The sequence below is a fragment of the Dipteris shenzhenensis genome, chromosome 32 (assembly GCF_047967505.1).
Source record: "Dipteris shenzhenensis isolate YYH24624 ecotype China chromosome 32, Dip_SZ_1.0, whole genome shotgun sequence".
Taxonomy (NCBI): Eukaryota; Viridiplantae; Streptophyta; class Polypodiopsida; order Gleicheniales; family Dipteridaceae; genus Dipteris; species Dipteris shenzhenensis.
In genome coordinates, this window is record NC_141627.1 from 16,918,737 (window position 1) to 16,990,825 (window position 72,089).

The following is a 72,089-nucleotide window of genomic DNA, read 5'->3' on the forward strand; positions in this document are numbered from 1 at the left end:
CCGATGTTGCTGCCCCTCGAATGCTCCCAACAATCATGACATCACAGCTCATGTTCTTCGCTTCGATGGGAATGATCGAATGTGTGCATCTGCAACCACTTCTTACTGCTGCTCTACAAGGAGTCTTTTTTCTTCTTCTTATTTCTCCTTTCACAGATGTTGCAAAAGTGTCTTCCATAATAGTTTCCACACTAGTAGTAGATCCTGCCATTGCACAAGCTCAAGCAGAATGGGATAAGAAAGACAAGTATGCCTATCACGTGATTAAGCAGAATGTGCAAGATGTCATGCTAGGATAACTCAACACAGTCAAGACATCAAAAGAAGCATGGGATATGTTCGCATCTCTCTACGAGTCCAAGAACACATCCAGGATTCTCAGCCTGAGAAACCAGATCAACTAGAGTTTCTGCAACAGCAGTGAAACCGGTCATGCTTATGTACTCTGCATAAAAGACTACAACAATCAACTTGCAGTAGTAGGAGAGACTATGAACCCCGCAAAAATGGTTCAAGTCATTCTGAATGGACTAGGAGAGGGATATGAGAATCTAGTCCAGAGTATTACCATCTAGTGGCAAATTCCAACACTGGAAGAACTTCAGTCAGTTCTACTTGGTAAAGAACTCAGGACTCAAGCCATTCAAGCATGTAAAGGTCATTCTAATGATCAGGCATTCACAGCTTCAGACAGAAGCAGAGGCAAAGGCAGAAACAGAGGTAGATCATACTAGAAAAGTGGTCATCATCAACAAAATCAAAGTCAGCATCAACATCAACATCAACATCAGCATCAGCATCATCCTCAGCAAAATCAGAATCAGCAAAGAGGAAATAATTCCAATCGAGGAAGATTTCAAGGACGAGGGAATGCATCTAGCAATGTGTCAAACATTCAGTGCAAGTACTATCACAAGTTTGGACACTATGAAAGAGATTGCTGCAAGAAGCAGTACGATCAAGGCGATCAATCCAGCAGTAATCGAGGGAATTCTCGAGGAAGAGGAAATCATCATGGTGGACATTCTGGTCACAGTCATTTTGCAAATGAACATGGAAATATGTTTCTTGCAAGCAAGGAATTGCATCAGACTGATACAATGCTCCTAGACACTGATTTCAATCCCAAAGAGGATTATAGTTATCAAGTCGACCAAGTGGAACAGGATCCTTGGTACATCAACAGTGGTGCATCATCTAATATGACAAATCATCAGGAATGGTTCACAGAGATGAAACCATTAGAAGGTAAGAAGAATGTTATATACACAGTAGACAATACACTGAATCCAGTTCAAGGGACAGGTGTTATCCCTATGAACAATTTCACTGGTACAAAAGATTAGTCAAAGATGTGCTCTATGTTCCAAAGCTCAGTAAGAACCTTTTGTCAGTAGGTCAAATGATGGAACACAATTACAAAGTCATCTTCGACGGTGATGAATGCACTATTAGAGACAAATCTAAAAGATGTCAGCTAGCAGCAAAAGGTGTCAAGGAAGGACGCTTATACAGAATGCTAGTTATAGTACCAGATAAGCATGCCATGTCAGCTCAAATGCAATAGATGCCACTATCTACAAAATGGCACAAGAGATATGGTCATGTCAACTTCAAGTACTTGTTAGATCTCAAGAATCAGAATATGGCAATTGGGATTCCGAAGCTACAGTTTCTTGGAAAAGTTTGTGAAGCATGCTGCTTCGGCAAATAAAAGCGAACCAACTTTGCAGAAGTACATCTCGTGCATGAGGTATTCTTGATTTGATTCATACAGATGTATGGGGTTATGCCTAGACCCGCAGCATCAATGGTTCACTTTACTACTTGACATTCATCGATGACTATAGGAGATATTGTTGGGTCTATTTTCTGAAAGAGGAATTTCAAGTGTTTTCTAGATTTCAAGAATTCAAAGCCATGGTCGAAAATCAAACAGGCAGAAAGATCAAGGTCATGAGATAGACAGAGGACGTGAATACATGTCTTTAGCATTCATGAACTTTTGCAAAAGTCACAGCATTCGAAGACAATTCAAATGTGTAGATACTCCTCAGTAGAATGCAATAGATGAAAGGAAGAATGGGACTTTAGCAAACAGTGCTAGAGCAATGCTTAGTGAAAAGCCTCTTCTAAATCAGTATTGGGCAGAAGCAATAACTACAGCTAACTATTTGCTTAATCGGCTTCCTACCGAACCGATACAGGGTATGACTCCCTATGAAGCATTCACTAGACACAAGCCACGCATTGGGTATCTCCACATATTTGGTTGCATAGCATATGCCCACATACATGATGATCATCACAGGAAATTGGATGCAAAGTCACGCAAATGCATCATGGTTGGCTACAGTGAAGAAAGCAAAGCATACAAATTGTATGATCCCATCAACCGCAAAGTCATTATCTCCAGAGATGTAATCTTTGATGAGGAATCAGAATGGAAAACCTCACCTACACAGGAGATAGAAGCATCGACTTCACAGTCATCTACAGAATAGGTTGATGAAGAGAGCAAGAATTGCCAGCAACACCCCAAGTAGAGCCACATCAGCTCAGACGGTCTACTAGGGAAAGCAGACCACTAGCCAGATTGGCATATGCTCAGAAAGGCAAAGCAATTCAAGTGGAAACCACCAACTATGCTCTTATGACTACCATCATGGCTACAGAAGAGCAGTGTACTTCACAGATGCAGTAGACAAGCTAGAATGGCAAATTGCTATGAATGAAGAAATGGATGCTTTGTATAAGAATAATACTTGGGAATTATGCGACCTTCCACCAGGAAAGAAGGCCATAGCCAACAAATGGGTATACAAAGTGAAGTACAATCTGGATGGCAGTATTCAGAGATACAAATCCAAATTAGTTGCAAAAGGATTTGCACAACAATATGGTCAAGACTATGATGAGACTTATGCTCCAGTAGCAAAGATGGATTCCATACAGTTCTTGATATGACAAGCGACACTCAGTAAATGGAATGTGTATCAGCTCGATGTCAAGAATGCATTTCTCAATGGTTATCTAGACGAGGAAGTCTACATGCAACAACCAGTAGGTTATGTCAAACCAAGAAAGGAGAATAAGGTTTGCCATCTCAAGAAAAGCCTCTACGGCTTAAAGCAAGCACCCAGAAGTTGGTATAGCAGAATTGACAAGTATTTTGCTGATCTGGGATACATGAAATCCAATGCAGATCATACTCTCTACTACAAAGTTCAAGGGGAAGACATTACTATTGCACTTTTGTACGTAGATGATCTGATTGTGACAGGAAGCAAGGATAGCTTCATCAGAAAATTGAAACAAGACTTATCGGCAGAGTTTGACATGAAAGATCTTGGACTTATGCACTATTTCTTGGAATTGAGTTCTAGAGAGATTCAGATAGCACATTGATGAGTCAGCTCAAGTATGTTGACAGTCTCCTGAAGAAGTTTCATATGGTAGATTGAAAGATTGTAGCCACTCCCATGGAACAGAGTTTGAAACTTACTAAAGATTCAGAAAAGCCTATAGTCAATGATAGATACTATAGGCAGCTCATCGGATCTCTTATATATCTGACAATCACACGGCCAGATATTTGTTATGCAGTAAGCTCACTAGCATAGTTTATGCAGTCTCTCTAGAATGCAGCCAAAAGAGTCTTGCAATACATCAGAGGTACAAGATAGTTTGGGATAGAATATAGAGGAAGTCATCTATGGTTGAATGGATACTGTGATAGTGACTATGCCGGAGATCATGAGACCAGGAGATCGACATAGGATATGCATTTTTCCTTGGTCAAGGTGCTATATCATGGTTGTCAAACAAATAGCCAACTATTTCTTTGTCTTCGACTGAAGCAGAATATAGAGCACTAACTACAAGTGCATGTGAGGCTATATGGCTCAGAAGACTATAGTCAGAAATAGATTACTTTGATGAGTCAAAGCCAACAATAATATACTGTGATAATCAATTAGCTCAAGCATTGACAAAAAATCCAGTATATCACTCTAGGATAAAGCACATTGATGTCAGAGAGCACTTCATCAGAGAAAGAGTGCTACTTGGTGACATCACACTACAGCATTGTGATACCAAAGAAAATGTTGCAGACATCTTTACCAAACCACTCGATAAAGAGCTATTCGAGAAACACCGACTAGCTCTTGGTTTGACACAGAGGAAGGACATTCCCATTAAAGGGGTGTGATGGAATGTAATGCTCAGTCCTTCTTCGATTCCCTAGAATCATCATCTTGAGGGAAGGCCTACTTCATGATGTTGATCTTGAGGTAAGGTGTTGAGAGTTCACGCTCAACATCATGTGATCATGTGTGCATAGCACCATCACGTGATCATATGTGCATAGCACTAACCTTATAGAGTGCTATAAAGGAAAGGGTTAGAACCCCTAATACCAACCTCACCCTAACCCTAAAAGGGTTTGTATATATTCTATTTTTTCAACTAAATCTAGTGTACAGTTAGTCATTTGTGGTGTGCTCTCTAGCTGTACCCTCTCTCCTCATCTCCACTCTTCTCCTCTCCCCTCTTCATATTTTGTCACCCTCCCCCCCACCTGCTCGCCCCACGCCGTCAGCCCCCTCCCCTCCTCGTGCTCCCTCACCCCCTCCCTCCCACCCTCCCCTCCACCCACCCCTCACCTGCCCCTCCACCCTCCCCTCCCCTCCACCCTCCACCTCCCTCACCTCCCCTCTGCTCGAAACCCCCCCCCCCGCGACCGCCGCCGCATGAAAAATCCCCCCCCCAATTTCTTTTTATATTAATTAATTAATTATTATTCTTAATTTAAAAAAACCCTAACCTAATCCTCAACCTAGGTTAGATTAGTTTAACCTAGGTTAGGTTAGTCTAACTTAGTTAGGTTTAACCTAGGTTAGTTACTAATAGCTAGGTTAGTTTAACTAACCTTTAGTTAGTATGGGGTATTTTTGCATATAGAGTCATGCCATTCGGCCTTTGTAATGCCCCAGCCACATTCCAGTGAGTCATGTTCATAGCTTTCAAGTCATTTCTGAATAAGTTTTTACAGGTGTTCTTGGATGATTTGTGCATCCATTCAAACAAAAAAGACCACTTCAAATGTCTTGAAGTAGTACTAATCAAATGCAGGGAGTATGGCATCTCCCTAAATCCTACAAAATGCCAATTCATGGTCACCCACAGAGTTGTTATGGGACACATCATCTCTCAACCTGGGATTGCAACAACTGACATGGATAAAATCAAAATCATCATGGAATTGCCTCCTCCTACAAATTCCAAAGGTGTACATGTCTTTATGGGACATACCGGCTATTATAGAAGATTTATATTGCGGTATGCCATGATAGCTAGACCACTTTACAAATTATTAGTGGAATTGTTATGGACCGAAGAGTGCAACCAAGCCTTTGAGCTTTTAAAGTGGCACCTAATCACAGCACCCATCCTTATATCTCCTAATTGGGATATTGATTTTCATGTTCATACTGATGGATCCAAGTATGCAATTGGGAGTGTGCTTTGTCAACCTGGTGAACATAAGAAAGACTACCCATTCTACTTTGCTAGTCGACAACTCAATGATTTAGAGATCAACTATGCCACCACAAAAAGAGAAGCCCTAGCAATGGTGTATAGTGTAAAGAAATTCTGGCACTATCTACTGGAAAATGATTTTGTCTTCTACACCAACCATCAAGCATTGCTTTATCTTCTGAATCGTCCGTGTACAATAGGAAGAATAACCAGATGGATCCTCTTGCTTCAAGAATTCAACTTCAAAATAGTGGTCCGCAAAGGTGCCCAACACTACATTGTCGATCACATGTCTCATGTCAAGTTGGGAGAAGAAGCCACTGGAGTAAAAGACGACTTACCAGATGCCATACTATTTCAAATAGATGCTATTCCAGAGTGTGTGGCGATATCATTGGGTACTTGATGGCAGGAAGACCACCCTTTGAAATGAAAGTAGTAGATGCCAAAAAATTGATTCTAAAGGCTGCACCCTATCAACTCATTGTAGGACAACTGTACAAGATGGGCAAGGACCAAATATTAAGAAGGTATGTAATGCCTCATGAGATTGTGCCAATCCTGAGTGAAGTCCATGAAGGCAGGGGATTGACTATGTGGGTCCCATATATCCAGTAGCAAAAGGAACACATACACGCTACATCATTGTGGCCCCACTGATTACTTTACAAAATGGGCTGAAGCTAAAGCAGTCAGAAAGGAAGATGCCAGAAGCACAACAAGATTCTTATACAAAAATGTGATCACACGATTCGGATGCCCCATTGAAATTGTGTCGGATACAGGCACACATTTTGTCTATGAGGTAATCCAAGAACTCTTGTTTGGCTTTATGGCAATCCATAGAAAAAGCACACCCTACTAACCCCAAGGGAATGGACATGCCGAATCCACCAACAAAATATTATGCATTATCCTCACCAAGGTAGTAGAACCATAGCGTTATATTATGCATTATCCTCACCAAGGTTCTAATTGGGCAGAGAAACTAAATGCAGCCTTATGGGCATATAGAACCACACTCAAGGTCAGTATAGGGAACACACCTTTTCAATTGGTATATGGCCTTGAAGCTGTGGTCCCATTAGAATTTGTAATACCAAGCCTACACATAGCAGTACAGGAACGCATTGGAGACCATGAATCTTTGAAAGAAAGACTCTATCAGTTGAAGAAGCATACAGAGACAAGACTAGTTGCCTACCATGTCATGACAACAGAAAAACACAGAAGAAAGGCATGTTTTGATAGAAATCTTAAAGCTAAAGATAGCAAGGAAGGTGACTTGGTCTTGTTATATAATGCCAAAGTACACAAGGGAAAACTGAAGTATCTAGGTCAAGGACCCTACTAAGTAAAAAAGATGAATCCCATCAGAGCTATGTTGCTAGAAACATTGGATGGAGTCCAATTCAACACAACAATAAACAGGAACCGATTGAAGTGCTACTACTTCAACACGCAAGCCATCCTCGACAAAAAGGAAGATTTGTGACACCAAGTCTTCCCTAGTTAGGATTAGATTGTATCATGAGCACTCACTAGCATATGCACATTTTTGCACATATAGTAAGCACTAGATTGTTACACTCACACTCACTGGCATATGCACATTTTTGCACATTTAGGAAGACCTAATCAATTTCATATTAGTAATGATTGAGTCTTAGTTTCCCTATTAAATCCCACAAATAAGCATATAGTTAGACAGATCACATGCACTCACACGATTTTGCATAGGCACATAATAGATTGCATCAATAATAGTATCACACACTTTCATTCCATACTCTCAAAGCATGTAATGAATTCACAAGCAAGACAAGAAGCTATGCCAAAACTCAAGATGAATTGACAAAAGAGTCTGCACCTCAACAATGAGACCCCCGCCAAACATCACAGCCGTCTCCTAAATGCAAAAATATCAGACTTGCATACAAACTTATCTACAAGCTCAATGATATAGATGTAATCGCATCCAACATGTATGCAAGATAGCAAGAAATACCAGCCTCAACAACGAGACCCTCGCCAAACCTCTTCCCAATAAGATTTGATGGCAAAGTCCACAGCCTCAACAATGAGATCCCCTGTGAAATTCACAACCGTCTATCCCTCCTTAAGAGGAGATAAGCTTCCTGACTACATACCATAAATTGTATGGTGCAAAAGCATTACAGCAGGAATGATTCGCATGCCAGAAGCTCAACAGCCACTAAGTTACGCGCATGGCATCCCAACTCCGAAATCAAAATAAGCCATAACCCGAGGACGGGTAATAAAATGGATCCAGGAGTATGTTGTCTCTGTGCCAACATGGACTTAGGTAGAACAGAATGTGTGTATAGAGTAGCGGCAAAGCTCCGCTTGTACTTGCATAAGGCTAGAAAGAATCCCTCTTAGAAATCCAACTTGCATGTTCTACATCCAAGTTCTACATACAATTCCTACATGCAGCTCCTACATGCGAGTTCTACATGCAACTCCTACATGCAACTCCTACATGCAAGTCCTACATGCGAGTTCTACATGCAAGTCCTACATGCGAGTTCTACATGCAAGTCCTACATGCGAGTTCTACATGCAACTCCTACATGCGAGTTCTACTTGCAACTTCTACTTGTGCAACTTCTACTTGCAACTCCTACATGCAACTTCTATATGCAAGTTCTACATGTAGGGAGAGAATGTCTTACAATTCCTACATGCAGAGAGAGAAGCTCTCCAACTTGTATAAATACCCCATAATGGAATGAAGCCCACACTCTTTGGGGCATTGTGTTGAGTTCTACTTTGGTATTCCAAGCAATTGTCTCAAGTGTCCACGCTTCCTTGCAGTCCACATCCAAAAGCATGTCCTAACCTTGCAACTCCTCCTTCCCTCTTCTCCAACCTTGCAACCCATCCTCTCCCTCTCCTCCTCCCTCCTCCTCCCTTCTCCTGCTCCCTCTTCCTCCTCCTCCTCCCTCCTCCCTCCTCCTCCTCCTCCTCCTCCCTCCTCCTCCTCCTCCTCCTCCTCCTCTCTCCTCCTCCCTCCTCCTCCTCCTCCTCCTCCTCCCTCCTCTCTCTTCTTTCCCCCATGCTCTTACACCTTCCTCTCCCACTCCTATGCTCCCCCTAAACCCTTAGTTCCTCAACCCTTAATCTCCATGATCTACAAGGGAGATGATTTCTCCACCATGTACTCTACTCTAAAACTTGGAACCTCTTCTAAACTCTGGAACCTCCTTCTAAACCTTGGAACCTCCTTTTAAACTCTAGAGCCTCCTTCTAAACTTTGGAATGTCTCTCTAAACCTTGGAACCTCCTTCTAAACCTTGGACCTCATTCTAAACCTTGGAACTCCTTCTAACCCTGGAACCTCTTCTAAACCCTGGAACCTACTTCTAACCCTTAAACTCCTCCTAAACCCTGCAACCCCCAATGAAGACAAAAACCTTCATTACCTCAACCATGATGATACACGTTCCTTTTACACATGCATGCACTATGTTTGCTTACCACACTTAAGCCTATGTCTTTCACTAGAACACGACTCGAGATCCTAAGCTACATGTATACTACAGATGACAACCCCGATATATCTATAGATGACAAAAAGCCTCGAGACCTTGCATACTGAGAATACCTTGCTCTTCCCATGGAAGCCCTGGGAAAGAGCCAACATTTACTATTGTTGTGAAGCCATGGTTGTAGAGGGAGATAGTACCTACCTCAAGGCTGCATTAGAGACGATAGCAAGGTGTTGCTTATTGAAGGCGATGCTGCTTTTGCAATCGGGGCTCAGAGAGGTAGAGCTCGTGAGGAGTCACAGCTATCACTGGAGCCATGTCCAACATGTTTAAGGTGTAGGCTGAGCCGATGAGGGTCACTTAAGGAGATCTGCAGTCGCTTTGGAGAGGCAGAGCTCATCCGTCATTGTTGCTGCCTGGAGTTTGCTGTTGTAGATGGTCGAAGACTTTGAAGCTTGTTGGCTTCCTTCTCTCTCTCCTTCAAAGTAGTATAGGGGAGTAGAGATCTCTCCTTAGATCTCTCTCGCACACATTTCTCTTGTAGTAATAGAATTGTAGTCGAAGAGGCTCCTTCTCACTCTATAAACCGCTACAGATCTCTTTTTCTCATAAGAATGCAATGTCTTGAAGACTCTCCCTATTTCTCTCACAAACACTCAGGAAGTGAAGAAGAAGATACTTTCTCTCACACCTCAAGAAGCTTTCAAATCAAATCGAAACTTTGGATGGAAATTTTCTTCCAATGAATGAAAATTGTCTCTCACTCTATGGAAGTGAATGGAACACTTAATCTCTCTCTCTCACTCACAATGATCTCAATGCCTCAGCAGAAGGCAAGAGTGCTCTCATATCATGACAAAATATGAAGAGGGGAGAGAAGAAGAGTGGAGATGAGGAGAGAGGGCACATCTAGAGAGCACACCATAAATGACTAATTGTACACTAGATTTAGTTGAAAAAATAGAATATATATACAAACCCATTTAGGATTAGGGTTAGGGGATCTAACCCTTTCCTTTATAGTACTCTATTGGGTTAGTGCTATGCACACATGATCACATGATGTTGAGCGTGAACTCTCAACATGCCATTGCCTAGAAAACAAATATTGCGACTAAGAAAACCTAAACTAATGGAGGAAAGAGAAATTAGTGAAGAAGTGCTTGTAGAAAAGTCACGTTCACATGCCCCATCATGAAACACGTTAGAAATTGGATTCTAGAATCCAAACTGAACAAAAGAATAAATAAAGAAGAACTAGTGAAGTGGAAAGTAGCATGGAAGATGAAACCTAGAGTGTTGATTAAAGAACAGTGAGTTGTAAATGCAAGAGGTAGGATTGTAGAATCCCACTATGAAAGGCAGAGGAATATGAAAATGTATTCTTCTCTTTTTTTACCAAAAACATCTCAAAAGTAGAAATTGAAGAGAACTTTCCGAAATCTCTCCAAATTCACATAAAGTTTGTGAAATTGGGAGATAATGTCTACAATATTTTTACCAAAACAGCACTTTACTCATTTTAAAGATATAGAAATTATTGCTTCTACTTGTTTTAAAAAGTAAAGAAGACATAAAATAAAGTACATTTTTCTTTTAAAAACCCATAAAATAAAGTACATTTTTCTTTTAAAAACCCATAAAATATCAAGCTTTAAAGAATTTGTAAACTATACATGATTCTTGTTGAGAGTCCTTACCTCTTTATAAAGAGTCTTGTTGGACAGAACTTGAGCACAAGGAAATGCTAAACTTATGTTTGTTGAATGGAGTTTTTGTGTGTTGAATGTAGAGTCATTGAATTTGAACTGAAGGATGGAATTTCCACTAAGACTCATGTAAACATTGGAGAGGTGTACGGAATAGAAGATCCACAATAGTAACCACTTTCCCTACTTCTCTTCTTTGACAAAATTTGCAAGATTTCACAGCCCCTGTCAGAATTTTCCCCTTAGGTATAGAGAACTCGAATTCTAGAATTTGATTTCATGAAAACAAAGAGGCATACACGAGGGCAATAAGTGACAGTTTGAAGCTTTTGCATGACGTGAATGTTGTTTTTCCGATATTAGCATAACCATGTTGATTTTTGGGATTCTAGAAGCCACCTTCAAAGCAATACAACAGCTGTAGAGAAGGTGACATAGCTCTTATGCCACTTTTTGGGCTTTTGCATTGTATTCCAGATGATTATGTTCTAGATCAACATGATTGTGTTGACTTTTGGGATTTTAGTATCTCAAGTGTAGAGAACTAGGATTCTAGAATGCAACTTCAAAGCAAAACAGTAGGTGCAAACAAGGCAAATAAGCCTCTATGCCCCTTTTTGAGATTTTGCATTGTATTCCAATTGTGTTTTGTTTTGGGATTCCAGTTTCCCAAGTTTACAAAATGCGGATTTTGGAATCCAAATTGATAAAAATCGAAGAGGCACACCCTAGGAAAAGGAGTAACAATTCATAAATTGGTCATATCATCACGGGGTCTACCACTAGTGCTTGGATGCCGTTGTTGGGGGTGTTGTGCCCAACCCCCCCCTGCGACCCCCGATCTTGGGGGGCTACCAAGCATCCTCCTCCAATTGATGCGGCTGTTCTGAGAAGACCACATCACGACTTACAATTACCTTCTTGGTAATAGGGTTATAGAGATAGTAACCCTTCGCCTCTTCACTGTAGCCTAAGAAAATACACTTTCGACTCTTTGGTTTCCATTTGGTCCTGGTAGCATCAGGGACATGCACAAAACACTCACATCCAAAAACTCTAAAATGTGCAGCTGAAGGTTTCTTACCAGAAAAGGCTTGCAGTGGAGTTATCCCGTTCATAGCCTTCGTGTAGCTATGATTGAGGATGTAAACTGCAGTGTTACATGCTTCAGTCCAGAAAGTCTTTGGCAAATCTTTCCCTTTCATCATACTCCGGCCCATTTCATAGATGACATGCATCTACTGTGATGTATGTGGCGGGGGTTTCTGCCTCTTGATCCCGTGACTTTTGTAGTAACTTTGGAATTCAGTCGATGTGAACTCTCCACCTCTATCTGATCTCAGCTTCTTCACCTTCCTCCCTGATTCTTTCTCGACCATTACATGCCATTCCTTGAACCTACTGAAAGCCTCGTCTTTCGTCTTTAGGAAGTATATCCATATCCTTCTACTGTAGTCATCAATCAGCATCATGAAGTAGTAGGAACCACCCAAAGCTTCCATCTCCATCTTTCCACAGAGGTCCGTGTGAATGAGCTCTAGAGGAGCCTTTGCCCTGCTGGCCTCTTTAGGAAAGGGATGCCGATGCTGCTTGCCCATCATGCAAGCTTCACATACATCGGGTAGATCTAAAATTTTTGGTAGGTCTGCAATCATTCCACTTTTATGCATCTCCTTCAAAGAACTAAGGTTTAGATGACCAAACCTCTCATGCCACAGCTTAGTGTTCTTCACATCCACTCGAGCATTGAAAGCTGAGAGTTTGTAAATGTTGTTGCACCGTGTACCTTTACTAATGACCTTTCCTTGAAGATCCAAGATCTGTGCACCATTCTTATCGAATTGAACTTTGAGGTCCTGATCCATGATCGCAAAAACAGGCAACAAGTTCCTCTTGATATCTGGCACATACTGCAGCACTCCCAAAAGAGAACATATACCACTGGTAGATCGTTTATCAGAAATACTACTAACCCAATCAGGATCAGTGTATCCATGCAACTGTACTTGAACCCCAGTCTCATAAAATAGTCCATACTGCAATGTGGACTTCACATACCTGACTATGCGTCTAGCCGCATCCAAATGCGGTTTCCTTGGAGCTTGCATAAACTGACTTACCAATCCAATAGCATAGCTCAAATCTGGCATGGTAATAGTCATATAAATCAAACTTCCTACTATGCGTCTGTACATAGTAGGGTCTTCTAGAAGCTCACCTGCATCTGCGCTCAGCTTCACATTCTGCTCCAAAGGAACTGAAATAGGCTTATAGCCTGTCATCCCATATTTGGACAGCATGTCCAATCCATACTGCCTCTGCAAGAGCCGTATCCCACTTGGTGATCTAATCACCTCAATGCCCAAGAAATAATGTAGCTCTCCCAAATCCTTCATCTCAAACTTCTGCTTCAATAGCATTTTCACATGAAGGATATCTTCATCACTATCACCTATGATGATCAAATCATCAACATAAATGACAAGCAGCATAATACCTTTCTATGTTTTTCTCACATAAAGTGAGAAATCTGCCTTGGAAATCTGAAAGCCAATAGTGACAAGATACTGTCCTATCTTGTCAGACCATGCTGTAGGTGCTTGCTTCAAGCCATACAAGGCTTTCTTCAACCTGCAAACAAACTCAGGATGAACAGCATGAACATAACCTGGTGGCTGCTCCATAAAGACCTCTTCTTGCAAATCGCCATGCAAGAAGGCATTCTTTACGTCCATCTGGTGTAAAGACCATCCCTTTGATGCAGCCATAGCATGATTGCTCTTATGATTGCCATCCTTGCAATCGGACTGAATGTTTCTTCATAATCAATGCCATATGTCTACGCATACCCCTTGATAACTAATCTTTCCTTGTATCTGTTCACAGAACCATCTGCATTGTGCTTGACCTTATAAACCCACTTACAACCAATTGCATTCTTGTCTTTAGGCAAAGGCACCAATTCCCATGTAGCATTTGCTTCCAAGGCATCCATTTCTTCATCCATGGCTTTCTCCCATTTTTCTTTTCCCATGGCTTGCTCAAAAGAAGTGGGTTTGGTTCCTATATCACTTTGACCATATATGCATAGTGAATGGCTGTAAATCCATCATATTTCAGCCTATCCATAGGATACTTGACTCTGGTAGACCTGCACAAAATAGGCTCACTACCAGGTGCTCTCAAAACATCCCTGGTCTTCCTTACTCCAGGTGTAACAACAGAAGGAATACCCAACTCATCATCAATGCTCTGTTCTGAGCCACTGGATTCACCATCCACATAAGAGTGACCTGCATTCACATCAAACATGGGCTGATCTACCTTCTCTTTTCCTTTTCATGATACCTACATACCACTATCTGCATTGCTTTGAGGAAATTCTCCTGATCTCAACCTGCCTATCCATGGTGAAGTATGTGAACACTGCTAGAGGACACTACAGGTCCACTAATATTTTGTGATTGCTATTGTGAATTCTGTGCAGCACTCATGCAGCATTACCATTTTGTGCATCTACATCATCAATCACATTTACTGGTTTATACCAGCTGCTCATCTCATAAAAAACAACATCTCTGCTCACTGTAAACTTACGAGTAGAAGGGTTATAGCATCTATACCCTTTTTGCTGCAGAGAATAACCAATAAAGATGCACTTCTCAGCTTTTGGATCCAACTTGGACCTCAACTCATTTAGCACATGAACATAGGCAATGCAACCAAAAATTTTCAAATGAGAAATATCTGGTTTCCTACCAGTATACATCTCCTCTGGCGTCATGCCATGTATTACTGCAGTGGGAGTCCTGTTCATTATGTAAACTGTTGTAGCAACTGCTTTAGCCCAATAATAATCTGGAAGGTCTTTTTCATTTAGCATGGCCTGAGATACCTCTCCAATATGCCTGTTTTTCCTTTCTACAAGTCCATTTTGCTATGGGGTATGACTGCATGAATATTGTTGCTTTATGCCATGCTCCTGCAAGAACCTTGCAAACTCATTTGAGAGGCACTCTCCCCCTCCATTTGACCTTAAGCATTTTGTTTGCAAGCCTATTTCTTTTTCAACCATAGCTTTAAAAGCTTTGAAGTGCCCAAACACTTCACTTTTCTTTTTCATAAAATACACCCAAACTTTTGTGCTGTAGTCATCAATAAAAGTGACAAAATAATGACAGCCTCCAATAGATGCAACTTTAGTAGTCCACACATCAGAGTGGATTAATTCTAATGGCTTCTTACTCTCTTGAACTCTAGTACAAGGAAATAGAAGAACCCTATATGTGGGTCTCAAACCAAACTCAGCTAACTAAGGTGGCATACTAACTGAGCCACAAACTAGAGTACATAAGGATAGCTATCATCCAGTTATTATTCGTGGGCGGTGTACTAACCGCATCTACAGCTAACAAGTCGATGACATAAATGCACAACAGTTACCCTGGCATATCATGAGTGGTGGAGCTCGATATTTCAACACAAACTTGCTCCACCATGGCTACTCTCTGCATCCTTCTTAGCCTGGGGAGCTAGCTCATTGTCTTCTTCACCCCGGTTGCTCTCTGCCCCATCCTTCTTGGCCTTAAAGCTCTCTCGTAGTCCTTGCATCACCTTTCTGGTTTCTGCATTCTCCCTTTTCACCTCCTCCATCATCTGGTATTTTTCAATGTTCAATGCATTCTGCATGTTGCAGAGCTGTTTGTAAAGACCCTCCTTTTTGGCTCTCTAATCTTCAAGATCCTTTTGCATTTTTTCTAGCTCCTCGTCATTTCTTACTTCTTTGAGCCTATCTTGGAGCTCCTTCATGCACTTCTCTGGTTCTTCTCTTCTATGCCTTTTTATATCGACCAATTTTGTATCGGCCTCAGCTTGCTCTTGTGCCTACAAGGCCCTCTCTTGTGCCTCCTCTACCTTGGCTTCTGCACCTTCCTTGAGACTTTTCTTAAGTTGCACTGCCTTTGCTGCATCGATGGCTTTCTCTTGTAGAGAAAAGTCACCTTCTGAGACATTTGCTTATCGTATTGCTCAAAAATCCCTTTGAGGGTAGATGCCATCAGGTGCATTGCAACTTTAATGGACTGAGATGACACTTGGGATTTGCCATCCATGCGATTCTTTAGGTTGGTGTTCCTCTCGTATTAAGAAAGAAGTAAATAGTCTTCTTCAGCACACCTTGGAGGTCTGTTGGCAAGCTCGAAATCTTGACTCCACCATCTTTACTAATATGAGCATTGGGGTATACGTCTAGAATATCATGTCTCTTCCATTGCTTCTCAAAAAAGTGTGCTTGCAAAGTACCTCTAATTCCTAGAGCATTTTCAATCACACTTTCATCGATGGTAATCTTCTGACCTTGACAGACTAGTTGCCCCTCCTTCACATTCACCTCCTGTACCAACCTGGTGAAGTTTTGGAGAGCATTAAAATTGGGCTTTTGAAGAGTGAGAGAGGAGCTCCCATATGTCATGATTTCAAGATTAGGGGAGGAGGGGCAGTCACACTGTGCTGCAAAGGGGAAGGAAAGATTGTGTGAGGAGCTCCCAGACCTGTGCAGGGTCCATTACGAGAGGGGATAGAAGTTGCAGGAAGAGTGCAAGGGAGATAGAAATGGTCGAGAGGGATAGAAGATGAAACAGTGAAGGAAATGGAATAGTGGAGGCTTGAGTTTGCAGTCCAATTGCAAGGGAGAAAGACATGGTTGAGAGGGATAGAAGATCAAACAGTGAAGGAAATGGAATAGTGGAGGCTTGAAATTGCAAGGGAGAATGAAATGGTCAAGAGGGATAGAAGACAAAATGGTTAAGGGAATGGAAAAGTGGTTTGTAGCCCGACTACACTGTTAAGGTAAGAGCCACTATGGTGGTTGTAGCCCAACTACTGTCAAGGTGAAGCCACCGTGGTGGTTGGCCTAAATTTTGATTAATTCAAGGTGGCAGTACTAACTTGCATGGTAATGAATGATTAGAAGTGGTGGTATCTAAGATTCCCAGCCACATCTATGATGGCGGCTAAGACCCACTGGGCTGGCAACTAATTACCAGCCACCGTAGTGGCCCGCATTTACTCAGCTTCTAGTTATTACCATCGGGCTTGCAAGCATGATTACTATGAGTGCAATAAATTACCAATCAGCGAGCTTGCATGCTCAGGAGAGAGTGCATGGTAATGAGGGATTAGAGGTGATTAGGCTTCATGATTTAATTTTGTGGGAATTACTACCCAATGGTGGTGGCTATTATCAGCCACGTCTGTTGTGGCTATGATTCCACCATGCAACCACTCACCCACCACCGCACTTAAGCATGCATGATCACTACGAGTGCAGTAAAAATTACCAGTCACTGGGCTCGCATGCTTAGTAGAGAACTAGAGTGCATGGTAATGAGTGATTAGAGCTTCATGATTTACCTTTGTGGGAATTACTGCCCGGTGGTGGTGGCTCTCATCAGCCACGTCTGTCATGGCGAAGATTCCACTAGGCTAGCCCTTAATTACCACTAGAGTGGCACCACATGGTGTCTCCTTCATTATTACCAGCTCATCTCAGGTGGCACCTAAGATTCCACCGCAGTGGCCTACAATTAATATGGATGGAACCCTGGGCTCTAGCCACCATGGTGGCTCGAACTTTATAATATATATAAGATCCATGGCATTTGGCATTTTACTACATTGCTTTGATATTCCCATGCTACTCCACATGCTCTGTTACTTTTCTCCACACCCCTTCTCTAGCTCTTTTTTGCCCCTGCTCTACTTTGCTCTGTGCTCCCTCCTCTAACTCTCGTCACTCATCTGCTCCCCTGCTCATCTGCTACTCACCCACTCATCTTTAGCATGCCTACTACCACCCCCCCTCAAAGCTTTGTGATCCCAATGTTATTTGCCTTCTCATATAAGGTGATTGCATTGCACTCACCTGGAGTAGAAATGTTAGCACTAGTGGAGACCCTTCGTTCCCATAGTCAATTACCCACACATCTGCATGTCATCACCTTAGATGACATGCTCACAGAGGGCCTCTTTATGGTTGTGCTGTATGAGTTCCCCCTAGATGTCGAGTCAGTATTTACTCTCGACTTGCTAGGGGGCCATAATCTAAGTCTTGGCAATGTGCATGGTCTTTGGCCTCTTCATCGTATCCTCCTTTGGCTCCCTTAAAAATTTTAATGCAACTAGCTAGAGTGGCAAAAAATTGAGTTGTACAAACTCCCTCTTGCTCAGACAAGGCTCTCAGAGCAATGGCTGGATGTAATCTTTTGGGCTCTCAATGATCTTTTGGCTCACCGGATGTAATGTTTTGGTCTCTAAGGCATTTATGTAATCTCTTTTTATTCAATTTGAGGCTCTCAGTATGCACTATTGTTAACTTTTATATTTGAATGGTTATGACTGTTACCTGTAATCTTTTGGCCTTTAAGTCTCTCAGCAATTGCCAAGTTTTTATAAATGTAAGATCCTCTGTTCAATTTTTGCTCAGTATCAGTTGATAATTTTTATATAACCTATTATTGGATGTAGATATGCATTGTAATCTCTTTTGCAATGATGGCAATAGGGTTTTGAATGTATCATTGTATTTTGAATGTGTTCTTGTTTTTTGCGGGTTGCGGTTTAGGGTTGGAATGTGCATTGTAACTATCTTGTGTTAAAGGGTTTGGGCTTTGATTCTTCCTTGTTGCCATCACATAGGGTTCTAGGTTGTAATGCTAATTGTTATGCTCTCGACCAAGTTCAATTGATCAAGAGCATGGCAACTGGCATACCACTCTATCTCATATGCAATAGAATCCTATGCGAGGACATGAGGAAGAAGCATGTGCAAAGTTTAATTTCTTGTCTTTGGTAACACTTATGTTTAATGACTTTAAAGATAAGTTTTAATTGTGTGAGAGAGAGAGAGAGACATGACTTTAGGATTACATGTGATGGAGGCATGTGACTTAAGCTTGTGGTTTAGGGTTGGATAACAATTGTCTTGTTGTGCATTGTAAATGTCTGGTGTTTAGGGTTTGGGCTTTGCTTCTTCTATGTCGCCATCGCATAGACTTCTGGGTATATATATATATATATATATATATATGTAACCAATTTAAAGAAATGGGCTAGTAGGCAATACCAAAAAAGCAAGGAAACTATATAAATATGTAGCATGTAGGAAAAATTAAAGGTGGGCTAGCATGCATGCGTGGACCAAAATGAAGGGATAAATACTAAAGGTAAATTCGTAAATAAGCATCATGTGATCTAAAGACTGCATGCAATTATGACTTGGGAGTCAACTTATTAAGAGATGACAAACATAGAAGAGTCGATTAGATCACCACCTTAGAGGCAAGAAGTAGTGAATGGATGAGGCAAGGGAAATGACGGAAGAGAAAAAGTGTCCACACAGAGCATGAGATCCCAAGGAAGTACACAAATTGACTGTACCTAACTAGTATGAGGGAGAGGTGCTGATGAGTAAGCAGTGGTGAAGGAGGACGTGTAGCTATGTGAGGACGCCTCTCCAAATGCACCACAATGGAGAAAGAAGGTTACCAAAATGCAAAAAGGGCCAAGAGGTGGTTTGCACAATGCACTAAACTAGAAGAAGGGCATGCACATCATAAGCCACACTGATCAAGAAGAAGGGCAAGCATAGCCGAGCAACCATGGAGCACCAACACATGCACAGTGCAAAGTGTAACCAAGAGCCATATGAAGGTAAGAGAGCAAATTTTGTCGCCGCTATGAAATGACAATCATGGAGAAATGAAGGACCTATACTAGAAGGTCAACCAAGAGAAGCAAAGTTTGTTGCAAGCTACTAGTTAGAAGGACCTGTACTAGAAGGGCAACCAAGAGAAGTAAAGTTTGTTGCGAGCTACTAGTTAGAGAGGCAAGGTAAGAGGAAAAAGTTCTTTGCAAGAAATGACATAATGGCGACATACATAAGGACCAGCCCTCGACCAGCCAAGGAGAGCATGCACAATGGAACTATGCATGGGAAGAAGCCATGACCCAAGTAAGTAGCAAGATGGGTGAAGGGATCATGACATGAATAATGACTTGTGTGAGGTTGGCCATGAGAGAAGTTCTAAGTCGAGGTAAGAAGAAGAAGGGTACTAGGCTGCCAAAACACAAGGAGGAAAGCTTGCACAAGGTGGCAATGAAGATCAACATCAAAAGGGAGGTGCAAAGGTAGGAAGAGGCATAGACCCCTGAGCACTTATAAAGAGAAAACTAAGAGCAAGAATGTCCATGAGACATAACGCAGGGGAATGGTAGTGCAAGATAATTATTCAGGTTGTGTATGAAAATCAAGTTGGAGGGGTTTTGTGTGTGTGTTTAGATTAGTGGAGCCATATAGAAAAGGTTAAAGATTCATAGGATACTTATAAATATAGTGCAAATAAAATATAAAAAGAGTTCCAATAGGTAATTAAGACTAGAAATAAGTATAAATAATGTACAGCATGCTGATAAATGTGCATCATTGCTTGCCGAACATTGCCCATGATTACCAAAGCACCTAATTTAATAAAAAAATAAAGTGAGGTGAGGAGAATGAGACAATATATAAAATAGTTTTGCCAACATGTAAGAAATTTGGATGATACAATGATGGGCTATGGTTTGATCTCATCCTCAATGAGATCACCCCTTTCCAAACTATCTACTTCAATATCCAAACCAATGTGGAGATATAAAAATACATTCAGCCCACTACTACTTGTGCTAATGTGCTCCTCAAAATTAGCATCACCAATGGCAGGTTCGTCATCATGCGTAATGGCCTGAATATATGTATCTCCTATCTCATGATCATCCTTCTCTCTCATATCATGATCATCATCGCCTCCTCTCTCGTATCTCCTATCATCATGATCATCCTCCTCTCTCATATCACATTGAAGGTATCAAATATAAATAAATGAGCATTTTTATATATGTGTAGAGTACATGTTCACATTGTTGCAGTAGTACTAGTGTGTCCTTCTTGCTTTGCCAAAACTTTGTGGAGTCAATAGTTACAAAGCCACTTGCATGGCATTTTATTGTTGCATTAGGGTCTCTTTCCACCACATCCTTAAACCACTTGACATCCAAAAAATATACAAAGAAGCACAAAAAGTCAAGCTTAATAATATCTTGGATTATGCCACAATAATCATTTATGGCTCCCTCAAAGCTAGCAATGATGCCACAATCTTGTGTGTTTCTCTTATCATCAATCCATTGTGTCCAAAAATGCTTGCCCTCCCACCATATAGCATTGAGCATAGTACACTAAAACAAGACAAATTAATCAATTGAATAAGCAATGTAAATTGTTGAAAGCTCCTAACTTATGCATAACATTCTATATACCAACCTTTTGCATGCATCCTCTAGCATACTCCCATTCTTCCATTGTGATATGCATCCCCTCGTCTGTCTCTGCTCTCTTCATTTTGTCAAGTAGCCAATCGACATAAATATCCTTTGGAAGTGCTCTTAGATGCTCATGGTATGGCACACAAGATCCATGGTGTATACGAAAGAGGGCCCTTTCTCCTTGTCTTCTTGCCTTTGCATCCTCAAATCTTGTCACCCATGTTTTCATCACATCACTATTAAGCATGCAATAGAGTTTTAGATTAAATTTAAGCAACTCCCTATCCATTAATTTGCTCCATCCTTTCCCTTGAGGCATAATAGAGGTCATCCTTAGGTCTTCTTCATCTGGGCCATAGTCGTGGGAGAGAGCTATCCACATCAATAAGAAACTCAGAAATATATACAAGTGACTCTTGTACCAACCAATCCTCGACCACGCTACCTTCGGGCCTTGTATTTTACCTCACAAAACCCTTCAAGGTCTTCATGAGGCACTCGAGGAAGAACAACCATCGTGCATGCATAGTACCCCATATAGAAATCTCATCCACCAAATGCACTATGAGATGTAGTGGGCTTGTGAGAATAGAACATGGAAAGGTCTCCTCCACTAAACAAACCACCTCCACTCACATAAGTTGAGCATCCTCAAGCGTGGTGGGATCTATTTCCTTTGAGATCACATACCTACTAGACAGAAAAAAGTTCACCATATTAGAAATATTAAAACCTTGCATCAAGCATTAATATGCTTAACATTTTGTATAGTGTGAAGTACATCACAAGCTCGCCCATCTTGTAAATGCATGGCACAGTGCTTTAGGGATGGGGATGATTCAGATGCAGATGTGCTAGAGAGTGATGATATGACCTACTATGATATCACTGACATTGGCGGCATCTTGTAGGATGCATGGGGGAAGGACATGATGTCCTTCATGTGCTCTGTAGTTCATAAGAACTACAGAGATTGCTTTATTCCATTCAAAGAGCAAAAATAAAGTTTGGTTGAGGATACCCTCAAGACTTTATGCAAGAGGTATCCCAATCCAGATCGTCATGAGTTCCCTGATAAATGGGCAAAGACAAAGATTACCGGTATCCTTCCCAATAAGAGGTCTTTGCTTAAGAGGCAGGCACTGGCCGAGATTGCCACCCAGGAGAGAGGGAGGACAACCACCAAGGGGCCAGCCACACACCACTCACAAGCACGAGTGGAGGAAAGCCATGAAGGTAGCAAAAGAGGACCCCAGTTTGCAGCACTTGGAGGCACGACGGATCGAGATGGAGCGATATGGATTCTCATATTTTGGAGTAGGGGGTATTGTGTCATGGGAGGCCCAATTTGTAAGTGTCTATCTCAAATTATATTGTGTTTATGTGGTTTATTAGGAGGTTGTTCCTTTGTTCTAACCCCTCTGCAAATTGTGTCATCTTGTAACTTAATATCGTGGGCAGATACCCTACTCCTGCTGAGACAACCTACCATCGTGGACATGGTAGGCGATCTACTTGGAGGCACTTCTATGACAAGGGGTTGATTATAGATGAGCAGTATAGCCGTACTGCAGCACCCTTGCAGAAATTTGAAGTACTTCAAAATGTCAATGTTGTAAATAAAGATTTGATTTTTCATACATTGATACATGTTGTCCCTCATTTAAAGGCTCTTGGGGGTATTGAGGAGGAAGAAGGTGATTCGAGCATAGCAGGAGCGGTGACGGGAGCGAGGATGAGGATGCCTCCTATTAGTCTTCAAAGTAGTGCTAGCTAGCTAGTATTGGGGAGATTGATGCATGGTGCTAGCGATGGAGGAGGAGGTGTTGATGGGACGGCTGCTGCGGAGGGAGGCACCAATAGTCGAAGGAGGAGCGATGCAGAGGGGAAGGGTTAAAGGGGAGGAAGGAGAGGCGAAGGGGGCAGCTCGAGAAAATTAAAGTTGGAGGAATGAAAATTCCCACGTGGCACATAGAGGAGAAGGGCCATATGAACTACACATGGCTCAACCTTTGAAGTATGCATCAATCTTAAAAATATGATATAAGAATATCTGAAAATCAAACTGTGGAAGACCTTTATATAGAGAGAGAGAGAGAGAGAGAGAGAGAGAGAGAGAATCTTACTTTGTAGCACATAGCCCACAAGCCAAAGTCTCATACAAAGGATCAAATCCACACTCTCACACACATATGTAGCGCATATAAGCCAGCAAACGAGAGGCTCATAAGAAGGATCGAACCCAACGACCATAATCGAGCACGCGCGCGCGCGCGCGCGAGAGAGAGAGAGACGTGACTTTTGGGAAAGTGAGAAAGAGTGACAGGCATTCAAACGCATGCGTGCATGCATCACGAGATCAACGGTTATAGCTACGTAAACCCCGCTCGCTCATAGGACTCTTCTTCGATCCTTTGCAGATTATCATCTCCCCTTCTCTTCATTCATAGCTTGCTTTTTCTCAGCCGCAACGCCATGTTCCTTCATCGAAGGGAACTCGAAACCTGCATGCAGCAATTACCTCGCAACCTTGTCTTCTCTTCCCCTGGTCGCGCAATGCCACGTTCGGAGCCAGATACCTGCGTGAAACGTCGAAAGAAGACCATGGAGAAAGGAGAGTAGGCAAAGGAGCATGAAAACTGCAGGCAAGGACCATGAGCGCCCCAGCCGGCCCTCAACCCCTGCTTACAGATCCAGTCTATCGGCCCGAAAGATCGTCTTTAAGGACTTGGATGAGGAGCTCCCTCGCAGCAGCTTGCAACCCCGGTGGCGCTCCCAGAGCTTGGGTTTATACGATCCACAAAACGACTCCTGCTGTGCGTACCCAGACAAGCGATTGGCCTCATGCAGCAGCCCTATGCCCAGATTATCGGCCTCCCTTCGTCGGGGCTCTGTTAGCGAGTGCTCCGGCCACAGTCGTCCGACTGCAATTAGAGACATTCACAGACCCACAGCCAAATCTCAATCGGGCAGAATAGAGAGATCACAAACCCCGACCACGTCGGATTTCTATTCCAGGAGGAACGGGGATGCCATAACTCATCATCCCTTGGCAGTTCCCAGACGATTTAGTGCCCCTGCAGAAACCAGAGGAAGAGCTCAGGAGACCATTTTGCCATCTAGGACGATACCCAGGAGCCTGAGCTCCTGCAGGTCGACCATATCAAGTCGAAATATAACATCCAGCGGAACTAGGGCGACATCATCCCAAGAACAATGCCCTGCAGAATATTGCCCTGCAGAATATTACTGGCAGGGAAGTAACATACAAAAGAACAGCTGCGACCCTTCTCCATCCGCATGTTGTCTTATTGAAAGCAGATTAAATCAACTCACTTTACGGTCCATGGCGGGAACGGATCAGGCGTCTTCTGATTACACAAACGAATTTATTAGCAACGTAGAACACTGCACTTCTAACATCCTACAAGAGCAAAGGGCAGGTCCTGATCCCAGAGAGCAACAGCCAAATGCTGCAACTTCTTTGTTGTCATGTCTCGTTGGTCTCCATAACGAGGGGAACACATGCTATTTGAACAGCTGCCTTCAGTGTTTGGCACACACCATGCCCCTTGCATCAGCCATGCTGGGCTACCTTCCGGAGCTGGAGATGAAATTAGAGTGTCATGAAGCTAAAAGCCCCACGACCAGGCGTTTTAAAAAGCGGGAAAGGGACCGCGACGCAGAATATCTAGCCATCGAATTCCAGAAGCTTATGAAAGCACTCTGGACGAAGCCCCCGTATTCAGTTGCCCGTGCATCCAAACTCTTAAGCTGTTTGCAGAATTGGAACCTTCAGTTTTCTGGATATCAACAGCAAGATGCTCAGGTACCTTTTTTTTTGTGCTTGAACACTCAATGGGTCATTAAAACTTTCATTCATAATACCCACTTCAGATACAGTCGGAAGTTGGAACCGAGGCAAATTCATGTCTGACAAGTCAACAATATAGTTTTTTCATCTGATCTCTAATTGTCCCCTTTCTCTAAACTGCGTTAGATACAATCGTGAGTCGTGACTCGTGAAAACACGTTGATATGAGCCAGTGGTGCGAAATGATTCACCTAGAAAGACGGGACGATTGATTGTTCTTCTTCCAGAGTAGCGTCAAACAAATCCATGTTGTGACCGTTTGCATACTTCCAGGAGGCAATGAGAGCAATCCTTGACGGCCTTCACGAGGCTCTCAACAGAGCGGATGGGAAGTCTGGTCGGAAATATCTTGATATATATCGGGAATGTGAATCAAAACCTGAAGACGAGCTCTCACAAATCACGTGGGAATTGCATCGATCGTTCAACGAATCTCCTATACAGGACATCTTCTGTGGTGATTACAACTTGCAAGTGTGCCTTTCTTTGCAATTACTTATACATGTGCTGAATAACTACTTTGAATTTGGAGGTCGTGATGATCTTCAAATCTCTTCTTTGTGACTGCAGGTCAACTTCAAAGCACCATTGAGTGTTCAGTCTGTCATAGGGAGAGTCATTGCTTTGATCCATTCCTTGATATATCGGTACCCTTACCTGAGCAGGGCTTGTTGCTCGGGGGAAGACATAAAAAGCCTAGCACGTGGAAGTTGACAATCGAGGACTGTCTCGCTTTGTTTGTGGCACCAGAGATGCTAAGTGGCAATAATAGATACGATTGCGCTACGTGTGAGGTAAGAAATCAGCCAACGCTTTTTCAAACCCTATAAATTGATGTTGTAATGTCAAATCCACTATTGGTATTGTGAATTCATTCAAATCATTTAAAATCCGACGACGTATTCCAATCCTATAACAGAATTGCATTGGTTTTGTATTAATTGAAACTATCCACAGTCATTCGGTTTTGTACACATTAGCTCGGTTAGCTCGGTTTGCTCAATTTTGATGTTTTTGTTCTTGTTATCACAGCTTGTTTTGTGTAAACACCTTGATTGACAAATCACCATGTCCTTGTTTTTTCCCCACTTAAATTTGCAGGCAAGTCAAACGTCTACCAAGAAGTTGAGCATTTACCGTGCTCCTAGTATTTTGGTTCTTCATTTAAAGGTATCCCTACTTTGCCATTCATGAGTTTAAACGTTTCCCAGATTGAACGCTTTTTTTTCTTAGGAGAATGTATATAGCTTGAGTCTTCAAGATTGTCCACATATATATATGTTGATAGTTAAAGTGGTGTTGTAAGCTCTTTGTAGTGGCAACCTAGTTTACCTTATACAAGTGCCTTCATGTACATAATTCATGCATCCATGTGTCTTATCATGTGTGGACATTACACCAAAATCACTTGCACACAAGTGTATACACAAGGTGCAATGTCTAAGCACATTCATGTCGACACATGTACAAGCTAAATCCATTGTGGTCTTGAGCAATAAATTTTGACCCTTTAAGGGTCTTAGGGTTTAAGTGATATTCAACACAATGTGCAAAAGCCTCAAATTCAAAGAATTTCCTTTACTAATGAGAATCTTTTTCTGCCTTCCTTTTATTTTGCATTCACAATTTGAATGTTGCTTACTATGTTTATTATGGTGGAAGCATAGCCTCTACATTCATCATGAGAAGGAACTACACATGTGTACTAAAAGATATCACAACAGGGATGTCAAACAACAAATCACTTTTTATTGTAGGGTAGATTTTTGTGTGTACAATTATCGCCCATCCTTGAGTGGCTTCTAGTGATGGATACTTGATGCTTCTTCAATATAGAGTTGAATAAACCTATTAGGTATGTTCAATTGATTCTCTACTAAACAAAATAAAGTACTAACAATGATCCATCCATCCCCTACATCACATTGATGTAGCTAGCTGCTAGATGTCTTCCATGACTAAGCTCTAATTATTTTTTGTAGCAAAATAGGTACAACTCCACTTAACCCTATGTCCATGTTTGTTATGATATGTCACAATAAGGCTTTGGTATTGGTTAAATAGACCAAGAGTAGACCACTCATGTTATAATGCATTCACCACATAATCATATAGATAAACTATCATAAGTCTAGGAAAAATGACAACAAACAAACTTCTTATCTTATTGAAAACAACAAAGGTATTGGACATCTATTAGCTAGATGTGAAATTGATTTTCCAATAAGATGAACAGGTACATATGAATGTACTAGGAGGATATGTAGAGGCAAGGAAGGAACATTTGGTATACAAAAGTTACAAAATTGAGTGAAGCAGCCATACAAAGCTATTATGGTATAATAGATTAACAATTTGCCAAGCTAGAATTTAATTGAATACGTGTAGATAATACAAGTATCTACTACAAAGTGCAATTGAGCAAAATGATATACGCATAATTCTACACAAATGATTTGATTTGATTGGCTTTTTGTATGACCATCCAAGATCAATCAGGTCGAAGATAATTTGATATTCTTGATAAAGAGCATATCAAGACACTCAAATGGAACAAGAGAACTTAGTCGAGTAATATTGAGTGTTCAAGGATAGATCTTAACTTACATCAATAATGTCAAATTTATAATGTAGGAGGATAGGGCTTGAATTATAACAATATTATCCAAGTAATTATGTAGGAGGACTATTTTAAAAAAGTCAAACACAAGAATATTCTTAGCACATGGATTTAAATGGTCGCTAAGTAACAATCTCCCAAGGCTTCTTTCATAGAAGCAAAGTACAGAGGCTTAACCACGAGCAGGCAATATGCCTAAGACAACTAAACCATGAAATGGTGTGGTGATGTCTAGGTTAAAAAACAAGAGGAAAATAGTTATGAAAGTGTAGGCCATTAGCTGGTGAATAGTTTAGAAACATAGGTATGTAAGTGTAGGTTGTTGGGGGGAAATTCCCCTAGTATAGAGTTACAAATATTAGCCCATGCCACTATTTTCAAGGCTTCAATGGGTGTAGGTATACTTAAAATTCATATACTCTTAGAGCTAAATTCAAACCTTGTTTGAGAAATTTATGTAAGTTTAATCAAGCTTAAATATGAAAATATTAGACCAAGCAACCTAAAGAAGCCTCTAGATTTGCCATTGGGCTACAATGGAAGAGACAAAGAGACACCAATATACATGGTTCACCCAGTGTGGGCTACGTCCACAGAGAAATAGCTAGTCTTGCATCTTTCTTATCCAGCAACTTGCAAGAAGTTACAAGATACAAGCAGTATATCCACTGCTCTCCTACTATGTGAGGCACACCCTTATATTACAATTCTGACCACATAACTCATAAGCAACTCATGCACTAATTTTCATGTATTTTTGGCTTTAGGGGTGATGCTCTTGAACCCCCATGAAGGGGTGCCTGAGGCATGTCATTGGACCCCCTTGAAACACCCTAGCGATAGTACTAGGGGGGGCGTTTAGGATGGGTATAAACATGCCTGGGTCCAAAGCATGGCAAAAGACAATCTCTAAAAAAAGATAAGGCTCCATATACAATAATCTGCCACTTGGAGACTGATCATTGTAACTCTACTATTAGTATAGTCATTGAAATTCTTTGGATCTGCCTGCCCCTTGCCTTGTTTCTCATTCTTGAAGACCAATTGAAATTGAGCAAGACATCAACTTCTCCCTGGTTACCACCTTAGTCAACATGTCTATAGGATTCTACATTTCAAACCTTTCCAATATCTTTTCAATGTACTTACTCTGAGACAATGTCAACTTGCATTTTTTTTAAATCTCTTGTTATTCTCATGCGAAGGATTTGCTTTGTAACATCTAAATCCTTTATTGCAAAAGTATTTGCCAAATTTCTCTTATCTGATCATTTCTTATACAATGTACCCGATGTGCTCATCAAGTCCTTGTCGTCTTCTATTTAAGAACATTAAAAGCCATTGATGCTCCCAAACACAGATGTATCATTCCTAGTGCCTTTCTACGAAGAAGCTCCCAGTCTTCGGCCGCTTCTTTGAGATCCCACCTAATGGCAAGAAAGGGTCATTTTGGTATAGATAATCCTCAATTTGCATCTTCCAATGCTAGTGGTTCTTGCCATTGAAATTCATGATTTTTAACTTGCCTTCTTCCGTCATTGCTACCACTCGAACTAGGAACCTCCTTCATAATGAGTCAATGGACATTGCTCGAACAAATGCTCTGATACCAGTTATTAGGGGCAACACTATAATGGAGCAACAATGTGAGAAGGGGAATTCACATAATACAAAATACAGAAAGCGCACAAAATGGAAGAGACAAAGAGAAACCGATATATGTGGTTCACCCAGTGTGGGCTACATCCATAGAGAAACAGCCAGTCTTGTGTCTATCTTATTTAGCAAGTAAGAAGATACAAGATACAAATAGTATATCCATTGGTCTCCTGGTATATGAGCCACAACCTTATCTTACAATTTTGAGCATATAACACATATTTAGCTCATGCACCAATTTTCATAATTTTTGGCTTGGGGAGCTGTCTCCTAACCCTCGCTAAGGGGTACCTAATGCATGTTGTTGGCCCCCTTTGGAACCCCTCAAAGATAGTACTAGGGAGGTGTTACACCCCCCACCTCCCCTAAATCGGATGGGTATAAACATGCTGGGTCCAAAGCACGACCAAAAACATCTTTGAAGAAGGATCTGGCTCCACATACAACAACATTCACCTTTTTAATTTCCTTGGTGATATCTAGACATTAAGATTCCAAAACTATATTCAAGAATGAAGCATATTAATATGAGAGTTCCATGAATTGGTGTATTTTAGATAAAAATTAGGTGAATGCTTTGGCACTAAGGAAAATGTTAATGTTTTAAAAAGTCTTTTCAAAACCGTCTCTAAGATATTTTCTTAAGAGCCATCAATGCAATTCATGATATGGAATGGTGTCTATAAGTTTAAGTCCTTCTTGAGCATCACGGACAATATGATGATGTAATACTTAAGAGAAGGCTAAAATTCCACCATCATGCCATATGGTACAATGTACATGCTTGAGAGCTTCAATATAAAGTTTGTGATCCTTTGATGTTTTCAAGTAATAGTCTACATGTTGTATAGTTTGCCTGGACATTGCTTGTGTGAAGTGTTTTGTACGTGGATTTTATAGGTGACTTATCCTCCTCATGCTCTCAACATCCCCATAAAGCTAATATGTGTATTTTTCATATTATATGCTCACTAAATCTAGTATGGTCTTCTCAACATCCCCATAAATATATTATGCATCTACTCCACATCATATATTTACAAAATGGCTCCAAAATGCTTGAATGTCCATTATTTTGAACATTGGGAAAACTCAGGGATAAATGAACATATTGTGAATACTCGTTTTTCAAGAACAATGGGATATTATAGTTGATGTGAGGGTTTATGTGTAGGGATAAATGAACATATTGTGAATACTCATTTTGCAAGAACAATGGGATATTATAGTTGATGTGAGGGTTCATGTGTACGATGTGATTTTCCTAGCTATTTATGCCAATACACTTGAATCACATCCCAAAATCTCTCCTATGACATACTTTTTTAAGAATCTTTCCATACATTTTAACATGAGTACTCAAAGGATCCCAAGGTAAATATGTAAGAATTTTGTGATTATTTCACCATCAAGCCTAGGAAACTCATATGGAGATAGCTTTCTTTTGTTGCCATGTAAATGGTTAGATGAGAATTGCCTAAAACATAAGCATAAAATTATCGCTTTTATTTATTATCCTTTTGTACATTTGAAGATTGTTTTCTTGTGTGGCTAACAAGCTACATAAGGTTATTAATATTTTGAAAAGTGTAGAAGGCATCATAATTACTCCATCATTTTGGCCTTTAGTTGTATGCTTATAATTGTTGTTTGGTTCTTGAGGTTAAGACAGTTACTCAATGAAGTTTATCTTCACCTCGTAGCGCCATTAGTGATGCAAACTCTTATATTTAATCCTTTTGTGAAAGGCATTAGCACTCGTAGCCATTTCATGAAAATTTCCTAGTTATTATTTCGTAATTGGACTAACATGCAGAAGTAATTTGCAGCGTTTTCATGGATCAGGCTCTCCTTACTATAAAAAGAACGACACGCCGGTTTATTATCCACTAAAGGGGCTTGACTTGACCGAATTTCTTGGGTAACAAGCTCTCTGGCTCAGAATTTCATATCGTTTTGCTTGATTGATGATATGGGCAGTTTTCAGTGAAACGATCTTGGAGTAAGTAGACATAGCTGTTACACTAGATGCAAACCATAGACGTAAACTGTGAGGCTGGCCGAAGCCTGAGCCTTTTGCTTACGTTTGCCAAATGAGTAGACGCTTTGAAGTAGATAGCCGACTAGCTAATTTGTTAGAATAAGCGTTGCTGTGGATGATCATGAAAGCTCTGAGGTTGAGAAAAGCTCATTAGGCCAAAAGTGACGGATCAGAGGTAGCGATGACAGATGGCCAGGATTTGCCAATTGCCACCCGGTCTCGGGCCTAGTGAGACAGGAGTGTTCACATAGATACAGGATTCGTGACATATGATTTGTATTGGAATGTAAGACCCTATGGGTCTTACATTCCAATTTCGTTGTAATGAATAGAGTTGAAAACGTCAGGTTTGCCCTGGATGTAAATCGAAACTGTGTACGGTTTGCAGGCGTAGATTTGTCAGATTCTGGTAGCAAGACGTTTCAGTTGAGATGATGCTGTTAATATTTACCTTAATTAGAATTTTGGATTTGGCAGGAAGAATTCCCAACGATTGTATCCACGAGGGGCGGTTTACGATCTATATGCGGTCTGTTGTCATTCAGGATCTTTAGGCTGTGGCCATTATACGGCACAATGTAAGAATGTGGACGGCTTGTGGTATCATTTCAACGACTCGTCAGTGACGCCCGCAGAGGAGGCTGTCGTTGTCAGCTCATCAGCCTATCTACTGTTCTACCACCGAAGGCCCGAATAGATGTTCACATGAATTTACTTCCCAATGCTGTAGTTGCTATAGCTGCAGCTCGCGACACAACGTAGCATGATGAACTATGAATTCTGAGATTGTGGCTTGAGTTAGCTCTTGTTTATACAACTGAAGTAGCAGCTATCTTCGGTTAATGTAAGCTCTGCTATCACTGCATGTTTGGGGGACATCTGTTCTTGATACTCCTATCCTGCTACGGACGCTGGAGTACTCCATTGTGACGTTAATCAAGAGCGAAAACAGTCGCAACAAATAAGCCTTGCTGCTTCAAGTCTATTGTGTGATTATTGGCGGAGAGCTGTAGCGAGATCGATGGGAGAAGTATTCGCCTCGCTAAAAAGCGGGAAGTCTGCATGATCCCTGCTGATAAGCTTCATAGGTCAGTTGGGCTCGTCTGTCACTCCGAACCAGCAACGAGCCGTGATTCCTTGTGCTTTTAAAGAGTAGGTTGTGCCTTATTGTAACGTGGAATTTAATTGTATGGAAGACATCAACGCTGCAACTGCAAGTATCTGGTCGCATCCGCTCCACACTCTTTCTCCCGCGCAAATTTTTTGCCCGAGCTAAAAACTTAGAGAGGTTTCTTCATGTAACCAATACAACAAAAACGACAAACATGGGTAGCTAGCGCTTCAATTGAAATTTTGAGACTACGGGGGACGTGCCACGATGAGAATATGTAAACTAATGAAGAAATTCAAAAATTTATATTCCAAAGTAATCCTCCAACCTATATAATCTTTCTAGTTACTCAATCACGTCTCTTTCCATACTTCAAACATATATGGGTTGTGCATTAATGTTGTATCAATAATTATCTTGATGACAGGCTTAAGTTGAAGTGGAAGTTGGGTCCTTGATGGTCTTAGAAATTTTAACTAGAGAAAATCGTAATTCAACATAGAGAAGTCACTATGGAGTGCACATGGTCATTATGCAAGAGTGCACACGGTCACTATAGAGACATGAAAATTTAAGGAAAATCACACTCTATGAGAAACCTTAACTCGAATGTATGAATTCACAATCAATGGAATAACTTTCGTAAAAATACATAATTAAATCATGATCATGACAGAAGCTTAGCCATGTATATTACATTGTCTTATAGGCAAGCTGAAAAAAAGGAAACTAACTCACAAAATGAGCACCTTACCAACACACATGGAGAAAGAGAGCAAAGGAGGCAAGAAGCGCGCTGAGACTAGTCAAAAGAATGTGAATAAAAAACATGCATGACACGCAAAATGCATGCACACTCATGCACACCTATGCACATGTGCTCGTGTGCACATGTTTGCATGCATGCATGCATGTACTAGCTGACGAAGAAGGAAAACAAAGGGAAAAGGCAAAGGGACATATGGTAGTGGGGAGCATGAATAAAAAAGAATGATTCAGAAAGCTCTTTGTGATAAGGCTATATGGGCAGCAATGGTAGGGAGCAAAAATTAGCCACAAAGCATAGAGCTTACACTTACATCAATCGTTGAATGCCCATTACACATTTGCAAATTTGAATCTTGTAGTAAGACCCGCAGAAAGACATTTGCTAGACTATGGGAAGAATAAAAAAGGTACTTTTGGATCACAACAAGACAAAGCAACTATAGCCATGCCTGATAGACGTGCAAAATAACGGGTGTGTCTATAAGCATAAATTGAATTAGTGATAATACGAGCGATTCTATTAGTGCTTCTATTAGCACATCTAATAGCGTGATTATTAACATGTCTAATAGCGTCTACATTGTGTTTTAAATGCATAGTTAGACGTGTTTATAAACACACAGTAGAGAGTAAATTTTTGCTATAGGCTGATAAATGTGCATCACTAGTGCTTTTCAAACATTGCCCATGATTACCAAAGCACATAACCTAACAAAAATATCAATGCGGCTGATAAATGTGCATCACTAGTGCTTTTCAAACATTGCCCATGATTACCAAAGCACATAACCTAACAAAAATATCAATGCTATGCATGTGTCACACACGATAATATGCTTTTTGGCAAACACACATATACAAAAACTAGGTGAGGTGAGGAGAACGAGACAATATATAAAATAGTTTTGCCAATATCAATGATGGGCTAGGGTTCGATCTCATGCTCAATGAGATCAACCCTTGTCAAACTATCTACTTCGATATCCAAACCAATGTCGAGATCTACAAATACATTCATCCCACCACTACTTGTGCTACTGTGCTCATCGAAATCAGAATCACTAATGGCAAGCTCGTCCTCATGGGTAATGGCCTGAATATATGTATCTCCTATCTCATGATCATCCTTCTCTCTCGTATCATGATCATCATCACCTCCATGGCCATGATCATCCTCCATACACTCCATATTAGTAAATGTACTATACATCACTTTGGAAAGTGGCATAATAGGTATCCACTTATTATTATCCACCATTGGTTGATAGACAACCTAATTCAAACACAAATACAAACATGTTATCCGATATTAAAAAGTGAGTATTTTTATATACGTGTACAGTACCTATTCACATTGTTGCACTAGTACTAGTGTGTCCTTCTTGCTTTTCCAAAACTTTGTGGAGTCAATAGTTACAAAGCCACTTGCATGGGGTTTGATTGTTGCATTAGGGCCTCTTTCCACCAAGTCCTTAAACCACTTGACATCCAAAACATACACAAAGAAGCACCAAAAGTCAAGCTTAATAATATCTTGGATTATGCCACAATAATCATCCATGGCTCCATTGGCTCCCTCAAAGCTAGCAATAACGTAGCAATCTTGTGTGTTTCTCTTATCATTAATACGTTGTGTCTGAAAATGCTTGCCCTCACACCATATAGCATTGAACATAGTATACTACACCAAGACAAAATCAATTGAATAAGCAATCTAAATTGTTGAAAGCTCCTAAATTATGCATAACATTCTATATACTGACCTTTTGCATGCATCCTCTAGCATACTTCCATTCTTTCATTGTGATATGCATCTGTTATCTCCCTCTGCTCTCTCCATTTCGTCAAGTAGCCAATCCGCATGAATATTCTTTGGAAGTGCTCTTAGATGTGCAGAGTATGGCACACGAGATCCGTGGTGTGTGCGAAAGAGGGCCCTTTCTCTTTGTCTTCTTGCCTTTGTAGCCTCATATCTTGTCACCCATGTTTTCATCACATCACTATTAAGCATGCAATAGAGGTTTAGATTATTAAGCATCTCCGTGTCCATTACTTTGCTCCATCCTTTCCCTTGAGGTACAATATAGGCCATTCTTACGTCTTCATCATGTCTCCATAGTCGTGGGAGAGAGCTATCCACATCAACAAGAAACTAAGAAATATATACAAGTGCCTCTTGTACCAGACAACCCTTAGCCATGCTACCATCAAGCATTGCATTTTGCCTCATGAAACCCTTCAACGTCTTCATGAAGCGCTCGAGGAAGAACAACCATTGTGCATGTACAGTGCTGCATATAGCAATCTCATCCACCAAATGCACTATGAGATGTAGTTGGCTTATGAGAATAAAATGTGGAAAGGTCTCATTTACCTAGAAAGAAAAAAGTATTAGCAATATGAAAGCCTTGCATCACACATTGATACGCTTCACATTTCCTATAGTGTGAAGTATCTCACAAGATAGCCCATCTTGTAAATACAATCCTTAGTAGGTAGTATGAACTGAACACATGAGTGATGGCTGATTATTTGCTTTTACACTCTCAAATTTAGAAGGAAAAAGAGATTATGCCAAGTCATACTTACTTGGAGAATCTTGTGCTAATAATGAGATTTCAAGCCATATAATTGCTCTACACCTCTTTTCTTACTTGTTGTGAAGGCCCCCTTCAAACACCTCATGCATCCAGTGGGAATTGTAGTGATAGCCCGCTTCACCGCCACCATCTCTAGCTTTGATAACTTCCATGGTGCATAGGGTAAAAAGACACACCCAATATTTGGCCTCTCTTGTGGTCAAACTTTACACATCCTCCTTGTGGTGCGTAGATCCTCCCTTATGCTCAAGGAATCTCATGTCCCATTCAAATGTTCCCAAATGGGAGATGCCACATTCTTGAAGATATCCATGGGATCAAGCAGGTGATTGATCTTGAGGTGGGACCAATATGGTAGCCGATAAAAGATGGAGGATCTAAACAAAATATGGTGTTAGCATGCAATCTTTATTTCCATTTAATGCAGCACACAGTAGTTACAAACCCTTACCGATTCATGCCACATGGAGGAGTCATCGTGAAAGGTCCCAAATTCTCATCCAATCTCCTATAGTGAGTGATTGGGGGGACTTCATTCCAAGGGGTGATGTATCTAGGTTGATAAGGTGGGAGACATCGATGGTGATCCTCAAAGATGACCTTATTTAATGTGTCTGGCCATGAAGCAACTAGTGAAGGACCACAAACAGGACATGCATGGTAACCCGATGTAGTGAGACCTAAACAATAGACACAATTGCATAATCAAGGTGGACTTAGGGTGCCATATCTATTGCCTACTCAAAACTAAAAGTTCAATGCTTACCTGAACACTTGCCATAGCCTAGGAAGTCATGCATTGTCCACATCAAAATGGCCTTCCAGTTGAATTCTTGTGATGAGGGAGGCATCATGCACCTCGATACCTCTCCAAAGTATCTTCAGCTCATCAATCAAAGACTCCAGATGAACATCTGGGTTTTTGACTTTATGTTTTCCTGGAATTAGAAGGGATAACATAACATGCCCTTTCTTAATCACCATAGAGGGTGTAAGATCATAATTCACCAATATCACTGGCCATACAGTGTAAGAGGTGCTTTTGAGACCAAATGGGTTCACACTATCCATACCCAATGTAAGTCTTAAGTTCCTAGGTTCTCCCTTGAAGCTTGGTCATGTGTCTTCAATATGGTTCCATGTAGGAGTCTCTGCGGGAGATCTCCACTTGCCATCAGTTGATCGATGGGAGGAATGTCATGACATGAGCTCTGCATTGGATTTGCACTTGAACATATGTTGGATGTGAGGGATTATGGGAAAATGTCCCAGAACCTTACGAGGCACATCCAAAGTTTTGAGATCTTCTCTATATCTTGCCACCAATAGGACACCCTCTTGCCTCCTTATGTGGTTCATGAAACAGAAGACAATAATTGACGCAGACATGGATGCGCTTGTTATCTAACGCTCGAAGAGAGGTCACATGTTGCCTTGCCATATCTCTTGAGGTCGGTAATTTATTCTCCCTTGGAAGAATTTTAGACAATAGCCTACATGTGAAGACCATAAATGAGAAAAAGTATTCCAATAATTGGCCCACTAACATATTTCACCATGTTTGCAAAATAGAAATTAAAGCTTACTTGAGTATTGCACTCAAACTTGCATTGCTCTGGTCTACAAGTTTAGTAACTCAAGGGAGGCATGTAGAATAGAGAATGTGCACCCCTTAAACACTGGTGTCGATGCTGTAGTAAAAAGATCGTCCTACTCCATGCTATCATCCCTACCCGAGGACTAATGGGCAAATAAATCTTGCACCATAGCATCGAACACCTCCTCCTCCATAGCCTCATGAGATAATGGTGGAGGGCTACTATCAGCATCACTCCATGCATCCATAACGGTTCCTCCTGAAGATCCCTTCCCAAATTTTTATGTGGTTTATTAGGAGGTTGTTTCTTTGCACCTAGCCCCTCTGCAAATTGTGTCATCTTATAGCTTGATATCGTGGGCAGATACCCTACTCTTGTTGAGATAGCCTACCATCATGGACATCACAGACGACATACATGGAAGCACTTCTATGATGAGGGGTTCATTATTGAGGAGCAGTATATTCAGGCTACTCGAGCGCCCTTGCAGGTATTTAAAAGTACTTAAATCATGTCAATGTTGTAAGTAAAGATTTGATTTTTCATACATTGATACATGTTGTCCCTTATTTATGGGCCCCTGGGGATATTCAAGAGGAAGAAGGCGAGGATATTGAGGAGGAAGAAGGCGATGAAGAAGAGAGCGAGGACGCAGATGACTTAGATTAGTCATAGAAGTAGCGCTACTGCACAAGGATCCTATTGCGACACTTCAGTACCGATGTTTAGCGTGCGCGGGGCACTAATCATCAGTATTGGAAGTGGGCTTTGTTAAGGGTCGCTATATAGCGACTTTAGGCAAACATCACTATATAGTGATGCTTGCCTAAATTCACTATATAGTGACGCTTATCAGATTGGTGATGGTCACTATATAGTGACACTGAGACAGTTTTCTATAGCAACGTTTTATAGAGATTTTTTTTTCGTATACCGACCTTTAAAGATAGTTTTTCTCAATGACAATTTTTTTTTTCATTTTCATACATGTTTGATCCTTTGAGAGAATAAAAGTACAAGAGCATGTACATCAAGCCTTTGAAGCTCATATATTCATGTCCAAGTTTGAGATGAAAAAAATCAATGAAGAGCATTTACATCAATGGCTTCATCTTGAGCCAAGTCTAACGTGCCAAACAAGTCTATCTCTAACTCTATACCGAGTTGATCTCCTATATCATCATCGTACTCTAGCATTGTATGTTCACCTAAGAGTACTTGATCATCTTCTTCAATAAAGTGTGGTGATTCTTGATGATCGTCATCTTCTTCCTCAATATCGTGATCTCCATCTTCCTCCCATACGATGTCATTATGCACATCTTCCTCTTGGCTCATATTGTGATCTTCATCTTCTTTGCTAGATCCATCTGGATCAATTGGATTTGGCATTGGTAGTGGCATCTCCATATCCACATCTCTATCTTCAAATATTTGCTTACTTCGTGGTGCAACTTGGATCACGTACCACCATCTTGGATTAGAACGATCCGGATGAAAAACCACCTATATTGAAGATGGGTGCCAAATGCCATCAATTATATATATGAAATTATGCTTAAGTACATGTATCAATGGATCTTTAAAAATCAAAGCTTCAATTAATTAAATCATTAATATGCACCTACTCATAATGCTCGGGAAGAACAAAAGTATCAATTTCATCGGTCCAAAGTTTGGTGGAGTCTATTGCAAAGAAACCGCTACTATCTTTTCTCACTATCACATGGGGACCATTGTAAATAGTTCTAAACCATTTTACATCAAGAATGAAAATACTAAATCGTTTGAAATCAATTTCATAGATTTTGTGTATGGTTCCACAATAATCCAACTGTGAGGAGAGAAGATTGGTATCTGAAGCACTTGCTCGGCTATCTTGTGTGAAGTTAGCCATGACTCCACAATCATACGTGACTCTCTTTGAATCGATGCGTTCCACGTGAAAATGTCATCCATATGACCATAATGCACTGCACTTTTTATATAGTAAAAGAGCATCATTAAAACAATGAAGATGCATCTATTTTATAGCATATATTGTCACAAATAATTACTTAATTACGTCAAGAGGTAAGAAACTTACATGCATCATACATCCAGATGATAACTCTCACTCGTGCTCGTTTATTGTCTCTCCATCACATTCGACTTTACATTGAGTCAGTTGTAGCCAATCAAGTGACATGTGAGTGGGGAGAAGGGTGAGATCTCGTGGATATGGTTGCGATTGCTTGTACATTACTCTAAATCTCGTCCTTGCATTTATTCTTTCTACTTTGGCTGCTTCATATCTCTCAATCCACTTCTGCATCTCCTTGCTATTAAGGATACAAGACTTATTGAATTTCTCCATTTGCTCTTTGCTCATCTTTCTTTCAATCCCTTTTCCTTAGGGAACCTCGCCAGTGATGCAATCATCATCCTTGTTATGCCAAGCTTGCGGCATATCGGGATCCGTGGATGCAAGAAACTTCGTGATATATACTAATGACTCTTGCACAAGCCATCCCTCTACCATGCTTGCTTCTGGTCTTGCTCTTTGTCTTACAAATCCCTTCAAAGTTTTCATAAACCGCTCGAGAAAAAACATCCACCGACTATGAATGGTACCTGCAATGGCCACCTCATCGACTATGTGGACAAGCAAGTGCACTTGAGTTGAATTGTCATAATTCTCAAGGGAAAGTGCTGCTCAAGCAAGCATATGGCTTCAATGGATTCCACCCTAGCCTTCTTGATGCTCGATATGGAGATCTCTTTTTGAGATATCCACCTATTTCACATGCCCATGTAAGATATATTCATAATCAGTCTATAGATTATTCAGCTTAAATTGAAGAAAATGCAATCAATGTGATTTGATAGTAAGCATACCTCACAATACCACTTATCTTGAATATAGCATTTCTAACATCTTCTTGTAAGCACCCTTTTATTGTAATTGGGAGGATGAACTATCAAAGCAACAAAGAAGTCATGTCAACAATATAACATAATCATAATTACACTAATGCATCACGATTGCTATGTAATTGACCCCAATAAGGAAGCTCGTGAAAGATCGATAGCCTCTTCATACCATGAGGAGGTTCCTCTCCATTTGCCCTTTAAGCCTGAATCCAGTCCACTGCCTTCAAATATGGTGGTGGTGGATCAAGCTGACCTCCACATGCAAGATGGTCTAGCGGAAGGTATGGAGCATGACCTTTATAAACATTTTTTCTCATAAGTTTGGAGTATCGTGCAAGCGATTTCAAACCCGGTCCACAAACAGGACAAGCATGGTACCCAATTATAACAAGTCCTACACGCGTGCATGAATGTGTTAGTATAAGACATGCGTGCGAAAGAGAGTCATAAAAGCATAATCCTATATTATACATGTAAAGACACAACCACGTACTTGCACACTCTTCATATCCTGGGTAGTCATGCATGGTCCACATCAAGATACCCCTGACCAAAATATCATTGGTATGTCTAGGAGCTCTGGAAATATCAAAGACCGGCACTCCTTTCCATAAGATCTGTAACTCCTCCATCAAAGGTGCCATGTATACGTCCATATTTTTGGCCTTGTACTTCCCTGGCACAAGTAGTGCAAGCATGAGGTGTCCCTTCTTTATTGTTAGCCATGGTGGGATATTGTAATTCACTAAGGCTATGGGCCATGTCAACTAAGATGTCGAGCATAACCCAAAAGGATTCACGCCATCCATGGCGAGCCCAAGATGTAAGTTACATGGCTCCCTCGCAAAGTCCGGCCACTAATTGTCTATGTGCTTCCAAGCTACACAATCTACGGGAATCCTAAATGTGTCATCAGTGGACTAATGAGATGCATGCCATGTCATCAGCTTCGCTATGGATTTGCATCGAAACATGTGCTGTATTCTTGCAATGATGGGAAAGTGTCTCAAGACCTTTACCGTCATCTGCTCACTCTGCAAGTCATCTCTATATCATTGTTCCCCACACTTTGGACAATTAGCCAAATCTCTATGCTCACAACGAAAGAGAATACAGTCATTACGGCAAGCATATTACGGCAAGCATGGATGGTATCATAATCCATATCCACCGTTTTAGCATCTTCTTTGCTTCATCTCTTGATGTGGGCATGGTATTTGGTGTAGGCAACATCTTCTGGAGCAACCTATCATAATTCAAACATACATAGGCTTCGAATAATGATGATCCTCAAAGCAATAAAGAAGTCATGTCACTAATCCTACAGCTTAGAATACCTGTAAGACATTGAGCAAGCTTAGAATCCTACAGCTTGACATTGAGCAAACATTTACAGACTCCTGCATTCTTTGAATAAGAGTGACAGAAGTTTGTATTTGTTTGCTCAATGGTAGGCTATTGAAGCTTCACGTGGAAAAAAAGAGAAGGAAAGAGAGAGGAAAAGAGAGGAGAAAAAGAGAGGAGAAAAAGGAGAAAAGAGAGGAGAAAAAAGACAGAAAAAGAGAGGAGATAAGAGAGAAAAAGAGAGAAAGTGAAAATTGAAAAAGTGGGGATAAAAGAGAAAAAAAGAGAAGGAAAGAGACGAAAAGAGACAAAAAGAGGAGATAAGAGAGAAAAAGAGAGGAGAAAAGAGATGAAAAGAGAGGATAAAAGAGAGAATGATTAAAGAGAGTCACAATTTAAACATACATAGGCTTCAAATAATGATGATTCTCAAACATACATGATGATTCTCAAAACAAACAATATCCAAATAATGAGTTAAATTAATGTAGGAACTGTACCTCATTAAGGTTGAGACACTTGTATCTGAGCACCCATAGTTTGCTTGCAGATTCAAGATTGAGAGACAAGCTAGTAGTTTAGACATCCTAGCACCCTCGTACAACTGTGTTGATTGCAACTCTTGCATTTTGACCTTAGACTTTGACATCACGTGTACATGTGATGTAGTGCCCCTAAAAATAGAATCCATCATGTCCACCATACCCTCGTCATCATCCAGGAGACTATAGTCTTAGTCAAAGTGTGAAGGTATATGTGCACCCTCGCCACCCTCCTCATCCTGTTTCAAGATTTCGTGTAAATATAAGATCTTGTCTCAAGGTTTCATGTCATAATGGTATCCAATATTAACCATCCACTCAAATAGCATTGACTTACTGATGATCCATCACCACATGCAACACCAATGGTGGGTACTGGTTCGGGCTCCTCCTTATACATCCACAAGTGGTGCATGATAATACGACATTGATGTTGTACTTCTCGCTTGCAATGAGTGCAATAACAATACAACATCTCTGTAACCCACTCTGTGCTCCCGGGCATTGGCGCATCATCTGATGAGCTTCCACTCGTCCCTTCCATTTGCACACTTCTAAAATCACAACATGAGCTGCAAGGAAATCTATTAAGACCCAAAAAATAGCCACCCATGAGCTTCTTTTCTCTCTTTTAATAATAAGTGCCCTAAACCATCGCTATATAGCGATGCTTTGCCTATTTCGTCACTATATAGTGATGCTTTTTGGATATAAACGTCGCTATATAGCGAATGACTAGCGTCGATATATAGCGACGCTGGGGGCTTAAACCCAAAACCCTGTGCAATGCTATCTTTGACATCTCTATTGTGGGAAAAGCAAAAATCTCTCCTCCCACCTTATATTTGATGACCTCGCTTTCCTCCTCTCTATTCTCCACTCCTCACTCTACCCAGCCCCTCTCCTAACACTTGTGCTCCCTCTCCACCCTTCTTCCTCTCTGCTTGTGTGAAAATAAGTTTTTCAAGAAGGTGAGACTCTTTAACAATGTAGGTTCATTTTTTGTGAGATTTCGTTTTGTGAGTATTGAAGCATGTTTCTCCTTGTATTGCTAAGGCTGTGTGCTAGTTTTCATGCTTGATTTTCAGAGGTTAAGGACAAAAAACGAGATTTGGTGAAAGAAAGAAGACTCACCTTTTCTCTTTTTGGTATTTCTCTTTCTCCTCTTTCTCCTTGTTTGTAGGCTTATGCTTGTCTCCTCAATCCAATCCCTTTGAGAAGCTGCTTCTCTATACTCCTCCTTCCTCTAACTAGTTATTTGAAAAATGGTATGTTTCCTCTCTTTTGTAGGGCCAGTCCACAAAACACCGAGCGGGACTATTCCAGGTAAGAAAGTTCTTCCTCTTTTTTTCTTTTGTTATTTTTGTTATTTGCATTGGCCTGTAGCTAGCGCCTTAAGCACTAGCTGTAGTGATGGGCATAGGAACCCTCTCTTCCCCTATCTTCCCTTATTTTCTCTTTTTTCCCTCTTCCTTCTCTTCTTTTTCCCTCTTTTCCCCTCTTCCTTCTCTTCTTTTTCCCTCTTCTTTTTCTCCTCTTTCAATCTCTTTTCCCGTCTTCTTTTTCCCCCTCTTTCAATCTCTTTTTCCCTCCTTTCCTTCTCTTATTTCCCCCCTTTTTCAATCTCTTTTCCCCTCTTCCTTCTCTTATGTTTATGCTCTTTTCCCCTCTTCTTTTTCCCCTCTTTTAATCTCTTTTCCTCTTTTCCTCTCTCTTTCCCCCCCTCTTTCCCCTCTTTCAATCTCTTTTCATAAGCATATGTATTTGCCTATGCTTATGCTTATGCTTATGCATGAGCATATGTTCATATGCTCATGCATAACCACAAGCTTATGCTTTCTCTCTTTTTCTTTTATGCTCATATGCTCATGCATAAGAATAAGCATATGCTTTCTTTCCTTTTCTCTTATGCTTATGCTCTTTTTCCCTCTTCCTTCTCTTATGCTTATGCTTATGCATGAGCATATGTCTCCTTCTCCTTCTATTCATTGGTTGCCGGATCCTTGCTAACCCTTATCTGCTTGTGCAGTTCGATTGCAAGGGTCAAGTAAGGTTGCATTTCATTTGCCGAGGTTGCATGAATGGCTTGTAAAACCTCTCATGTGACCATCCGTTTGCCACCTCAAGTGGAAGCTCCATGAATGACCTCTCATGTGCTTGAGTGAGAGAGAGAAGGGGAGGGGGGGGAGAGAGGTCTCTTTTAAAAGAGAAATTAGGTGACAGAGAAGAAGTCTTCCCTTCTCCTCTTTTCCTCTTTTCCTCTCTCTTTCCCCCCCTCTTTCCCCTCTTTCAATCTCTTTTCATAAGCATATGTATTTGTCTATGCTTATGCTTTCTATCTTTTTCTTTTATGCTCATATGCTCATGCATAAGCATAAGCATATGCTTTGTTTCCTTTTCTCTTATGCTTATGCTCTTTTTCCCTCTTCCTTCTCTTATGCTTATGCTTATGCATCAGCATATGTCTCCTTCTCCTTCTCCTTCTCCTCTTTTTCTCTTTTCCTCTCTCTTTCCCCCCCTTTTCCCCTCTTTCAATCTCTTTTCATAAGCATATGTATTTGCCTATGCTTAAGCTCTCTCTCTTTTTCATTTATGCTCATATGCTCATACATAAGCATAAGCATATGCTTTCTTTCCTTTTTTCTTATGCTTATGCTCTTTTTCCCTCTTCCTTCTCTTATGCCTATGCATGAGCATATGTCTCCTTCTCCTTCTCCTTTCATTCTCTTCTTTCTCCCTCTCTTTTTCGCTTCATTTCATAAGCACATGCATATGCCTATGCCTATATTCATATGCCTATGCTCATATGCCTATGCCTATGCCTTTTTATATGGCTATTCCTATGCTCATATGCTTATGCATAAGCATAAGCATATGCTTTCTCAATGTATTCTCTTATGCATTTTTATTCTCTCTTTTTTCTCTTATGCATATTTGGTTATTTTCCCCTCTTTCAATGTCTTTTTCCATTTTATTTCTCTTCTTTTCCCCTCTCCTTCTCTTATGCTTCTGTTCGCTTTCCCTCATATGCTTTCCGCTTCTTACCCGCTCTTGTTTTTTATTTTTTATTTTCGTGTTTGTGTCTACATTAGACATGGGATCACGTTGCATGTTCGACGAGTATGAAAACCCTCGTAGGAGGAGACATCATGATCTCTATTCTTTAGAGGACTTTGATTCCCCTTAGGCGACACCTTAGGGGCCTACCCCTGCAACTATCCCTGGCTCGACTCCTCTCGGGCGTAGCACTATGACTACCCCTCAGGAAACTCCTTTGCTAGCAGCCCATGGCTTTGTTGGGAGTCCCGACGAGTTTGTGGCACAGATGACTGATGAGGAGGTAGCGTGGACCTACTGCCTAGCCATCCCCTCTCGCCCTTTTGACTAAGGGGTCATCACCTCCGCATGCCCATCGTAAGGGAAGGAAGAGTAGGAGGGGTCGCTTGTGTTGTGCTGACTCGAGAGATGTAGACGAGTCAGCACACTCACATCCCTACAGGTCTCCACTTAGTCCTGAGACCTAGTACCAGTCAAGTCCCTTTCCCTCTCCTACTTCCACCTGCTACTCCTCACTCTAGAAGCGCTCGCACAAACACCACTCACTCTGACTCTGCGACTACTATGAGTCCTCCTTACCTGGTCGAGGACCTGTCTTATCAAATCACGGCTGTTGGAGAGATAATAGAAGATAAAAAGGGCACAGCAGTGATGGCCATTATGAGGCGGTTGATGAGCCACCGTTCTTTTCTAACGCTTATAGTGACGGTTGATGGCCATTATGAGGCGGTTGATGGCCACTAATGTTTTTTTTAAGCTTTTGTTAATCTTTAGCCTTTTTTTTGTAGGAGGTGTCTAAGAGAGAAATGCACCTACCTTGAGCCACCTTTAGCCTCTCAAACGTACCCACATTGTGTCTGTCAAGTTTCTTGGGATTAGCTTAAATAGTCATGAGTTCAAATCCTTAGACATACATCTTTTAAGGATCAAAACTACATCAAAATTAATCATACTTGTGGTTTTGGTCCTAATACTTAGCTAATACTTAAGGTACATTAAATTTGAATAATATCTACATCAACAAATCACTAAATAACAAATGATCTGTTATAATAATGAAGGTTTATTTCAAACCTATTGTTGCAAAAGGAAATATCTCAAAGAAGCAATTAGAGGAAGTATGTTAGGTAGATGCTCAAAGTTGAGTATACAGTGTGAGGGGCACACATGTTATGTGAGTTATTCCTAGTAGTGAGACCCCCATGCAACATCCATTATTTACACACAAAAATTGTTGGCTTCAACTCTTTTGTTCCAGATCCAAGTCCTAACTAGTCTATTATATGGCTCCTAACAAATGAGATGGGTGTAGTAGAACTATATATGTAGCCTTATAATAAGTTCAAAATTTAAAAATTTAAGATATTTACAATGGAGGAAAAAGATACATATTTGGTCAATGGTGAAGGGGATGAGAAATTGTTCATTGAAGCACAAAGTTTACCAACAATCAAGCTATTGTTAGAGTTTGATCTTTATGGGAGGAGTCTTCAACCTTGGTGATGACTTGGCTACATCTGGTTGGATCTACAACGTGGTGTTGAGGTGGCCATGATGTGGTGGCCACGTGTGTTCATCACATGTGGATTCTTCCCTCAATGATTGGTCCATGCAAAAGGACTTCCATGCCATTGGACAAGCAGCGTGAAGTGGCTGGCTACTATAGAGGTGGTGATTAATGTGGTTTTCAGAGCTCGAGGTGTGATCTACATATACAACAACAATCTACTAGCCCCTTCTTTTTTTTTTTGCGACTGATTCTCTGTATCACACATCTATGTTAGGGTCGATAGTTGAGTCAGAGTCTGATTGTAGAAGGCAACAAGCCTCGTTGGGATGTGCATGTAGTTGTAAGTCTTTTGTGACCAGCATAATTATAGAAAAATTTTCAACTATCTCTTCTACATTCTGTTGTTCTCAATAATTTAAAATAATCAATGCATTCAGAGTTCTCATTGTAACAAATCTTGCATTCATATCGCCTCCTTGTCTTACAAACTCCAAAATTCCATCAATGGTATTAGAGTAGGTTAATAGAGAAGGCCTGTAAGCTCTAGTTGTACGTGTATGCAAGCTTGTTCTGAATCCTTATGTCAAGAAGGTCTTCCCCTTCTAGAAGCAAAGTACTTGAGTTTCCACAATCGTGTAGGAAGCCATGAAGTAGAGGTCAACATAGAAGGAGAAATTCTATTGATGTTTTGGATAAAGCCTGCTTTAGAGCAATAATTGAGCATGGAGGTCTTTGTGTATCAAATAAATGGATCTTGCCAAGAAAGAGGTCATCAAAAATTCTATCGTCAAGTTTACAAGTCAGAATTTTTCATCCTGGCAGCTAGCAACATGGCTATATTTGATGCAAAAAGGCTTATGGAGTCTAGTTGATGGAACTGAAAAAAAGCCAGAGGTAGAGCGAGAACTAATGGCTTGGAATTAGAAGAGTGACAAAGCCATCAAGCTCACTAGTAGAGCACTTGGACTAGACTCTTTCCATCATATAGATGTAAAGAAGATAGCAATCGAGAACTGGAGAATCTTGGAGACACTTTTCAGCATGCGCATGACACATTCAAAGGCTATACTGAAGCAAAAATTGTTTGACTTAAAGATGAATGAAAATGAGAATCTAGGGTCATTCCTAAATCTAATGCAATCTCTTCTTAGACAGTTACATGACTTGGGATTTGGTGTGGAAGCTGAGGACAAGAAAGTCGCTTCTACTAAAATCTTTACGATCAAATTGATGCAGACCAAGGTGAGTTACTTGGTTGGATTTGGCCCTTCCTTAGATGTTCTGTTATTTGTCTTTTGACCTCATGTTCCTCCTTTGACTAAGCCTATATGGGGGTTTACAAACAGGGGTAGATCTAGGAATTAAATCTATTTTATGATCTACTTCTCTCTCAGGGGGTAAACCATCATCCAAATCAGACAAAAAAACATCTTTAGATTCAAACATTAAGTCATTGAAAGATGATTTATACTTTTTAACATTATCAAAAACAATATTACTTCTTTCCGATGTAGAAGACATAAAATCACCAATAAAAGTAAGTTCACAAAGATATACTTTGCAATCTTCTTGATGTAGTAGTCGTTCCAATTCCATTGAACAAATAAGAGTAGAGTTGAGCACATCATGTTCTCCTTGAATCTAGAAGATTCTACCCTCTTTTTCAGACATAATGGGGTTATTGAGATAACTCTGCTGTAAGCTATGCCCAAGACTATACAACCATTCTCGACCAAGCACTACATCTATTCCGTTGAGATGCATGATTTGGAAAACCAAGGCATTTTGATAACCTTCCACATATTTATGGGCATTGGGACTCTCAGGCAATTTTAATTTCTTAACTAATGAGTAGTTCAAGAAATTATATGTTGCACTATCATCGACCATCACTCTTACTCTTTGACCCTTAATTTTTCCATGCATCCTCATCAAATCGTGAGGATCAAAGGTGGGCTGCCATATTGCCGATGATAGACAACGCATGTGGGTGCTATCCTCATGATAGACCTCTAACTTAGTGTACTTTTTAGTACCATTAAGCAGAAACACTTGCACCACATGTATTTGTTTTTGTGGAGGTCTATTTGGGGCTTTAGCTCTCGCTTGTTTATTTTTAGTGTAGTTCCAAGTAGCATGGTCTTTGCCCAAACATTTGAAGCAAAGATTTTCTTACTTGACCCTTTCATAATCCTCTTTTTTCAAGCGAGGATAATTTTGTGTTTGAGGTTTCTTAGGTGCTGCCTAAGGAACCTCCTTCTTAAAATGCCCCTTCCTTTTCAAATTTGGAAATTTGTTGAACTTTGGAATAAAACATGTTTGTTCTGAAGTTCCAACTTTGAATTTCCCTATCGTATCATCGTATATTTGGTCATACTTAATGCCTTCCTCAAAGGGTTTAGGAGAATTTCTTTTCACCTTAACCTTATAAGTTTTTAAGACCTCTCAAAAAATCCCTTATCTTTTGGAATTCCTCAATTTTCGTCAACTTAAGGACTTCCTTCCTATAGTTTGTTATGTACTGGACTAGAGTGTTTTTACTCATAGTACAATTGTCCCAAGCCTCCCATGCTCTTTCTAATTCATTTTACGATAAAAACTCTTTTAGGAAGGCTTGTTCAAAGTCTGTCCAATACCTAGGAATTCTATCATTTTCCATGAGGCTCATCCACCATTTATAGGCTTTATTTCCAAGGGAAAGACTTGCTTCCACGACTTGATTTTCAAGAGGAGTATTTTTGAGTTGATGGAAGTCTTGCAACTTTTGTAAGAATGCATTAATCGCATCTTTATTACACACCTTTTCTTCCCATTGAAAATTGGCATTTTCAAGTCCTTAAGGACGTTAGAGGTTTCTCTAAGTCAAGAGGTGGAACTCTCAACCTGATTAGGAGGAATCAGTGATTTTTAGTAATAGTTATTCGAGGCGGGTTGTTGCACATGTTGAAGATGGAAATATTTTCATCATGGCCACCGACTATGCAAATTTGGCACCACAACCTAGGCAGTGGATTTTCTTGTGTAGTGATCATGGCTCTAAGGACCAGGCGTTCATTTTCTATATGATTGGCCATGCAGTGTGGACACCATACATTTTCTTACCATGGATAGGTCTGAGGTGAAGGCTGAGACGTGTGAAGCTTTTGTTCCATGGCCTACATCATTTCTTCTTTTAGCTTCATGGTCATGGTCTCTAGACAATCTTCATTAGACGTTTCAGCAGTGGACTTGGATTTTCCCTTTTTAGAGTGCTTATCTCATGCATTGTCTCTTCCATCATCACTGCTGGTGTCAGAGTCATGCCATCCTCAATGTCAATGGTTGCCATAGGAGCAGCATTGAATGTTTCGTAATTGCTAATCTTTTTCATGTCTTTGTAGATTTTCTAATGAGCCAGTAGGCTGTGAGGTACTTAGCATCAGGACATGGGTCACATTTGGATTTTAAGCATTTCATCTTGCTCGGATACGTGCGTACATCTTCTCGCTGACCTTGTTCGAGCTTGCTTAGCTGAAGAGCGGGATCATTTTGTAGTCTCTCCATTTGAAAGTGCCTCTTGAATTCAGTTTGCAATAGGTCCCATGTGGCTATTTCTTCCACTAGGAGGTCTAGGTACTATTATGAGGCTTCATCGATTAATGCCATGGGCAACCATGTGACCTTAATTTCATTCGATTGATCTCCACCCGCTCGGCATGCGCATCAAAATGTTAGGGAAATTAGGTTAGATCGCCCCTACCATTGTATTTGGGAAGTTCGAGTTTGCCCAAGGGGCACCTGCCTTGATTGTTATTATTGTTTCAGCCCAAATTGTTATGAGGGTTAAAGAAATTGTTCCCATTTGCTTTGAGTTCAAGGTCACCATCATAGCGAGATGGATCTCTGCCATGTCATGTGATAGAGGAGTGAAATGGATATGCTGAATTTCAAGGGGGAATTTGGGGTAGAGAGTTGTTGAAGGCATTGGCCAGAGTGTAGTTGCATGCAAATTTGGCAAGAGGAGGAACGGGTGCCTCGGCCCCAAGTGCGCGTGTTGATGTAGGTGTTCCAGGGGGGTTTGAGATGCATTAGTTTTGTAGGGACCGTCATGTTGATAATGTGACTAGGATTGTCCCTCATGAGTAGGGAAATGTGCCAGCATAGACGGATCATCAATCGGAGGGTTGAGGGACTAAGGGTTTAGGGGGAGCATAGTAGTGGGATGGGAAGAAGTTGTAAAAGCATGGGGGGGAAGGAGAGAGAGGAGAAGGGAGGAGGAGGGAGGAGGAGGAGGCAGAGCAAGAGGGAGGAGGAAAAGGGAGGAGGAGGAGGGAGGAGGAGGAGGTAGGAAAAAGGAGGAGGAGGAGGAAGAGGAGGAGGAGGTGAGGGAGAGGATGGATTGCAAGGTTGGAGGAGAGGGGAGGAGGTGTTGCAAGGTTAGGACATGCTTTTGGACGTGGAGTGCAAGGAAACATGGACACTTGGAGTCAAATGCTGGGAATACCAAAGTAGAACTCAACACAATGCCCCAAAGAGTGTGGGCTTCATTCCATTATGGGGTATTTATAGAAGTTGGAGAGCTTCTCTCTCTGCATGTAGGAATTGTAAGACATTTTCTCTCTACATGTAGAACTTGCATATAGAAGTTGCATGTTGCATGTAGAACTCGCATGCATGTAGGAGTTTCATGTAGAACTCACATGTTGCATGTAGAACTGGCATGTAGGAATCACGTGTAGGACTTGCATGTAGGAATCATATGTAGGACTTACATGTAGAACATGCATGTAGGAGTTGCAAGTTGAACTTGCATGTTGTGGATTCCTAAGAGAGATTCCTAGCCTTATGCAAGTACAAGTGGAGCTTTGCCACTACTCTCCACACACATTATGTGCTACCTAAGTTCATGTTGACATAGAGACAACACTAGCACATGTCAAAGATAGCAAAGACTAACAAGCTTCAACACAAACTACATCGATATGGACTCAAAAAGAGTCTCTTCCATTAGGTACTTAAACATGGGCATAAATATGGATTAGATGAGGAGGCTCAAGAATTAAAAGAATGAAGGGCTTGTTCCTCCTTCTCATTGGTAGAAATTAATGGTGCCACACAAAGGAAATCAAGGCAAAGAGTAAAAGGTGTGTTTTATTCAATGGATCATTTATGATCATCACTAACATCCGCGGAACACATTGCAACGGACATTTCAAATCCATTAATAAAATGCAATAAATGAAAGGATTTCACGTGTTATGTGCTTGGACAGTCTAGAGGCATCAAGGATGGTTTCAAAACAATGATCCAAGGACAAATGGCTCAAAAACAGCACCCCAATTAGGTCCATTAGATCATATTTTATCTAATGTCTTGGGAGGAGCACTTGATTTGTGCCATTAGATCACAATATTCATGTAAGGGTGAACAAATAGCATGTTAAATTTCTCCTTGGTGGGGTGATGGACAATAGTAAAAGTGCAGTGACATGTATGCATGATCATGGTAGAATAAGGCCTCAAGAAATCACGGCCATCTGATCCTCAAGAAATTCATAAAGTGCACGTAGTGCCACATATCCATCATAGGATCAAAATTTTGGATCCAAAGGCACACAAATAACACCATTTTCTAGCCATTTAGAGTTTGACAAACATAATATTGATTCACTTGTAGCCAATTGTCGCCAGCTTTATGAGGCCCTTTTTGGGTCATGCATAGCCATCATGATAGGGCATGTGAGGAGTTGCAACATATTATCCTTTGCCAAGAGATGAAATCCTCATTAGTAGGTAGCTCTATCAACTTTAGGATCACGTCTTCTCATCCTCGTACATCAAAAAATGGCACCACCTCCATCCAAGGCATGGTTAAGAGATTTGGTTCCCAATAGTTGCAAGAGTGAGGGAAGGTTCTTTGCAATGAGAAATAGAGATCCGTGGGTAGCAGGAAAATCTTGTCTTAAATTGATTCTATGTTGGGTAGTGGGCGATGTATAGGGGAGGAGTGATAGGTAGCTTAGTTGGTACAATGATGTCAAATCATTCCATGATAGTGTTTCTTTTAGAGTAGCCCCATTTTTCGCTCCCCCAAAAGGAGGTACAGATTTGTGATGCCATTTTGCATGAGGAGGAGGAGTAGGACATACTAGAGACTTGATAGTAGCCAACTATGCCCACTCATATGGATGGCTAGCTGGGTAGCAGTAAATATAATTTAGACAAGCGAGGAACTATAGCCACAGGCATTGCAGAAGAATCATTCCCTTTGTATGTGTGTGTCTAGATTAAAAAGTCCCATCAATAATTGAGCCATATAATTAATTCCATCAATTGGATAAAAAGTTTAAAAAGGGAAACATATAAGGGAAAAATGTTTGAGACATTTAACTTGAAAAATGCAACTAGATTTTGCAAAAATTTCGATCAAAATTAAGAATTTTTAATAATAATTGAGTTTGACAAACATAATATTGGAAAAAGATGTCGAATCCTTAGGCAGTCTAGGTTCCGAGGTCAGGTCCACTTACATGCCACCATCCAAACAAACTAGGTGTTAGAATATAGTTACATTTGGGTAGACAGATAATGCACGTTTTCCCGGCTTGTTATCACTTAACCTAGGAATATAGACAACCATATGGATTCTTAGATAATTAAAAAAACAATTTAGCCCCACAAGTGAAATTTAAGTCACAACTGGAGGAAGGATGAATGAGTGCATGGGTTAAGAAGGGATTAGAGGAGGTATCAGATGACTAGTGGGGCTTGGTATGTGGGGTGGTTAAAAAGAAAGTGTAAATGGAAGATTTCATGCGGGGGTACATAAAATAATAATTCATAGTTAGGGAAGTATTCATGTGTGTGTGTGTGTGTGATACATTTACTAATCAAATTTATTTTGTGTGTGTGTGTGTGTGTGTGTGTGTGTGTGTGAGGAAGCGGGGGGTATACATAGCTAGAGTGGTTGGGGATGTTGATTTGCTGGAGTGTCGGTTGATGGCGAATCGAGGCATCACCTAGCTCGAGACTTAGATAACCATGGTAGCGGCGGGTTTTTTTAGGGGGGAGCAAACCAAATCTCGAAGGGATTTGGATGGTCGGGGAAGGGTAGTAAGTGGATAATAAGGTAAGATCAAGGGATGGGGATCCACATGTATAATGAGGGAAGGTTTTAGGTAGGTCTGGACCTCGATTTAAATAGGGAGTTGGGTTTTGAGGAGTAAGAGAGAGGGAGGCAGACCATATTTAGCGCTAGTTGCACAGATATTAGTGAAGCACGATAAGGCTAGGCTCTAGTTTAGGGGGGCTTCTATAGGCTAGGGAGTATTCAGTCGGGGAAGGAGGTTGGGGCAAAGAGTCGGGGAGAGGGGTTTTGGGTTTTTTGTAGGTTGGGGAGTAGTTAGTTTTAGTTTAGTTAGGGATGTTTAGTTTAGTTTTTGGAAGACTTCTTAGAAAGAAGAATAAATCAAAAGAGAGAGAAAATTGCTCGGCGAGCAATGAAGTGAGGCAAAAGGCAAGGCCATGATGACTTAAATGTAATAAGTGCAACCATCCAAAGATGCTTGGGATGAGGGAGAAGGAGCCAAAAGAAGGTTGTTGAGAGCTTTTGATTGGAGCCAAACATCCCATGAAAAATTTTGAAAGGAAAACACGACACGAGTTAGAGAAAGGAGTCAAGAAGCCAAAAAAAGCCTTAATGACTTAAGTGTACTATGTGTAACCATCCAGAGTTGCTAGGGAAAGGACATATGTGTGGAAGACAAGACAACAACTCCTTTTGCATAGTGAAAAGACAAAAGAGTATAAATCTATTTGGCTCAAGTTTTTCATTGATTTTCCCTCAGTCAATGAGTCTTGGTGTACTGCAGTTGACCAGACCCAAAGGCTCCTCAGAAAAGCTAGAAAGGATAGAGCTAAAATTAGGGCCAAGAGAATGGAAAACATTCAAAGCATGATTACTTCCTTGGAGACCCTAGCTAGATAGGGGGACCCACAGACACATGTTGACTTAATTCTCAAAAGAAATGAATTTAGGATTCAAGAGTAGATTCTTCTGAATGACTCCAAAATATACTTCAGAGATTGGTGGGCTGGTAAAGTTGATAGACCTACCAAGGAGTATTTCAAAATTATTAGAAGGAAAAGGTCCAATGAAAAGATCCCCCATCTTATAAAAACTGACAACTCTCTGGCTCTATCTAATGAGGAGAACATTGACCTCATTTAGCATCACTTTTAGAATTTACTGTCCTCCACCATTCAAGTAGATAATGAAGTGATCAAAGCCAGGGAGCTTTGCAAGGAAGCTAGAAAAAACATTGCTCTCAGCTTTGACAACAACAAGAACCTAGAAAAAACTCTAACTATAGATGAGCTTTTTGAAGCTTTCAAGGTGATGGCTAATGGTAAAACACCAGGAGAGGATGGTCTACCAATTGAATTCTACAAAAAATTCTAGTCCACTATTGACCCATACCTCCTCCTCTTATGGAAGAAAAATGGGAGCTTGCCTACTCATATCAATGGTGGTGTTATTAAAGTTATTCCTAAGAAGGAGATAAGTCTGAGCTAAGGAGCTGGAGACCTCTCACTATGATCAACTATAGTTATAAAATATTTGCTAAAGCTTTGGATCTGAGGGTAAAAAATAGAATTGCCAAGTGGATCCTACCAGAGCAAAAAGGCTTTTTAAAGGGTAGACATCTACTGGAAGCTATCATCAACATCTGGGAGGGTTGTGAGTATGCTAAAGAAACAAAACACAACATATGCTTTTTGAAGGTTGACTTTGACAAAGCATATAATAGACTGGAATGGGACTTCATTATACAAGGTCTAGCTGACATGGGTCTTGGTACCTTTTTCATCTCTTTTATCAATCTCCTCCTCACTAATGCTATAGCCAAGATATGTGTTGATGGGATCATGAGCCAAACCTTTGTACTTAAAAGATCTATAAGAGGTGCCCTATTGCTCCCCTACTCTTTGCAATTACTACAGACTCCCTGGGGTGGCTTCTTCAGCAACAAAGTCAAGAAGGCAAATTGAAAGGTATTGAGCTACCTTCAGGCAAGCACCTTATATGCTAGCAGTTTGCTGATGATACAAACTTAACCCTCAGGAATGAGGCACAAGATATCAAGGTGGCCATGGAGTCTAGAGATATTTTGCAAAGCCTCTGGGTCCAAAATCGACCACTCCAAAACTGGATATGCAACCCTCAATTTCTTAGATCTCATGTGAATAGATTTTTGTACGTGGGAGTTCTAGGATCTCTTTGGTGAGTTCCTTAGATCTCTTTGACAAAATATGAAGAGGGGAGAGGAGAAGAGTGGAGTTGAGGAGAGAGGGCATAGCTAGAGAGCACACCACAAATGCCTAACTGTACACTAGATTTAGTTGAAAAAATAGAATATATACAAACCCATTTAGGGTTGGGGTTAGGGGATCTAACCCTTTCCTTTATAGCACTCTATAAGGTTAGTGCTATGCACATATGATCACGTGATGGTGCTATGCACACATGATCACATGATGTTAAGCATGAACTCTCAACACCTTCCCTCAAGATCAACATCATGAAGTAGGCCTTCCCTCAAGATGATGATTCTGGGGAATCGAAGAAGGACTAAGCATTACATTCCATCTCATCCCTTTAATGGGAATGTCCTTCCTCTGTGTCAAACCAAGAGCTAGTCGGTGTTTCTCGAATAGCTCTTTCCTGAGTGGTTTGGTAAAGATGTATGCAACATTTTCTTTGCTATCGCAATGCTGCAGTGTGATGTCACCAAGTAACACTCTTTCTCTGATGAAGTGCTCTTTGACATCAATGTGCTTTGTCCTGGAGTGATATACTGGATTCTTGGCCAATGCTTGAGCCGATTGATTATCATAGTATATTGTTATTGGCTTTGACTCATCAAAGTAATCTATTTCTAACAATAGTCTTTTGAGCCATATAGCACATGCACCTGTAGTGAGTGCTCTATATTCTGCTTCAGTCGAAGACAAAGAAATAGTTGGCTATTTGTTAGACAACCATGATATAGCACCTTGACCAAGGAAAAATGCATATCCCTGTGTCGATCTCCCAGTCTCATGATCTCTGGCATAGTCATTGTCATAGTATCCATGCAACCGTGGATGACTTCCTCTATATTCTATCCCAAACTATCTTGTACCTCTTATGTATCTCAAGACTCTTTTGGCTGCATTCCAGTGAGACTGTTTTGGATTTGCCATAAACTTTGCTAGTGAGCTTAATGCATAACAAATATTTGGCCGTGTGATTGTCAGATATATAAGAGATCCAATGAGCTGCTTGTAGTATCTGTCATTGATTGTAGGGCTTTTTGAATCTTTAGTAAGTTTCAAACTTTGTTCCATGAGAGTGGTTACAATCTGCCATATGAAACTTCTTCAAGAGACTGTCAACATACTTGAGTTGACTCATGAATGTGCTATTTGAATCTCTCCAAGACTCAATTCCAAGACAATAGTGCATAAGTCCAAGATCTTTCATGTCGAACTTTGCAAATAAGTCTTGTTTCAATTTTCTGATGAAGCTATCCTTCCTCATGTCATAATTAGATCATGTATGTACAAAAGTGCAATAGTAATGTCTTCCCCTTGAACTTTGTTGTAGAGAGTATGATTTGCACTGGACTTCATGTATCCTGGCAATTAGAAAAATACTTGTCGATTCTACTGTACCAACTTTTGGGTGCTTGTTTTAAGCCATAGAGACTTTTCTTGAGATGGCAAACCTTATTCTCCTTTCCTGGCTCAACATAACCTGCTGGTTGTTGCATGTAGACTTCCTCGTCTAGGTAACCATTAAGAAATTCACTCTTGACATTTTCTTCATTCATAGTAGTTTGCCATTCGGGCTTGTCTACTGCATCTTTGAAGTACACTGGCTCTTTTGTAGCCATGATGGTAGTCATAAGAGCATAGTTGGTGGTTTCCACCTGAATTGCTTTGCCTTTTTGAACATGTCTCAATCTAGTTGGTGGTCTGCTTTACCTAGTAGATCGTCTGAGCTGCTGTGGCTCTGCTTAGGGTGTTGTTGGCAATTCTTGGTCTTCTTCATCAACCTATTCTGTAGATGTCTGTGAAGTCAATGCTTCTATCTCCTATGTAGGTGAGGTTTTCCATTCTGATTCCTCATCAAAGATTACATCTTTGGAGATAATGACTTTGCGGTTGATGGGATCATACAATTTGTATGCTTTGCTTTCTTCACTGTAGCCAACCATGATGCATTTGCGTGACTTCGCATCCAATTTCCTGTGATGATCATCATGTATGTGAGCATATGCTATGCAACCAAATATGCGGAGATGCCCAATGTGTGGCTTGTGTCCAGTGAATGCTTCATAAGGAGTCATACCTTGTATCGGTTCAGTAGGAAGCCGATTAAGTAAGTAGTTTGCTATAGCTATTGCTTCTACCCAATACTGATTTAGAAGATGCTTTTCACTAAGCATTGCTCTAGCATTGTCTGCTAAAGTCCCATTCTTCCTTTCAACTCTTGCATTCTGCTGAGGAGTATCTGCACATGTGAATTGTCTTCGAATGCTGTGATTTTTGCAAAAGTTCATGAATGCTGAAGACATGTATTCACCTCCTCTATTTGATCTCATGACCTTGATCTTTCTGCCTGTTTGGTTTTCTACCATGGCTTTTAATTCTTGAAATCTAGAAAACACTTCAGATTTTTCTTTCAAAAAGTAGACCCAACAATATCTGTTGTAGTCGTCGATGAAAGCCAAGTAGTAAAGTGAACCATTGATGCTACGGGTCTGGGCATAACCCCATACATCTATATGTATCAAATCAAGAATACCTCATGCACGAGAGGTACTCCTAACAAAGTTGGTTCACTTTTGTTTGTCGAAGCAACATGCTTCACAAACTTTTCCAAGAAACTGTAGCTTTGGAATCCCAATTGCCATATTCTGATTCCTGAGATCTAACAAGTACTTGAAGTTGACATGACCATATCTCTTATGCCATTTTGTAGATAGTGACATTTGTTGCATTTGAGCTGACATGGCATGCTTATTTGGTACTATAGCTAGCATTCTGTATAAGCATCTTTCCTTGACACCTTTTGCTACTGGCTGACATCTTTTGGATTTATCTCTGATAGTGCATTCATCACTGTCGAAGATGACTTTGTAATTGTGTTTCGTCATTTGACCTACTGACAAAAGGTTCTTACTGAGCTTTGGAACATAGAGCACATCTTTCACTAATCCTTTTATACTAGTGAAATTGTTCATAGGGATAACACCTATCCCTTGAACTGGATTCGGTGTATTATCTGTTGTGTAGATGACATTTTTCTGACCTTCTAATGGTTTCATCTCTGTGAACCATTCCTAATGATTTGGTCGACTTGATAGCTGTAATCCTCTTTGGGATTGAAATCAGTATCTAGGTACACTATCTAGGTACACTGTATTAGTCTGATACAATTCCTCACTTGCAAGAAACATATTTCCATGTTCATTTGCAAAATGACAATGACTAAAATGTCCACCATGATGATTTTCTCTACCTCGAGAATTCCCTCGCGGATTGATCACCTTGGTCGTACTGCTTCTTGTGGCAATCTCTTTCATAGTGTCCAAACTTGTGACAGTAGTTGCACTGAACGTTTGACACATTGGTGGATGCATTCCCTCATCCTTGGAATCTTCCTCGATTGGAATGATTTCCTCTTTGCTAATTCTGATGTTGCTGAGGATGATGGTGATGCTGATGTTGGTGCTGACTTTGATTTTGTTATTGATGATGATGACCACTTTTCTGATATGATCTTCCTCTACCTCTGACTCTGCCTCTACTTCTATCTGAAGTTGTGAATGCCTGATCATTAAAATGACCTTTACATGCTTGAATGGCTAAGTCTTGAGTTCTTCACCAAGTAGGACTGACTGAAGTACTTCCAGTGTTGGAATTCGCTGTTGGATGGCAAAACTCTGGACTAGATTCTCATATCCCTCTCCTAGTCCATTCAGAATGACTTGAACCATTTCTGTAGGGTTCATAGTCTCTCCTGCTACTGCAAGTTGATTGTTGCAGTCTTTTATGCGGAGTACATAAGCATGACCAGTTTCACTACTGTTGCGGACACTCTGTTTGATCTAGTTTCTTAGGGTGAGAATCCTGGATGTGTTCTTAGACTTGTAGAGAGCTGCAAACATATCCCATGCTTCTTTTAATGTCTTGACTGTGTTGAGCTATCCTAGCATGACATCTTGCACATTCTGCTTGATCAGGTGATAGGCATACTTGTCTTTCTTATCCCATTCCGCTTGAGCTCGGGCAATGGCAAGATCTACTACTGGTGCGAAAACTGTTTGTGTAGCTATACATGCCATTGTAGATCCTATTGCTAGTGCTGTGACAATAGATGGAGTAGAGCTACTGGTGGCTGGATTGTCCAATGGTCTAGGTGTAGACCCATTGACATACTCCCATTTGTCCTGAAGTACAATAATGGTCTCCATTCGGTATTTCCATGTACCATAATTGGAGTTGTCTAACTTTGCAAATGCTCTAGATTGAGGTTGCTAGTCAACATGGTGCAAGAAATGTACTCAAAAGTGTTGTGAAATTTGCTGTATGAATCAACTGCAAATACACTGTCTATGCCAAGTGAAATCTCTGTACCGTCGGTGAAGATAGAATTGCAATATATAAAATCTGATCTGTATTACAAGGCTTGTGGCAATGATGGTCGGAATAGCCAAGAGGCTTTACAAGGCTGAAATGATGTGCATGATGCCGTGAGATAGCCGAATAGGCTTTACAATGGTGGCATGTGTGTGTGAAATCAAATGCTATCTACCCATTGAAACAATTTGCAATGCCTTTGAGCTCTGAAGTCTACTCATTGAACTGATGATCATAAGGTTTCAGGTAATGTAATGATGTGAAACCATATGTGAGCGTATGGCTGACTCCGAGTAGGTACAATTTGGGAATTTTAGGCATGGCTTAGATTGGCAACTTGGGGAAATTCACAGTGTCCCCTTTATGGTGATCTAGTCTACTCTGATCTAGATCTATACCAACCATCTATTGATGAAAGAACAGCAAATAATTCCTTTTCTTTTGTTCTTTTTAAGTGCTGGGTCAGATCCATTGATGTAGAGGCAAATGTGCATGAAGGAAGTGGTTTTGCCGGCGAGGCCCAAATGGGAGTGTAACTTGTGCTAAAATGTGCATGTGATGTGACGAGCACGTAGAGCACAAAAAAACGAGCGAATTTTCTTTCTGGACCACCCTCAAATTCTTCCTGGATCAAGAGATACGACTTGATCTAGGTGGAGGGGCAAAAGGAGTGCAAATGTGCTCAATGATGATGTGTTAGTGAGTCACATGTAGTGATGATGTGGCACTGTGCCTAGCAAGAGGTGTGCCAGTGAAGCCCTGTGCAGAGGTGGCACCGTTGAGGTGGCACAGATGATGATGTCAGTAGATGATGTGGTAATGCTGATGTGGCAATGATGATGTGGCAAGTGACATGTCCCTGATGATGTGGCTAGAGGATTAGATTTGATGATGTGGTAGATTAGATGATTTGATGACATGGCAACCTCACGGGTCTATTAACGTGGTAGTTGGAGATAAGATGATGATGTGGCAATCGACTACCACGTGTCAAATTTATAACCAAAGGTGAGGTCAATCAAGGGATAAGCATAGCCCCTTATCTGTCACGTGTTGGTAGGAAGGATACCAAAATCTTTTGAGATTTTGATGGAATCTCTAAGATTTTGACGTCTTTCCTTCCTGATTGGACATCATGTGCATCATCGTAGGCATTCAGTGAAGAGGCGCTGGCCTTGAGGTCTTCGAGTAGCTGGCTTGATAGCTTCTTGCAGGTCGTTGTGAATGGAGGGAGCCTTACGGTGAAGAAGAGCATTGAAGAGGCTTCGTTGAGGCGGTTTTTTGGATGCGGGTCGACTATTGGAGACAAGTCATTGCAGAGCTTATGAGTTACATCAATGGAGATGTGGCTTGTGGCGGTAGGCTTTGGAGTGATTGAAGAAGCTGGTGTGGTGTGGTGGAGGAGGCCTTTGATGGAGAGGCGACTACCGGGTCGCAATTGTAGGATGGCACAGCTGAGGTTGGGATGGCGCAACTAAGGCTTAGGATGGTGACGCTCAGCTACTAGACTGCATCCTCCAATACTAAAACATTTTAGCACAAGGGCCGCCATTGAGCTCAAGGGCCACCGCTACTTTGGCTAGGAGGTCATTGAGGAGATAGAAGTCGTGCTCGCTACTGGTTAGCCCGTCCATCGGTCGATGGTAGCCTTTGTTGAGCTACCAGTGCTTGGTTGTCGAGCGTTGAGCTGCTGTCGTGAAGCCTCAATCCACCTACAAATCCATAGTTATAGAGTAGCATAGGTAGTTGAAGCCGGGGTTGCCGGTAGTCCATAAAATAGGACGTAGATGGGCTGAAGCTCTATGGTCCTACGTTAAAGGGCTGAATCCTTGAAGGACTATAAGTTATGTTAAAGTAGCTTGCTTATAATAGCTTAGAGTAGGGAGTCAAATTTCCCCAGTCTCTCTCTGGGATCTCTCATAACTTCACACATCTCAAGGAAACCTTTCTTTCTCAAACAACATAAAAGAATTCTCTCTCAACCAAATCTCTCACATACACTAGAAACCAATGGTTCTCACACAAAAGAACAATGGACAGAATTCCTTTTGCAATGGAAGAATCTCTCCCTAATGTAATGATGAAAATTTCTTTAAAGGAAAACAGAGTTCTCTCAGCGGAAGAGAACTCTCAAGAACTCTCAATCACTCTCTCACACTCTCAAGGATTGCAATGCCTCAGCGGAAGGCAAGGGAGCTCTGATACCATGACAAAATATGAAGAGGGGAGAGGAGAAGAGTGGAGGTGAGGAGAGAGGGCACAGCTAGAGAGCACACCACAAATGACTAACTGTACACTAGATTTAGTTGAAAAAATAGAATATATACAAACCCATTTAGGATTAGGGTTAGGGGATCTAACCCTTTCCTTTATAGCACTCTATAAGGTTAGTGCTATGCACATATGATCACGTAATGGTGCTATGCACACATGATCACATGATGTTGAGCGTGAACTCTCAACACTCTTGTGATAAATGGGCTTGTTTTTGTGTCTATGAAATTTGTTTGTGGGAGTTCTACGATCTTCTTATTGAGTTTCTTAGATCTCATGCGAATAGATTTTTGTATGTGGGAGTTTAGGATTTCCTTGTTGAGTTCCTTAGATCTCTTGTGAGAAATGGGCTTGTTTTTGTGTCTATGAAATTATTAAATTAGTTTGTGGAAGTTCTAAGATCTCCTTGTTGAGTTCCTTAGATCTCTTGTGGGAATTTTTGTATGTGGGAGTTTTAGGATCTTCTCATTGAGTTCCCTAGACCTCATGTGAGAAATATGATTTTATTGTGTTTGTATTCTCACACTTTCTTTGAATAAATATCTAATATTCTTTCAATAGAATGTGAAAGAATACAAAGAGTTTTAAAGTGCACAAATTGAAAGTTTTAAAAGTTATTAGAAGAATTGTCTCATTCTTACACTTTCTTTTGAATGAATATTTAATATTCTTTCAATAGAATGTGAATTATTTTAAAAGAGCATGATTGAATGACAATTAATATATTGCATGCTTGAACGTGTTTTTCAAAGGATATGTGTTGTTTTTTATAAAATGTGTATTGCAATATGTTTCTATTGTATATTCAAATTAGTTTTTCTTGCATTTTATTTTTGGCAACTTCAAAAGCATGGTGCGCAACAAGATTTGGTCATACATGATGGAGATACAAAAAGTACATGCCTTGGTCTCTTTCTTGTAGTGTAAATATTGTGGACACAAATTCACAAGTGGTTCTACTTGCATCAAGCAACATTTTCTCGGAATAGGTAGTGACGTTGGAGCTTGCACATGCACTTTGGTAAATCAGCCTCTTGAGGCACAAAAGCACTTTGTGGGCCCTCTTGGACTCGAGGTTGCTCTGGTTGGGGAGGATCTTGTGGGAGAATGTTCTCTAAGTTCTCTCCCTCCATGCTCATACTTAGCCTAAAAAATGACAACAAGATAAAATGAATTTGTAACCACAAATAATATTAAACATTTAAATAATATTAAACCTATACAAACAATATTTAAATATTTATTGTTGCATCATTTATCATATTTTAAAATTGGACCATCATTTTTATCGCAACATTCACTTATATAAATAATATTTAAACATTAATTATTGCATCACTCAGTGCGGTCAGTCAAGGGATGCCTTGCCGCACTTGCATGTAGCCTAGTTGGCGGTGTGCCAATACTATCTAAAGTCATCCAGCCATCAGGCCACACATGGCCCCCATCTGGTGTCCAAACTAGGACCTACTAGATAACCGAGCTACTCAAATGCCTTCTCCTCATATGGGGGGCTTACAAGTAGAGTTAGCTGGTTCCCGTGTAGTTATACGAGAGTGGAGCATTGATATCTAACACCCCTCCTCAATGTCCATCCGCAAGTGAACTTACTTTTTTGGCCCAATGCTAAGTCGATGAAGATGCCTCTCCAGCAAGTCTCTTCCAAGAGCCTTCGTGAAGATGTCCGTAGCATTCTCTGTAGTCAGATAGTACACCAAGTCGACCTCTCCATCCATGATGAGCTCGCATACAAAGTGATATTGAATCTCAATGTGTTTTGTGTGAGCATAGAACACTGGGTTCTTTGCAATCACCATGCAACTCTAATTGTCACATGATAACTGCATAGGCTTGTTCTGCATTGCACCCATGTCCCCAAAAATCCTCCTCAACCACATTGTCTTGCAAGAAGAAAAGCATGCAGATTTGTAGTCGGCCTCGGTAGAAGAAAGAACAACTATGGGTTGCTTCTTGCTGACCCATGACACAACTCCAGATCCAAGTGAAAAATAGTATGCTGTCACTAATCTCCTACTGTCCACATCTCCTGCCCAATCCGAGTCACAGAATCCAGTCAAGATGTTGCCCTTGGTATAGGTGATGCCATAATCAAGTGTGCCTTTGATGTATTTCAGCACCTGCATCCCTGCCCTCCACCAATGGTTCTCCCGGGGCTTATTGGAAAACTTGCTTAGTACACCAATCACAAAACTGATGTTCGGCCATGTGTTGCATAGGTAAATCAAGCTACCCACAAGCCTTCTATACTTCACTTCGTCCGCCAGTGGTGATGAATCCTCATTTGAGAGCTTCGCGTCAACCTCCATAGGGGTACCAACTGTCTTGCACTCAGCCATGCCAAATGCCTTCGGTATCTATCCAGCATACTTCAGCTATGAAATAAAGATCTGTTTCGGCTCCTGCCAAACTTCAATCCCCAAACAGAAATGCATCAGTCCGAGGTCTGTCATTTTAAACTCTCTTCCTCGTAAATGCTTCATCTACGAGATCTTCTCTTCATGGTTCCCTGTTATGACAAGGTCGTCCACATAAAGGACCATGATCATACACCTGCCTCGTTCTCTGAAGATATACAAATTTGCATCAGATGGGCTCCTCCTGAACTTGTTTTGTAGAAAGTAGGCATCAATTCGCTGGTACCACGCTCGTGGGGCTTGTTTGTAAAGTGCCTTCTTCAGTTTATAGACTTTACCTTTGAAGCGGGGATCTCAAAACCTAGTGGTTGTTCCATGTATACCTCCTCCTTGAGATCTCCATTCAGAAAGGTGGATTTCACATCCATCTGAAACACGGGCCAACTTCCCTGGGCAGCTAAAGCCAAAGCACTACGAATTGTGGTTAGTCGAGCTGTGGGAGCAAAAGTATCTTGATAATCAAAACCATGTACCTGTGCAAATCCTTTTGCCACAAGCTGACCTTGTACTTATCCAATGTGCCGTCGGACTTGCATAGGGTCTTGTACACCCACTTGGTTCCGATTACCTTGTGTTTTGGTGGTCGATCCACAAGGTCCCAAGTGTTGTTCTTCATTATGGAGCCATACTCTGGTTTCATAGCCTCCATCCACCTATCATCGCCCTGTGCCTCTTTAAGACACTTGGGTTCATCAGCACGGATCACTTTTGTCATCAAAGCATAGTTGACCAAGTGTTCCTGCGCCCTTCTTTGCTCCTCTATTCTCTTGGACCGGTGGTGTTTGGATGGTTCCTCCTCAATGGCTGGAGGTTCTTTGCCATCCAAAAGCTGCTTTACCCACTTCGAGAATGGCCGTTGCCATTGTGGTTCAACAGGCTCTTCTTCATCTTCCTTGTCTTGAATCCTCCCAAGCACTGTTAGGGGAGTTCGGTCTGCTATTGGTGGCGGTACCGGATGGATATCCTACTCCTGGTTGTCTGGGAAGGAAGCATCCTCCTCCAATTGATGTGGCTGTTCTGAGAAGACCACATCGCAACTTACAATTATCTTCTTAGTAACAGGGTTATAGAGACGGTAACCCTTCGCCTCTTCACTGTAGCCCAAGAAAATACACTTTTGGCTCTTCAGTTCCCATTTGGTCTTGGTAGCATCAGGGACATGCACAAAACAGTCACATCCAAAAACTTTGAAATGTGTAGCTGAAGGTTTCTTACCAGAAAAGGCTTGTAGTGGAGTCATCCCGTTCACAGCCTTCGTGTAGCTACGATTCAGGATGTAAATTGCAGTGTTACATGCTTCAGCCCAGAAAGTATTTGGCAAATCTTTCCCTTTCATCATACTCTGGCCCATTTCGTAGATGACATGCATCTTGTGTTCTACTACTCCATTTTGCTATGATGTATGTGGCAGGGGTTTCGACCTCTTAATTCTGTGACTTTTGTAGTAACTTTCGAATTTAGGAAGTATATCCATATCCTTCTACTATAGTCATCGATCAGCATCATGAAGTAGTAGGAACCACCCAAAGCTTCGGTCTCCATCTTTCCACAAAGGTTCATGTGAATGAGCTCTAGAGGAGCCTTTGGCCTACTAGCTTGATATTGTACTCTTGATATTGTACTGTAACACATGCTTGATTGCATCTTGATCAGTAGCTTCTCAATTGCTCTTCTTGAACCGATCAATGTCACGCTACAAACGCATCATGTTGTTGCTACTTGCAATCATGATTGCTTGCTTCAATTGATACATGATTAGCATGTATGGCTTGTACAATGTGTAGATTGAGAAAATGTACTTATTCTCTAGTTAGCGAATTAAATGGGTTCCCTTCATAACTGCCATGTGCAAATGGAAACAAAAAATGGAATACCACAAGCTCTATCATCATGTCATGGCAACCACTGTTGGTTCCAGGTAGCCCATTCACTTGTAATGATGCTAGCCTCTTTGATAGCATTTCTTTGGCTCGTAGTTGTATTAATCCAAACTCGTGCATGTCCTTGTTGGCTCTTTCCCACGGCTTCCACAAGAAAAGCAAGGTATTCTCAGTATGCAAGGTTCTGAGGCTTTTTATCACCTACAGATATAGGGGTTGTTGTTTGTAGTATACGTGTAGCTTAGGACCTCAAGTCGTATTTCGATGAGAGACATAGGCTTAAGTGTGGTGAGCAAACATAGTGCATGAATGTAAAAAGGATCGTGCATCATCATGGTTGAGGTAATGAAGGCTTTTTTCTTCATTGGTGGTTGCATGGTTTAGGAGGAGTTTAAGGGTTAGAGGGAGGTTCAGGGTTTGGAAGAAGGTTCCAAGGTTTAGAAGGAGGTTCCAAAGTTTAGAAGAGGTTCCAAGGTTTAGAAGGAGGTTCCGGAGTTTAGAAGAGATTCTAGGGTTAGAAGGAGGATCCAAGGTTCAACAGGAGGTTCTAGAGTTTAGAAGAGGTTCCAGGGTTAGAAGGAGGATCCAAGGTTCAGGGTAGAATACATGGTGGAGAGTTCATCTCCCTCGTAGATCATGGATGTTAAGGGTTGAGGAACTAAGGGTTTAGGGGGAGCATAGGAGTGGGAGAGCAAGAAGGTGTAAGAGCATGGGGGAAAGAAGAGAAAGGAGGAGGGAGGAGGAGGAGGGAGGAGGAGAGGGAGAGGATGGGTTACAAGGTTGGAGGAGAGGGGAGGAGGAGTTGCAAGGTTAGGACATGTTTTTGGATGTGGAGTGCAAGGAAGCATGGACACTTGAGACAATTGCTTAGAATACTGTGACATGAAGTTGGGGGTAATAAACTTCATGCACCTCTTCACTTCCTACTAGTTTCGAACTGACTGACAAAGATATTTATAATTAAGAATGGGACATTAAAAGAAGATTTTATGCCAAGATACCACACCATACTTTGCTCCCTCAGATGAGAATGAAGATGGTAACATCCCAAGTGATGTTGTAATCAAGCATAGGGAGAAGGAAAGGATCAGCAGAGGCCATAATCTCAGTGAGCTGGTCTGCACCAAAGAGAAGAGTGATACGTTGTTGAAAGAAGATCTTGTAGCTCAACATGACATGAGTTGATATATATCGAGGAGTTTGAAGGGGCTGATTGGGTCGGATGGGTAGATTCCGAGGAAACATTGCACCTCCTTCATAGACACCTTTACACTTAGCTCAAAACACTCTACAAACTATCATTAGACACAGAGGCCTATAACTTTCAGTAGAGACATGATATTAGAGATTCAAACACATAAGAGATGCGCCTTAAGATGCGCTTCATGCTGATATAAATTTTGTTGAAAACAGATAGACGGTTGAAGAGATATGGACAATTTACTAGAAGGGGGTAAAAACTATCATGAAAATAGACTATCAAACACAGAGACTCATAACATTTTGCAGCAATATCTGATTCAAGATCTAAGCACATAGAGACATGCTCTTAAAGAGAGCTTCGCACTGATATATGTTTTGTAAGAAACAGAGAAGCAGCCAAAAAGTTATGGACAGTTTACTAGACGGGGGTAAAAAATGTCGTGAAAATAGATTATTAAACACAGAGACTCATAACTTTTTGCAATAGTATCTGACTCAAGATCTAATCACATATAAACATGCAATGAGAGTTTGCACTGATATAAATTTCATTAAAATCGGACTATCGAGTAGAAAGTTATGAGAAAAACACTAACAAGGGGTCAAATTGTCATGAAAACTGCCCTCCACCCATGCTAATTTTGCCTGAGCAAGATGCTCCCTCAAGACTCTACCTTCATCAACGATCCACTCCTCATAGATTTTTTCTAGAAGAGGGGAAGAAGTTTGCATGGTGGCTTGGGAAACAGATGGACCATGTGTGCACAGTAAGTAGCCGAATAGAAAGAACTTTTAAGGCTTTGAAAGAAAGAAAAGGGAAGAGACACTCAAGAGAGAGAGAACCTAAAGTAACCTTCACTAACAATAGAGTGAGAATCCATCCAACACTATAAACACAAGGGAGAAGAAGAGGTTTCATACATACAAGAGGGAGCAGAAACTCCAAGACTACTCATAGAGAGAGAATAAACTAGAGAGAGATGGACTTAAGAGTCTACATAAGAGAATATCTACAAGAGGGAGAGAAGGCTCATGGAAGAGGCTTGAGGAGACTAGAGCTACAGCAACATGAGGCCTAATGGTGGAAGATTTTTCTGAACAAGGGAGAGGAGGGCTCCTTTTATAGAGATTTTATTACCCTCCTTCACCCATTTACAATTGCTGCCTGTAGATTCCTTTCCCCATCAATCACATAAGCCCGTATGTCACCATCCATGTCCTTTTTGGCTACTCTTGCCATGTGTCCCATCACAAGATGCTCAAGACTCTTAAAATATTGAGAAAGTCAAGAGTCTCCCCACATGGAGCCTATAGGGACCCTCTCTTTTCCACATCCTCCTTATTCCACATAGGAATTCTAGAAGGATTCCTCTTGACTTCACACTCCTCCACATGCCTTCCACATGCTTGGCATGTGGCCTCTCTTATATTATTGGAACACATGGACATGAGCCCACCTCTTTATATGACTCACTCTTCCTATTTTTTAAAAACTCCATAATATCCCATACACAAATAACTCTCACCCCATACCAAGGTATTTATAATTCATACCTATGGTATTTACAATGAGCCATTCCACTCATCCTCTCAATCCCATAATATCATAGAAAATAAAAATAAGTGAGAGTTGCTAGGCTATCACTTGATACTCAAACTCTTATCAAACATAGAGAAAACAATACCAATGCCAAATTAAAAATATCAAATTTTGGCGTCACATCTTTCCCCCCCCAGCAGATCCTCTCTTATAACAGAGAGGGTCTGTTGGCCCTCAAGGTGGTCGAGCATAGAAGAATTTAAGGCGATACTCATTGGTGCGTCCGGGTATCACCATGCCATCAACATCCTCAAGCTGATAGGTTCCGTTCATGAACTTCTTTTTGACTCAATATGGTCCCTCCCATCGACCGATAAACTTTTTGTCTAGGCGCTTGTCTAGACGGCTATCAAATCTCATTACCAAATCTCCTTTTGCAATATCTTTCTTGCGTAATTTGGTGTCAAAATGGGCCTTGTGCCTTTTTTTGAGAAGATTCCAGGTTTTTTAAGGCGTGTAATCTGCATTCATCCAAGGCTTCTAGCTGTACCAAGCGTTAAGCATAGGAATCCTCCTGTCCTTCTATTCTTGCAATAGCAGTGCGAAGACTATGTATCTCCAATTCAATGGGTAAAATGGCTTCTATTCCATACACTAGTTGGAATGGTGTAAACCCAATAGCTAGCTTGTGTGTGGTTCTGTAAGCCCATAAAACTTCTGCCAAGTGCCTATCCCAATGCCTTTTCTTGGTGTCTGCAAGCTTTCCCATTGAATTGCACAACGATCCATTTGTTTTCTTAGCCAAGCCATTACATTGAGGATAGTATGGCATGGACATGCTATGATTTATCTTTAGCTTATGCACCACATCTTCAATTAGTTCATTTCTAAAAGAGGTTCTTCCATCAGTGGGAATTTACAAAGCACAACCAAAGCGTGAACAAATTTGATCAAAGAGAAATTTTGCAACTGTGCTTGCCTTGCTATTGACTGTGGCCTTGGCCTCTGCCCACTGAGTCGCATAATCTGTGGCCACCAATAAATAATGCTTACCTTTGAAATCAATGGGTTTTCCAACAACGATCGCCGTTCGACCATGCCTTTTGTAATTGCATTCGTTGCTGTGGACATTACTAAAACCGAAATGTCTACAACGCTCAACAATTGTGTATGCAAGTGGTTCGACTTTAACAATCGATGTATGTAATCTAATAGCAATTAAACCACACATGTAGATCACTGTATTTTTCACGAGCAAGTATGGCATGGTGTGCATGTTACCTCGATACTCGATTTTTTCATAGGCATCAATGGGAATAACCTTGCCCAATTAATGTTGCCACGTGGGCTGAAATGTTGGCACGATTTAGGACCATAGATTTTTGATGCTTTACTTGTAGCACTTGATGTAGCGCTGCATATTCTGCAAATGTCTATCGATGAGAATATTAACATGCAGTCAGAAGTCCATTGACCAAGTGCTTGTTCGATCATGGACCATGATGAAGAGGGGGGCCTCAGGGACAGTTTTCTAGATATCAAATCATTTTGCTTTGCTATGGATCTCCTCTCGTGGAGGGTTCTATGATTCTTCCTGCATGTGGTTATTGCAACTTCGAGGGAGGAAACTTGTTGTTTTGCTGTGTCATGGAATGTCTGTTCTTGTTCATTTTATCTATATCTAGATATAGAAGTCAAAATTAGGTTTATACTATGTATGTATACGACTAAAGTTTTATATTCTATACTAGGTAAACATCTTTCAGATAACTGTCATTAAATTTTGATGAAATAGATGGAAGCGAAGTGCATAAGCCTTTGGTATAAAAATTAATAATATTCAAGTTGGGAAGCTTCGTTTCTTTTCTTTCATAAAAACATCGTATTTGCATTGCAAGATAGGTAAGAGATTGTTTGTTGCATACCTCTCAAAAAATATATTCCATCCAACAATGGGTCGTATCAAAGTTTTCAATGGGATTGTATCAAATTTGTCAACCCTATCAAATACAAATAACACTGTGAGTAGTCAAATGACTTGGTTGGTGATGCTAAAGACATATAAATGGGAATGCATGCAGAAGAACATGGAAGTGCATAAAAGGTGGTGTGAGAGAGAGAAAAAAAACCATACATAATGTATGGCAAAGATGTTGGAGAATGATCCTCACTGGTTCGTGGTTGCATTGCATGGTTACTTGATCAAGGATTTCTAATGAAACTCGTGGCTGGATCGGGGGCTCCTATTGGACCATGCAAGATATTCTAGTTGATTGGCTAAGTAGTGCATAGACGAGTACGTGGCATCTTGGCATGAAGCTGACTG

The 72,089-nt window shown here is 40.8% G+C and overlaps 1 protein-coding gene across 1 annotated transcript; it reads left to right on the plus strand.

The window, feature by feature from the left end:
- Nucleotides 1-23,759: 23,759 nt before the first annotated feature.
- LOC147880379 (uncharacterized) lies at nt 23,760-32,018 on the plus strand. The gene is made up of 6 exons (XM_087370602.1): nt 23,760-24,956; nt 25,275-25,458; nt 25,572-25,795; nt 26,103-26,171; nt 31,110-31,201; nt 31,799-32,018. Exons 1-6 carry the CDS (start codon nt 23,760-23,762, stop codon nt 32,016-32,018), a joined length of 1,986 nt encoding a protein of 661 aa, XP_087226728.1.
- Nucleotides 32,019-72,089: the final 40,071 nt, after the last annotated feature.

What these genes read in the sequence shown, in the direction of transcription:
- LOC147880379 (XM_087370602.1), top strand. Translation starts at nt 23,760, where the DNA reads ATGAAAACTGCAGGCAAGGACCATGAGCGCCCCAGCCGGCCCTCAACC. An exon ending in TATACAGGACATCTTCTGTG is followed by an intron (nt 25,459 to 25,571) that starts GTGATTACAACT and finishes TTGTGACTGCAG; the next exon opens with GTCAACTTCAAAGCACCATT. An exon ending in ACGATTGCGCTACGTGTGAG is followed by an intron (nt 25,796 to 26,102) that starts GTAAGAAATCAG and finishes TTAAATTTGCAG; the next exon opens with GCAAGTCAAACGTCTACCAA.